Consider the following 70,028-nt stretch of genomic DNA (forward strand, 5'->3'; position numbering starts at 1 on the left):
CGTCCGCCCTCGAAAGAAGGCCAAGGTCGTTGTTGCGAAGAAACCGACTCCCCCAAGGGCTCAGGGGAGCGCAGAGGCGGCGGAGTCGGGCTCGCACGATAGGCGAGGGGGGCGAGGTCGGGGCGAGGCAGGCCCGAGCAACGTGGTTGCAGGAAAGGCGCCTCGGGAGCCCTCGATCCGGGACTTGTGCCGTCTTCCCGCGGGGCCGCCGAACGACTTTTACCAGGCGCGTCTGATGGGCAAACTTTCCGAGGGCCAACCTTCTGACCGGTTGGTAGCCCGCTGGGGGGGGCTGACCTGCGGGACCCGAGTGTGGGCCGACGGGGAGACCGCGGCCGCGTTCGTCCGAGGGGGGCTGCATCCTGATCTGGCTCGCGAAATGTACACTCTGCCGTCCGACGTCTTGCTCGGGAAGTCCGTGAAGTCGCTGCTGTGGGTAAGTGTTCCGCTGCCGGCTTCCGACTTGTGGTGTTCTCGAGGGTCGTTCTGACTTTCTCCTTGCAGGGCCAGCATTACGCGATGGCACTGGCTGACCGTGTTCGCGATGCGGGTCGGGCCCTTGGAATTTTGTGCGACCGCAATGCCGAGCTGCGCAAGTAGCTCGAGGAGGCTCGGGCCGGGGCAGCTCCGGAGGCGGTTGCAGCGGCCGAGCAGCGCTCCTCGGAGCTCGAGGCGGAGGCGACGCGTCTCCGAGCTGAGGCAGGGGCGGCCGACGAGTGTGCGTTGGCGCTGGAGGCGGAGGTCCTTCGCTTAAGGTCCGAGGCGAAGGCGGCCGAGGAGGAGAAAGGCAATCTCCGGGGACTCCTGGAGGGAGCGCAGTCAGAGGCCCATCTGGCCCGAGGCGAGGCGGCCGTCTTGACCCAGCGGCTAGAGGGCGCCCTGGCTGACGTGAAGGGGGCCTCGGAGGCCCTGGCGGCCGAGCGGGAGCGGCGGCCGGAGAAAGAGAAGGAGATAATCGAGGCCTATAAACAGTCACCGGGCTTCCAGCTCGGGCTGGCTCGATCGGGGCAGGTCACCTACGAGTACGGGTACCGAATCGCCCTTGGCCGGTTCCAGACGAGCCATCCCGGGCTGGAAGTGGAGGCGGATCCGTTTGTCTCACATCCAGAGGACTTGGATGTGGACATGCCGGAGGAAGTTCCCTTCGATGATGGCATGGGGGGATCCGACGGTTAGGGTGGTCTGGAGGTCAGCCCAACCGGGCAGCTTCCGCATTTTGTAACTTTTGTGCCCTTCGGATCTGGTCACAGTTGTAACTCCTTGCTTTACATAAAAAAACCTTTTCCCAGTATGTCTTTCGGACGTCGGGTCTTGTAATCTTATGCTTCGTGAATAAAAGAACCTTTTCCTAGCGTCTTTTAAGCTTCAAAAATTGCACAACTTCGACTCCGGGGCTGTTGCCAGGGGCATTGACCTCAGACGAAGAATTTTTTAAGGTTCTGGATGTTCCATGTCCTTGGCAGGGAGGAACCGTCCATCGTTGTGAGTCGATAGGTACCTGGTCGAACCACGCCGGTGACCCGGTAAGGTCCCTCCCACTTGGGGGCCAGCTTCCCCCTCGTTTGGGTTGGGTTGCTGACTTCGGCCCTCCGTAGGACCAGATCGCCCATCCTGACTGGTCTGGGTCGCACCTTTCTGTTGTAGACCCTCGCGACGGCTCTCTGGTGAGAGAGGACCTTCAGGTGTGCATCGACGCGTCGCTCCTCGAGCACGTCGAGGCTGGCGCGAAGTCCCTGGTTTGAGGCCTCCTGTTCGTAGCTCCTTGTTCGAAGTGTGGCAACAGTCATCTCAGGCGGTAGGACGGCCTCGGTCCCGAAAGTCAGGCTGTACGGGGATTCTCCGGTCATAGTTTTGGGGGTGGTGCGCAGCGACCACAGCACGCTGGGGAGCTCGTCCGTCCAGGTCGATCGGGCTGCGGACACTCTTCTTCTGAGGCCATCCAGGATGGACCGGTTGGTTACCTCGGCCAACCCGTTCGTCTGAGGGTGGGCCACTAAGCTGAACCTCAGTTGAATGCCATGACCGGCGCAGAATTCCCGGAACCTCGTGCCGGCGAACTGAGGTCCGTTGTTGGTGACAATGGCCCTGGGCAACCCGAACCGGGTTACAAGGTTTTTCCAAACGAATTTCTCCATTTGGTGTTCCATCGTCGTAGCCAGTGGTTCGGCCTCGACCCACTTTGTGAAGTAATCTACTCCCACAATTATGTACTTCCGCTGACCAGAGGCCGGTGGGAAGGGGCCGAGGAGGTCCAATCCCCACTGGGCGAATGGCCATGCGCAGTCGATGGGACTGAGCGGGACCGCAGGCTATCGGGGTGCGCGGGCGTGTCGTTGGCACGAGCCACACCGCTGCACGTAAGCTTTTGCGTCTCGACACATGGTTGGCCAGTAGTAGCCTTGACGGAGTATCTTGTGCGCCAGGGTCCGTCCGCCAATGTGTTCGCCGCAGATCCCCTCGTGAGTTTCAGCCAGGACCGTTTGGGCTTCGTCAGGCTCCAAACACCTCAGGAGGGGGTAGGTGAAGGATCGTTTGTAAAGCCGGCCACTTTCCTCGGTGTACCACGCCTGCGTGCGGCGCAGACGCCGAGCTGCGCCTTCGTCGAGGGGAAGGGTTCCATCCCGCTTGAAGCGCAACAGCTCCTGCACCCACGTGGTCGGCGCGCCGCCTGGGGCCGTGGCCGCCACCTCAATGGCGGGAGCGGGAAGCTCCTCCATCTCTGGCCATGTTTCGGGGGTTTGCCTTGACGCCAGCTTAGCGAGCGCGTCGGCTCGTCCGTTCTCCTCCCTCGGGACATTAGATAATGTAAAGTAAGGGAATTTCGCGGCTAGATCCCTTACCCACGCCAGATATTTGGCCATGGTTGCGTCCCGAGCTTCGTATCCGCCGCTGAGTTGTTCGGCCACGAGTTGCGAGTCAGTGAGGACGTGTATCGCGGCCACCTGCATCTCGAGGGCCAGCCTTAATCCTGCTAGGAGTGCTTCGTACTCCGCCTCATTGTTGGTGGCTTTAAATCCGAAGCGGAGGGAGCGCTCGAATGAGCGTCCGTCGGGGGCGAGAAGGACCAGCCCGGCTCCGGCGCCCCTTGAGTTGGCCGAGCCGTCCACGTGTAGGGTCCAAGCCTCGGGAGCTTGCTCGAGGTCTTTGTCCACCCGAGCTAATTCCACGATGAAGTCGGCTACCGCCTGGGCCTTGATGGCGGTTCTGGGCGCGTAACTGATATCGTGTTCTCCGAGCTCCACCGCCCATCTGAGGAGTCGACCTACAACATCGTACTTGGTTAACATCTGCCGGAGAGGTTGGTCAGTGACGACTTCCACCGAGTGTGCCTGGAAGTAGGGGCGCAATTTCCGAGCCGAGAGCACGAGGGCAAGTGCGAGTTTTTCTATCGGCGGGTAACGCTCCTTAGGTCCGCTCAGGACGTGGCTGACGTAGTAGATCGGGAGTTATGCACCAGAGCTTTCCTTCACGAGGACGGAGCTAACTGCGTGCAGGGAGGCCGCCAGATAGAGCCCCAATTTCTCGCCGGGGGAGACAGAGGCGAGTCGAGGGAGGCTGGCCAGGTGCTGCTTCATCTGTTTCAAAGCCTCCTCGCATTCCGATGTCCATTGGAAGTTCTTCGGGTCTTTGAGCGCCTTGAAGAAAGGGAGGCAGCGATCGCCCGATCGGGCAAGGAAGCGAGATAGGGCGACAAGTCTATCGTTGAGTCGCTGCAGGTCTTTAACCGTCCGGGGGGACTGCATATCGATTATTGCCTGTACTTTCTCCGGGTTGGCGTCGATCCCTCTCTGGTGTACAATGAACCCCAGGAACTTGCCGGAGGTGACGCCGAAAGCGCACTTTGTGGGGTTGAGCCGCATGCCGAACTTGCGTAGCGTGGCGAAGGCCTCGGCTAGGTCGGCAAGGTGTGTTCCGGCCTCTCTGCTTTTCACAATCATATCGTCTACGTAGACTTCCATGTTCCTCCCGATTTGAGGGGCAAACATTTTGTTTACCGTCCTCTGGTACGTGGCTCCGGCATTTTTCAACCCGAACGACATGACCTTGTAGAAGTAGATCCCTTGATCGGTAAGGAAAGCCGTGTGTTCCCTGTCTTCGGGCGCCATCCTGATCTGGTTGTATCCTGAATAGGCGTCCATGAAGGAGAGGCGCGCGTGCCCTGCCGTCGCGTCGACCAGCTGGTCGATCTTCGGGAGGGGATAGCAGTCCTTAGGACACGCACTGTTGAGACTAGTGTAGTCGACGCACATCCTCCAGCTTTCATTGTGTTTTTTCACGAGAACTACATTGGATAACCACTGAGGGTATTTGGCTTCTTCTATGAAGCCGGCCGCCAAGAGTCGGTCCACCTCCTCTTGTATGGCACGTTGTCGGTCAGGTGCGTGGCGCCGGGGCTTTTGCTTCACCGGACGAGCGTCAGGTGGGATATTGAGATGATGCTCCGCGACCTTCGGGTCGACCCCCCCCATGTCTGACGGGAACCAGGCGAAAATGTTGGCATTTTCCCGCAGAAGGCCGACGAGCTGTTCCCGTTCCCGCTCGGGCAGCTCTGATCCGACCTTGACCGTCTGATCCGGCCGTGCTTCCCGCAAGGGGACGTCAACAGTGGATCCCCTCGGCTCAGGGTGGAGGGCCGGCTTCTTTGCTTCCCGGGGATCTTCTAGAGGCGCCCCTCCCCTGGCCCTTTTGCTCAATGAGACGGAGGTAAGGTAGCAGCGCCTGGACTCTTGGGGGCTTCCGGTGACTTCCCCGACCCCCTCCCGAGTCGGGAATTTGACGGTCCGGTAGTAGGTCGAGACGACGGCTCTGACCTTGTTGAGGGTTGGTCGACCGAGTATGGCATTATAAGCGGTGGGAAGATCGACCACCAAAAAGGTGGTCATGACGGTCTTTGATTTCGGCGGGGTCCCCAGGGTCAGAGGCAGGGTGATGGCTCCTAGGGGCGATATTGAATCTCCCGTAAAGCCGGTGAGCGCCGAGCACATCAGGCTTAGACTTTCCCTGGCTAGGCCCAGCTTCTGGAAGGCGCCAAAGTAGAGTATGTCGGCCGAGCTCCCCGTGTCGACCATGATTCTCCTTACTTGCGCGTTGGCTACCCTAGCCGATATCACCAGGGCGTCGTCGTGGTGGGGTCGCTCGGTAGCTCCGGTTGGGAAGGTGATCTCGGGCTCGGGCCCGCGTCCCGAGGCTTCGTCGGGGGCGGCCCGGGCATAGGCCTTCCTGCCCGACATAGAACTTCCTCCGGAAGCGGGGCCCCCGGCTATGACATCGATGTGTTGCTCAACAGGGCCCTCCGGACGAGGAGACTGCTCCTTGCTCGGTCGGAGGTACTGGCCGAGGTGACCTCTGAGGATGAGCTCCTCGATTTGTCTTTTTAACTCGTAACACTGTTCGGTGTCGTGCCCGTGTTGTCGATGGAATCGGCAATACTTTGAGCGGTCCGCGAGCTCTCGCGGGTTCTTCATCGGGTGAGGGTCCCTGAGCAGCCCCTTCCCCCTTTCGTGTAGGAATATCTCAGTCCGGGAAGAGTTCAAGGCGGGAAGAGGAGGCCTTGGGTCGGGCCTGTCCAACTTTCGCCGGGAGGCGGTGGGCTGTTGCTGTCGGGGCGGCTCTTGACCTTTCTGTGCTCCTCCCGCCTTCCGACCATCCAGGCTTCCGCGGCGATGAACTGATTGGCCCGTTGGAGCATCTCGGGGACCGCGACGGGGGGCCTCTCCACGAGCGACCAGAAGAACCTGGAGGGCCGCAGACCAGTCATAAAGGCCTGCATCAAGAGAGAGGGGTGAGCATCCGACAATCCACGTATTTGTGTCGTAAACCGGTTCACAAAGTGAGAAAGGGGCTCGTCCTCCTTCTGGTTGAGCCCTAAGAGCAATGCCATGGACGGCTTCGGTCGGGCGTACGCCAGGAAGTTAAGTTCAAAATCCTTGGCGAGCTGATCGAAGGAGGCGATGGTCCCTGGCTTCAGGCCACTGTACCACGCGCGGGCTGGTCCTCGCAAGGTCATCGGGAATGCCCTACACATCAGGGCGTCTGAAGTCCCGAATAGCGCCATCTGAGACCGAAAAGCGGCCACGTGGTCCGCGGGGTCGGTCGCGCCGTCATACGTGTCTAAGGAGGGGAGGCGGAAATGCGGCGGGATCGCCTGATCCTGTATCTCGGGGGTGAACGGAGATCCTTGGTGTCCGTCCGCCCCGAGTTCTCCTTTTGACTTACGAACCTCCTGTTGTACCTCGTCAAGCCTTTGATTGACGAGGCGCAGCTGGGCCCGTAGGGCGTTCGTAGAGTCGGCAGTCGGAGCCTCGGGCTCGGGGCGGCTCGCCGTGTCCTCTGCTTCCCTGGTCGAGTTGTGGGGTTTCGAGGTGAGCCCGGAGGCCCTGGGAGTGGCGCGCGGGCCGGGTCGGGGGTCTCCTGTTGCTGCGAGGGCCGCGCCGCGTGCGGAGGGGCTCGTTGGGAGACAATGGTCTGCACCATGCTTGTCAGAGCTCGGACCTGGTGGGCGAGGTCATGAAAGGCCTCGGTCGACACTTGCGAGGAGTTGGCGGGTGCGCCGCCAGGGGGCGACAAGCCCGGGTCGTTGAACAGCCGCCAATAGCGTTCCGACACCGCCGCGGGGCGTTCGTCGTGGGTTTCGTCACGCCGTTCCCCTAAGGCGGGGGGCTCCGCATTTGAGGATCCGCCGGGGTAGATTTGCTAATCGCCTGACATTTGGATGAGCCCTCCTTCTAGCGCCAATCTGTTACGGTAAGTAACTCTTTAGCCGCGACCTAGGGGCCGACGCGGCTGGTTCAGGGCTCCAAATGACTTGAATCGGACGTGTCCCTCCCCGAGGCCTTGAGATGGCAGATGTCGAGACCTGCCTGGAAAGCTTGGCCTTGCTGCGTTAACGGCGATCGGGTACCTGCACACAGGTCGGGTTGGCGGCTCGGCCCGACCCCTCCGACGATTAAGTTAGTGGGGAGGAGTATTGTATTGAGTGAGAAAATCCTCCTCCCTCGCTGGGGGCCGAGGGGGGTATTTATGAGGGGGGCTTGATGTTACCTGACGGGCCATCCTGCAAGAGCCGGACCGTACCTTCGGTGGTGTCTGTCGCTGTCGTGGGTGTTGCGTGTGGAGCCGAGCTGCCGCAGGGTATGGGGGGTGCCAGCTGGTGCGTTTTGCCTACCTCGGCCGGCCTTGATGGGTCAGCCGAGGAGGCCCAAGTACGGTAGGCATGGGCGCGTGTCGCGTCATCGTTAATGCTCTTTCGGGGGTAACGCGCCGTACTGGGCGTCCGACGTGGGGGAGGGGTGTATTACGTCAAATCCGGGGTGTTATGTCAAGTCAGTTTTTTACCCCTATCAATTATAAAAGATCAAATATGAACATGATTAACGAGATAAATACTTCTCTTTTCACCGTAAAATGTTATAATATGATTTCAAACATTAAGTGAAATTAAAACTCTTGGCATGGATCAAATCTAAACCAAGTAAAGTTGGTCAACCATCCAAATCTACCACTGCCGTCATGCACAAGCAAATTTTAAATCTAAAACTTAAACAACATAGTCTGGTTGAGTTCGAGCTTTAAAGGTCGAATTCTGCCGGTTCGGTGCGGATTGGATCGGATAACTCGGATCAGTCTTCATGGAAGTCGGGTTCGGTTCAGCCCGATTAAAACCAATCAGCCATACCTCTTTCGGTTTGGTCGATGAGGCCGTTTAGATGGGTTGGTTTGGATGGATCGGGTTCGGTGAGAGTGCGGTCATAGTCTGGTTCAGTTCGAGCTTTAAAGGCCAAACACTGCCGGTTCGGTGTGGCTTGGGTCGGTCAACCGGGATCAGACATTTTCCGGTTCGATCCAGCCCGATTAGAACCCAAATCTGACCCATTTGTGCGTTTCGGTTGCATCTATCCTCGCCTTCTTCAACAGCTCGCGTGCCCTAAATCTTCTGCTTCTCCCGCTCGTCCCGCCAACTTTCGGCGTTTCAAGCGCAGCTTAAATCCTCGGGTTCCCCGGCGCTTCTCTCTTTCTCTCACTCTCTCTTGCTCTTGCACCACTCCGCTTATCCGCTCGGGGTTCTCGTTCCTGGTCTTCGTCTTGGGTTCCGAACCCTAGAGAACGGCGGCGATCAAGAACCCTAAAGAAAAACCGTAGGAGGGCCAAGATGAGCTACGCGGCGTTCAAGATGATGCACTGGCCGACGGGCATCGAGCACTGCGCCTCTGGGTTCATCACCCACTCCCCTTCCGACTCTTCACCCCCGCAGATTCCCCCGGCCCAGGCCGACGACCTCGACTCTTCTGAGTGGCCCACCCAGAGGCGAGTCGGTCCCGTCCCCAACCTCGTCGTGACCGCGGCCAATATCTTGGAGGTCTACCTCGTTAGAATCCAGGAGGATGATGACAGGATCCCTCGGCCCACCGGCGACCAGCATGGCGGAGGTGGCACCATGGATGGCCTCGCTGGTGCTCGGCTTGAGCTCGTCTGCCATTACCGGTGTGCCGTCTCTCTCTTTCTCTCTTCTTCCACTTCAAAAATTTAGGCTTCTCGGATGTTCGTGCTGTTCCATCTGGGATGCTACTTTTAAATTACGCCCTTTGACAAAGTTGCAACTGTCATCTGGCAACATCTGTTGTAGCAGTTCTCCAGAACATCTTTCTTCTCTTCTGTTAAAAATGGTAATAGTTATTCGATTGCACCCAAGGCTCCTCAGAAAAACCAAAGATGGGAGTACTTTGGGCATGTGTCTCCTTGAAAAAAATTACAATGTAAAATTATTTGATTAGCTTACAAGTTTGTGAACTAAACTAGGGGAACCTTTTGAGATCCTCCACTCGTAGTATTTTATATATGTTCTCCTGTATCCTAACTAATAGATGATTTCTATTGTCAACAAAATTTCTGGTTTGCTAATGATATGCTTTAGTTGGAAAGCCTGTGTTCTTTTGACTTGATTTACTGGTTGGAAAAAGGCTGCAAAATGCCACCATGTGGCAATCTAAATACATGCTGGTTAATTATGGTGCACCTACATAACTTGTTTGCGGCATTTTCCTTAGAAAAGAAGTTAAAACAACACATAAATTGACCGAACTCGCTGGCCCAACATAGTCAACCTATTGTAAACATTAGGCATAAGGTATCAGGACTAGTCACAAGTTCTTTTGCAACAAGCTAGCTATGCTGGTTATGGATTCGATCCTAGTGATTGTAACTACCACTTCTCAATCTGACCTGATGGGTCTGATCCATTGCCTAATCATCTAGCTAAGATCACCAGTTAGTATCTTAACAAGCTATGGTCCTTCAAATGTTTATCATATGCCAAAAGTCTACTTTCAGACATGTTAAAAAGTTGCTTTGTTTTTTACTTCAAATGTTTTTTTTATTATTCAATTGTCATGATGCTAAAATTCTGTTTGGTTATTTTATAATTTTGTTACTGATTTTCTTTATTTGAAAGCTTTTTGAATTTTGTAAAAATGATAGTATTTCATCTAAGTGTAAAATTTACAATTAACTTAAAATGCTTCTACACAAATGCCTACTGTTTCTTAGACATGTCTTAGTCACCACTGGTTTATTTGACAAGCTTGAAAAATACATTCTGTACCTTTCATTTTGGTTTATGTTGACATTTATTTTGATTATTGAACATTAGCAGTTCTTCAAGTTCTTAACAGTTTAGTTTTTTTTTTCTCTAGTTTGCATGGTAATGTTGAATCAATGGCGATACTGTCTCTTGGAGTTGATGACCACAACAAGAGAAGAGATTCAATAATGCTAGCATTTCAAGATGCAAAAATTACAGTTCTGGAATATGATGATTCATCCCATGAATTGCGTACTAGGTGAGATGTTTGCATATAACCTTCCTGTACTTTTGGAGTGATAGAACAATTTACCAATTAAGATACACAAAATATTTATTCTGTCATTTCTTTATGGCCACTAAATTTAGAATTTGCAGCACTAAGTTTGTTTTTGAAGAGCTTAGTTTGGCGAATTGTCCCTTAGGAGAACTAATTAGACTGCAGTCATTTAGAGAGGCTTCTTAGCCTTGTGTGGTTTATAGGGTTACTCTTTCTACATTGTTTTAAAATTTTCTCAAATTCACATATCCTTGGATTCATGTATGCTGAAGTTTGTGAGTATGACAAATGAGGATTATTTAGTCAATGATCACTTTACAAAGATCAAAGTCTAGTCTATCTAAAATTAATTAACTGTTATTTCTTAAAGAATTTCCTCCATGATACATGCAAGGTCTTAACATTGATCATAGGTGGAACATATTAAATTTTGTGATACAGTAGTCCTTCCAGACTTAATAACCAACCAACATAAAATCACTATAATTTATGTCAGAATTCAGATCAAAATAAATAAATAAATAAAAGTTTTTGCATGTTGCTATGCATATATATGGCTGCTTTGCTGTGACCTGCTGATCTTATTGTTCTAATGGATAGCAGTCTATAGCGAGCATGAAAGTCCATATAAATGTGAACATGATGAGGAGCCACTTATAAAGCATTTATATGAAATAAGTATGCTTCCATGTTTTTTTGCCTTTTTAATAAATGCTATAAGATATCAAATGCACTACTTTGTAACCTTGGAATTCTTGGTATTATTTAGTTGAATTCTCTTATCAAATATCTGAAATAATTGCTAGGAACTTTTTTAATGTTCTACTAAAAAAATTATAACATCTTTAGACATTATGTGCTATCCTTAAAAAGTTAAGCTCTTTACGTGCTTTTAAGAAGCTAAGCTGCTTGATTGTTGATATTTTTTGTTCAAGGCAAACTTTTAAGAGTTTTTCTCCAATTATTTCTCTAGTTCAATGCACTGCTTTGAGGGACCGGACTGGCTTTATTTAAAGAGAGGTAGAGAATCTTTTGCAAGGGGTCCTGTAGTAAAGGCAGATCCCCTTGGCTGTTGCAGTGGAGCACTTATATATGGGCTTCAGATGATTGTTTTGAAGGCTGCTCAGGTACCAACTTGCGTTCAGATTTCTCTTTTGTTATTGTTTTCATGATCGTGTTTTGTGGATATCTAAACTGACATCAATAACATATTTTATTTAAGTTATGCACGAAAGTTGTTTCTCTTGGCTGAATTTCAAGTTTCTTGGATAATAGTAAATTTGCAAGAAAGTATGTCTTACATGCCTAATAGGTATGAGATATAAAGCTTAACATGATTTATGTATTGAATCTGGAATTTTCATGGAAACAACCTCTTTGCTTATGAAGTTAAGATTGCTTGTGTATGGCCCTTCGCTGATCTTACCTGGATAGGTGCCCTTGTTTAGTCCCATTAATTATTTGAATCTAGAATTATCTTTAAAGTTGAAAATTAAGGCCTTCTTTTTTACTCTTTACTATCTTTAGGCCTTTTAAAGAAACTATAGTCAAGCATATTTTGCAATACATTTTTTAGTTTCTTGTCAAGGTTTAGGCTTTGGTGGTTGTTGTTGGGGCCTAAATTGCCCTTAATTGTTTCATATAGATCATCATATTGACTTATTTGAAAATCAAGGATTTCCATTTTATAGTGCACCACCTGTTCTGGGCAAATGCAAAAGTCATTCAGGGGACTTTAATGTGGATTGCTTTGTGCTTGTCAACAATATTTTTAGATATCGATGGTCTTTGGTCCTTTTCAACTGGTTTGGTAAAGAATTCTATGAATTTCATGTCACCTTCTTCCATTAAGGCTGAACATACCAACATTGGAAACAGAATGCCCCATACTATTTCCGATCACATGGTTAGTACCTTATCTTAAAGAAACCTTTGCAGTAATTTGGAACTTCTGCTATGTTCTCTCTTATAGGGATCTAATGTTATTTAATTGATGTTGCCAAAAAGGTCAATTTGTTGGTTTGTATTGGGTTTTGAATTATGATATTATTTTTGCTTTTATCTTATTCCATTCATAGGGTAATGCAAGAATCTTGTGGTTATTGTAGTTCAGATTTTCCCTAGTCAAACCATCCTTTATGATATATGAAGTAGGATTTTGCAGTAGCAATCATGGACTCAAGTGCTCTTCTAAACCATTGCAATTGTGTTATATGTTATGTTGTCATAACTACTTTAGCACATTGGTATAAATCTTGGTAACTCGTTTCTTGGTATTTCACCCATCCATCTGTATCTAGTGTATCTATGTGGGCAATTAATTGTGATGCTTGCAGTTGGATTTTCTGATTGATGCTTAGCAACATGCTACTATCTGTTTATGGAGTCACCTTTATAAGCCTAGTGCCCCTGAAATCGTACACAACTTTGTTGGATTCTACGGATTGTGCCTTATATTAAAGGTTGAGGATCTAGTGCTGTGATGGTGATTTTTCAAATTTTGCACGTGGGTAAGAGGGAACATATGGAGATTTTGTATGGACCTTAAGCTTGTTTTCCTTTGGTTATAATCAAGGTTTTTTAATTTTATCGGTTCAGTTTCGTGGTATTTACCAGTCCCGACAGCGATCGGGATACATAGTGCTTGAAACTTGCTTTGGTCTGGTCTACTCGATTTTTTTTTTTAAAGTGTGATGTTATTTCTTGCTAGGAGTGGCCGCACTAGTGTCACGGACAAAGTTCTAAACAAGATGTTTGATGTAATACTTGTGTATGTCCGTGTCTTTCTGTTTGTTCATGCTTTGCACAACATGTAGAGGAATGATCGAAGGTTTAACAACCCCATTTAGTTGGGTTTGGTGGCCTTCTTAGGCTTGTAAATAAAGGTTGTGTCATGTGGACACCAGTGAGAGATATTCGGTCTGTAGCGGACCATTTTGACCCTTTGTTATGCAATTGATCAGAGCTTGTAAAGTCTGTTTGTAATTTGCATTGTTTATGAAGTGTTTCTTGGAATGTTTGCTTGTGGATCCCGAGCGAGGCGTTTTCTCTAACTCGTTTTCTCTTTTATAGGTCCTAAGGGACCATGAGAGGTTTCGAGGAGGTTGACCTTTGCGGACGGACACACATGGGTGCCGCACGACTTAGGCAAAACCAGCTAAGTCCGTGATAGATGGTATTAGAGCGGGACAAGCACTCATAGAAACACTTGGCATGCAAATGTGGGAGACCTAGCGAGGCTGTGTTGAGGGCAGTCAGCACACGCGCGATCGTTTGGGGGAAAACGAGCATGGAGATGTAGAGAAAAGGAGTTGCTCAGAGGAGCGGGCATCTGATAGTGGTATTCAGAGGAATGGCCAACCCTTCGCGCAAGAGGCACCACGAGGACAAGCAAGCTGGGAAGAATGCGAAGTGCACAAAAGTTGAGATGGTCGAGTTTGAGCTACGGCTCGACGTTGACAACTATATTTGATGGTGCTCAAGGCAAACGAGACGCTTGGTAAAGGATAAGACCATGCAAGGTGGAATGGGTTGCTCAACGATCGAAAGAGTTATGCAAAGCCCATAGAGGTGAGGGAAATTGCTAACTCGAAGAATTCGGTACTCATGCATGAGCTTGTATGCGGACGATGGAATATTCGCGGTCATCCCAAGGCGACCGAAACTCGGCACCATGGAGTATTGAAACTTTCTCTTTGGCATGTGAAGGATACATCCGTAGGAGGCTAAAGTGTGCTTCAGCATGTTGCTAGGCCTTGAGTGGTGCAGTGGGGGCTATATCGACGTGGTGTCGTAATCTAGCAAGTGCGTTTGCAGGAGGCAGAACAATACACAGTTTGTTCAGTAAATCAGAGTAGTCTAAGGGGTTGGTGGTCTTCGAAACGAAGAGAGATGTTGCTCCAACGGGATAGATATCCAGGAGGGATAAGTTCCGGCTCTCCAGAGGAAGAATCATGTGCAATAGATTGCACATGTTGAGGCGGAGTACCTCAAAAACAGCAACTCCACGAAGCTCAATGGATCGAGCGAGCGGTGAAGAGTCGTCGCATCATCTCGCTTGAGAGAATGCATTGGTGGATGCATTGCGAGATCAAGTGGGGGAGCGATCCAAAGCAACATAAATGAAGGCACACTTGGAGTCGATATGGAGATCAGACTCAAGGGAGGGCTGAACCGTGGAATGGTGGGCGCGTGGGCCACCATCAACTCAATGCAAAATGAGGAGCGGAGTAATTTAGGTGTAACTTGGTGAAGTACCCAAGCCGCATAAAGTGAGCCGACATAGAAGATGGAACATGAAGCGGAGGCACAGAGCTTTCCTTGGACATAGGTCAAGGACATGAACTCTTGCAGAGGCAAGAGCAAGATCATGTTGTTCTATGGGTCTTTCATTTTGTTGGAGTGGACTCATCTTGCATGGTGCCAAAGATGAAGGGAGTGTCTGGGCACATGTACCTTATCTCGGAGAAGCATTTGACGGAGGAACTAAGGCGACTCAACTTGCGGAGGCGAATTTGGGTTCAAAAGGCCTTGGCACGGGGCAAGAGGACGCGGAGGCGGGTACTCTTGAAGAATATGCCACAGTGTTGCCATTCAAGTTGCCATGAAGGAAGCGGTGCGCGGCGAAGATTGTGCTGGTAGGGGCAGAGGCCCAGGATCCAGACAATGGTGCACCATTTTCAGTGAAGTCGGTGGACTTCGGGGGCTACTAGGCGACGGACTGTCCTAGAGCGGTGCTTCATCTTGGTGTGACCTAAGAGCAGGTGGATGAAGGTCGATTGCCAAAGGAGCGAACAAAATCGAAGGTGGAAGAGACCTTGCGATGTATTGGCAGAAGCCACACATGGAGGGATCACAATTCGAGTTCATCCCATAAGGATTATAATGCAATAGAGATGTTACTAGGAGGCTACATGGTGCAGCGGATCGTGGTGGAACAGTTCGTGGCAACGTGGTACACACGATACAATCCCGTGAGGGACTAGATCATACGAAGGTATGATCGGGAGCTACTGAAAGCTCCACTTCGGTGAACAACACGATGACAAGAAGGGTTATGAATTCAAGGAGTGAAGGTCATGGTACCGCAGAGGCGGGTCTTCCGTGCGTGCATCGAATTTTGCATCGGATGAAAGCTTTGGTCATCAGCATATGAGGGTTGTGTTCCACCAATGGAAAAGTTTGAATGCAAATATCAGTGAGTCCCATGGGAGGGACTTGATCATGCAGAGGTATGATCGAAACAGCTGGAGAGTTGGATTGCTCCAGAGCCCATATTCGCTTAAAGGAGCCCGGCAAGTCATAAGACAAGGTCGAGTAAGTGAACGTTGCTACCAAGGAAGCTAAGGAGAATAGAATCGATGCAAACCCTACAACGTGATGGTAGAGGCCATGCATGAGAGTTGCAGTCCGTCTTTCCATCGACCAAAGGGAGCTGCTTGGAGAACACAAAGGTGTTGAAGCAAGGGGTCGAAAGGGGTGAAGAGGCGACGATGAGTCTAGAGGGACTTAGCTACCCAAAATCAAGCATCAGTTAGAATGGAGGTGGATTCAGAGGAGTGCCACAGAGACATATCTACTGATCGTGAAGAAAAGAGATGTAGATGCGAGACGACGGATAGTAGGGCCATGGGCATGATAGCGCCATGGTACCACAGAGGCGGGACTTCCATGAAAGTCATTGATCCCTTGCTCTCATGGAGGGATAGCGCTTGGTCGTGAAAGGGGCCAAGGAGGTAGAGCATGTAGAGGCAAACTCTAAGCACCGAGACAAGGCTGAAGGGCAAAGGCCAAGGAACTTCGTAAGATCGGTGTTAACGAGTTTCTCATCAAGATAACCGAAAGTGAAGGACTTCGGGTCATGCAAGAGTGCACGACCAAGGATCGAAGCAGGCCGTACGCGGTGTTGTACATTTGCTACTCAGTGGAGTAGGCGACAGGGTTGATGGAGAAGACGGTACAATCCCAGAGGCGATCAAATCTATTAGAGAATTACTCAAAGTTGGGGTGAAAACGTCCGACATTCCAGAAGTTCGATGGCATTGAGAAGGTAAATCATAGTAGCTAACTCAATGCAAGGTGTGCAAACACTTCGAGTGCTTCAGAAGTGTGAGCAAAAAGCAAGCGAAGGCCAGTAACCAGCTCGATGCATGGAGTACAACCCTTGAGGAAGCGGGCGAAGTCAAGTAACCATTGTTTTTTCAACTCTTAAGAGAATGGGCAAAATCGAGTATCCCAATTCTCTTATCTATCCAGCAGAGGAGCTCTGCACAGGTTCAAAGACCATTCGAAGATATTAGAAGATAATAGTTGTCAAATCCTCACCAATGGTGATCAGTGCTATTGAGAGTAGATTATTCGCTTCATTTTCTCAACAGAATGTCAATCGAAAGCGGAAGTGATGCGAATCTACTTGGAAGTGACAACTAAGTGTAAGAAGAGTCAATGGGCAAATTTTGTGGAGGAAGGACCCAAAACTTCAGAAGTTTGCAAGACGATGCTCGTTAAAGCTCCAACAAGCATCTACCTAGTTCGAAAAGCATGAGGCATTTGAGAGACTGGCGCATAGTAAGGATGATCTTTTCCTTCATCTGGAGGATCCGTAGGAACTAACAGGGATCAACACAACTTAGCCAACCCCACACTAGAGTCAGAGTCATTGGCGAATTGAAGCAGCATGACGGATCAAAGGTTCGACTACTCAAAAACAGCAGCGGAGAGCAGCTAGGAGCCAAGAGGCGCATTGCAGCTGGAGCAGAAGATTGAAGACTCAGTAAAGGCGAGGAGTTGCAGTGTCGGTAAAGGCTTCGACGAGGACGTCGAAGGAATAAGTGTGGGAGAATGTCACGGACAACGTTCTAAACAGGATGTTTGATGTAATACTTATGTATGTCCGTGTCTTTCTGTTTGTTTATGCTTTGCACAACATGTAGAGGAATGGTTGAAGGCTTAACAGCCCCATTTTAGTTGGGTTTGGTGGCCTTTTTAGGCTTGTAAATGAAGGTTGTGTCATGTGGATACCAGTGAGAGATATTCGGTCTGTAGTGGACAATTTTGACCCTTTGTTGTGCAATTGTTCAGAGCTTATAAAGTCTGTTTGTAATTTGCATTGTCTATGAAGTGTTTTTGGGAATGTTTGCTTGTGGATCCCGAGTGAGACGCTTTCTCTAACCCGTTTTCTCTTTTGTAGGTCCTAAGGGACCATGAGAATTTTCGGGGAGGTTGACCTTTGCGGACGGATACGCAAGTGTGCCGCACGACTTAGGCAAAACCAGCTAAGTCCGTGACACTAGGGCCTATGAGGAGTATTGTTGCTACCATCATGCCCTCCACCACCTGCACATTCATTGTTGTCCTACTGCTCACTCTGGCATATCTCCTTCTATTCCTCCACCATCTTCCTTCCTGCTCGTCTTTTTCCCTCTTTCTGTTCCTTCTTCCTTCCCCCTCTCCCTCCCCAACAATACTGCTGTATGTTATGTCATAACGTGAGTCGGTACCCTGGAATGGACCAGGCCCATATTGGTCTGACCAGGCCAGCATGGGTTCATTACCTAGAATTGAACACCTTGGTTTTAATAATTAACACATTGAACAAGTTGTTTAGATGTTAGGTTGCTCAAGTTAGAGGTTTGGGAGATCAAAAATAGATTTGGGATTGACATTGATTGTAGGATCGATGTCTAATTGGATTGGTCACATTATCATCATCGGATATATGTCTTGGAATTGGCTTGAATTACTTGGGTTCTAATTATTATGCCCCCGTATGACTTAAAATGTCAACAAAGTTGTACAGTCCTTCAACCATTTCTCAACATTTCATCATGCAATTTTTTAAAAAAATATATTTCTAAACAAATTACACACACATCATGAGAAATGATCAAGCTACTTAACCATGCATTTGAATCTGAATCTTTCAAATACTGCTCTAGCTACCTCATTATCTCAGATCTAGAAAGGATTTCCAAATGTAAATAAGCTCTTAATCTGAGCCAAAAATATCCAATAGGAACAAATAGCAATTAAAATAATTGCTTATGATAATATGATAAAAAATGTGTTATCAGATGTGTGGTGCATCAATAAGATGTCAACTGAAGCATGTTCTTTATTCCATCAATTGTTTGTATAATTATTTATTTAGTTTGCTTCCTTTTGTATTTATGTTTGTGCATGCATTATTATATTATGCCTGTTCATTGTGGTTAAGCATTGCAAACAATACTTCAAAGTTCAAACAATTGGTACTCCTGCCCAATTTGTTTAAATTCTATATGCTGTCCTTTACTAGCCATACTCTCTCTTAAATATGTATCTTAGTCACTTGAGAGTGTCGACTCTCTGTTTTTGTTTTCTTGAAATGCATCTTCATGATGTCCTTGTGGTTCTCAACAATCTTGCTTATTAGGTTGGTCAAGGGTTGGTTGGAGATGATGAGCCTACTAGCACCGGTGGTGCAGTTTCTGTTCGAATTGAGTCATCATATGTAATAAACTTGCGTGATTTGGACATGAAGCATGTGAAGGATTTCACCTTTGTTCATGGTAAGCAAAACTATGTGCATCAGTTTGTGATGAATATAAGGCTGGGTCACATCGAACTCTAGCTGGATTTAACCATTGCTTAATCTTGTTCCTCTTTTTTCAACATCTGAACTTGCTGGTTAGATCTTAGATGCAGAGATCAGAAATGTTTCAGTTAGTAATTACTTTCGCATTATGAATGCAAAAGAATGGCTAGTTTCTGTATATATCTTGCATCGTATTTAACACTGGTTGCCTGCATGATCAATTACTTATCTGCTGTTTCCATTCGACCTGTGATTGCTTTTTTTTTGCCCTTGAAATTAAGTAGTGTTAACTCCTGAGAACATTGTACAAAATATCAGGACAGGTTGAACCTCGCGAAAATCCACTGGTTACATTTTGTCTATCAAAATTTGTCAACTTGTGAGCAGAAGTGTTCAAAGACCTAGGGACATAGGTCCATTACTGAACTAAAACAGCTTTGGAGTAACAAAAAAGTACCACGACAGAAGTTCTTTAGGTGCCATGAGATGTTGCCACCTGTTCCTGCAGTGGAAGTGTTATATGCAAATGAGTCACCACAACTTAAAAGTAAAACAGGATTTCAGAGAGAAGTCAACAACATTTTCTAGATGAACATTCCCATGGCGACCCACAGAAACTTTTTTGGAAAGAGAAGAATAATTCATTAGTGCTAGTTCCTTGAGTGAAGGAGATAGGTTAGAAATGGGGTTGCAAAGTGACTGTTGTTTGTGTTTCCAAATGAACCCAAGGCTATTTGCTATTAGAGCTCTTAACTAAGCAGCAGATAGTTTGTCCAAATACTTGCCTTCATCCAGAAAAGATCCACTGATCCAGTTGTCAAAGGATTGATGAGTGCAGGATAGTTTGGACTGAACCAAATGACAAAAATTCTTTGCAAAAATGCATTAAAAAAAGATGTGAGTGATGAAATCTTGGCTGGAGTATGGATGGGACAAGAGATGATGTAGTTGTGGAGGATAGATGGGATCCATTCGGAGGTTGGGAGTCGCTTCCACAAAAGTTTCCGTAGATGTTTTTGACTCTGGGTACTACCAGAAAACTCCACATAACCTTCCACCCCACATGAAAGTGTCATTAGTGGATCTCCCCAGAAGAAAGTGATGGGCACTATGATATGTGGCAAGGCCTAAAGGTGAGGGATTCAAATCCAACTGTTATCACAGGGGTCATGGGAAGATAAATATCTTTCTGTTAACCAGGTCAGGTCTGAATGTAGTGCAGCTTCCATTCAACCCGTAATTGTTGATTGTTGATTTCGTGCATGTCCATATAAGCATGGTTGGCAATGTTTGTCTCAATTGGACTTGGTTTATGATGATAATGACACAAGGAACATGCTTGATATAGAATTCTGGAATCAATTGGTTTATACTTTTTAGATTCTGAAATCTGCATATGTTCTATATTGGCCCTGGGTTGCTTGTGGCAGCAGCCAACTTTAGGATTTAAATTGACCTGCATTTTGGCTTTTCAGTCTTAAACAATTGGCAAACCTGTCATTGTCAAGTAGAAAATACTAGATCGGTGGCTCCTGGTTGAAGAATCAGCCGATTGAGTGTCCCTATCGTTGAACAAATAGGAGGATAGAGGATAAGAGAGAAAAAGTTGAAAAATGTTATGAGGGGAGAATGAGAAAAAAAAAAAGAGAGAAGGGAGGGCCAATAGACCTACACTTTTGTGCCTTGTAAATTCCATTCTCTTTACATCCAAATTTCTTCATTTACAAATACGTGAATTTAACTCCATTACTATCATATGTAGGACTCTTGATGCAGTCTCAGGCTGCAGCAGACCAAATTACATTCAAACATAGGGTTGTTAGAGAGATCAGAGGCCATGGCAACTTTATATGGCAATTTAAAGTCTTCTGCCTTGCTTGAAGATTCATCATACATCCAGCGTAGGTATGAAAATAGCTGCTGGATATTGGCACATCAAATAAAATTCCACAAGGATCTTAGTCTGTACTGCTTTCTATAAGTTGTTGGGAGATTAAAACTGGAAAGAGAGAAGTAGGGGAAGTGAAAGGCTAAGATGAGAAAGTGGCTTGAGGCACATTGTTTATTTAAACCAGCAATCTTAGATCCAAGATAGGAAAGACAAAACTAAATAATTCATGCTATATTGCTCAGCCAAGTATGACCTAAAAACCTGGACTTACAGTCTATCTTAAACTCTATCACATAGCAATTAATTATCAAAGAACACATGGTTAACCTAACCAAAATAAAGGCAAATCTGACCGAAACACATCTAAATATCTAACTACATCAAATCTGAATTGAAATCTAATGAAGTCTTAATTGATGAACTCTGAATAAGTGTTTTCATGGCTGTAAAGGGCACTTCTATGTTGCATCAATTCTTGGAAGGGGCAAAATCATTTTGCTGCACCCTTCTCCTAGTAGATAATTGCATCCTCTGGTACAAGGAACCTAGCTAAAATATTTGCTTGCAAGGTACCATTACTGCTAATGTTACAGTGAATAATATTGTTCAAGCTGCAGCAACTGATCTTAAGGTGTTATAAACCTGTTGACTTACTTCACATTTATATTAACACAAAACTGAGCCAAGTTTACTAAAATACAACCTAAACTAGACATGTTTCTGTACTTGTTCTCTAAACTCTACTTGGTTTGACTTAAATTTGTGATCTGGCCACTGTTGAAAATTTTGAATTCTTTTGGCTTTGGATCACCAAGCAGCGAGATGGTGGCCAGTTATGAAACTTGGCAAATACTGTATGTTTTTATGATAAATTGCAGAAATTCATCTGAGACAGGTGGTTTATGGTTATTAGGTAATAAGAAAGTGAAGTTGTTACAAATTTTGTGCTAGAGAGAGTTAAAACTTGTTTCTTTTTTTCTTCTTGAAACAAGCTATCAAACATTATGATGCTTTTATCAATTAATATATTCTAATTCTACACACCAAGATACAAAAATAAGGCACACTACAACTAGTACGAGTCTATGGTTTCATTTTGGACTCTTTCATGATTAGGTTGGCACTTGGGTCATTTTGATGACCTACATCCTTATATTTCACTGAATGCTTTGTTTTTATCTTTTCATCCCATTTTATTTGGACTCAGGAACATCCATATGCGTACATGTATAATATGCAAAATAAGTTTTCTGAAATTACATTTGTTGCCTTCATTTTGGGCCACTTCCATAGGGGCTTGGGCATATTAAATATTGGTGATTCAACTTCACATAGAACTTGATGATACAGTAATTCTGTAGGCAATGTTGGTCGAGTGCAAAAAGATCGACTTAATCTTTAGGTGCCATCAGAAAATTGATGAAATTCTTTAACTTGTCTTCCAGTTGGTTTCCAAGTAATAAACCACAGAGCAGAGGCAACTATTTCTTCATCTTTTAATATCCGATTGGATATGCAAGGCTCTAGATGAGGGTTTTCCAAATAGCTAATATATTACTAATCTAAGAGAAAACATTTGCTGGTTATTTCATCAACTACATCGGCTCAAGTTTGTCAGCTGACAAATGTTTGTGAAATTTCTTTCAATATTGTACTTATCTGCTCGTATTCTATTAATGTTGAAGGCTTAACTTTATCTCTGCATTTGTCTAGTGGCAGGAGGTTTTTGTTTTTGTTTTTCCAATTCACATCCTTCTGCAGCCGAAAGAATTGCTTACTTTATTGGGCACTCACATTCACAATGATTGCTTAGGCTACCTCAGCTTGTTGATCACTTGCTATTTTGCATTGTCTTGCTGGTGCAAGATATGGTGTTTTGCCTGAAATCACAATGCATGATATAATGTCGGTACCTCCATACTCCAATCACGATACAAGAGCAATTTGAAATTCCTTGCTTTAGCCTTCTATGTAGTGGCCAATCACAGGGAGGGATAGCTGAATCCTTTTCTCACTAATAAATATCTGTTTAGGACTCAGCTCTATCATCCTGTAGCTACTTAGTCTATAAACACTAATCACCATCTAGGTAGAAGAGACTGTTATTATGTGTTTCGTGACATCATAAGAAGTTCCGATCTTTATCTACTCTATTTGTCATCGTGCCTGCTGTTGTTTTCACGGCAGACATTTTTCTTTTCAATCTTTGCTATCACAATGTGAGCTTTCAACCAGTTGAAAAATGTGCACCTGTTAGATTGTGCACACTTTGTTATTCTATGTAATTTTTTTTACTGAAAATAAGAGTAGCCTAAATTTAGTTTAAATCTCTGAAACAAAATTAGATAGGAGTGGGAGGAAAGTACATCCAGAACACTACCTGACCTTGAGCCGCCTTAAAAGAAAACCAGAAATTTTACATAAATAAGTGATATTTTGCTTTAACTTAAAATTGATGCAGCGAATAATAGGTCTAGTGTCTATCTTGTTGGCAGGGAATTCTGTGACCTGTTCTTGTTTAAGTCTATAGTTCTCTAACTCACATACTTGGATGCTGTTTTAGCTAACTGTTTGACATGCTTCCATACCTGTGCATAGCAGTAGCTAGCATGGTACAACTGTATGTGGTTTAGTGGCTGACTACCTACACAGCTCAATGTGCTAAACTTCCTTTCTAAATCTACCTACACAGGGAATTCTGTGACCTGTTCTTGTTTAAGTCTATAGTTCTCTAACTCACATACTTGGATGCTGTTTTAGCTAACTGTTTGACATGCTTCCATACCTGTGCATAGCAGTAGCTAGCATGGTACAACTGTATGTGGTTTAGTGGCTGACTACCTACACAGCTCAATGTGCTAAACTTCCTTTCTAGGATGCGTTAAATGGATGGCCTTCTGTATGTTGTAATGCAGTCCTCATCGCTTCAGTTCACAACTATGAATGCTATGATGAAAACAATATTTATTAATTGATTCATCATGTCTTGCTATCTGAGTTGAATTTATCTAATCATTATATATAATGAATTTTGCACATCAGCATTGCTGCTTTTCTTTTATTTCATTAGCTTATTCAAGATTGTTTTTCAGCTTTTACTGACATGGGCAGGTTATATCGAGCCTGTTATGGTCATACTTCATGAAAAAGAACCTACTTGGGCTGGGCGAATCTCGTGGAAGCATCACACATGCATGATATCTGCACTTAGCATCAGCACGACTCTTAAACAGCATCCTATGATATGGTCCGCTTCAGTAAGTTTTACATAATTGATGATGCCCGTGCTGAAGTTTTAGTTCATGAAAAAATAATAGCAGCCATATAAACCAGGATTCAACATTGTTATTATCATGCTGCTATGGCATGCAATTCTGTTATGTTCATCAGCATTGCTAGCTACTCCTGGGACATTAAGCTTTGGAAAACCTTTCCACAGACAATTTTTTTTATTATTTTTGTCATGCGGAATTGGTTGTGCCCAAAGCATTACCCTTTTGATTAGCACATACCATCATTTTTAAACTGTCTACCAGAAGATCCACATGTAGGTTTAGAAGGTTTTTTAGTTCATTTCTGTGCAGTAGGTAAGTTATGTTGGAATGGTTGCTATATTACCTGTAGCTCATTGCATGGAAGATTCTAATAATAACTTTACCTTTCGGTGCTTGTGCGGTTCAATTCGTTTGAATCGATTTCATTAGCAGAATGCTCGCGTCTCCAACATGCTTGTTCCTACTACCTTATATATTGCCATTTGAAAACCATCACATTGAAGCTCTACTGATTTTGAAGCCTAACAAAACCATGTTTTAATTTTTTTTTTCTCTTTTGAACAGATTTTTGCTGGATTCACTTATCCAAGATTGCTTGACAATTGTCTCGTTTTGCCTGTTAGTGAATAGAGAGGACTAGTTTATCATCTGGAAATTCACGTGATGTCTATCCTTTGTTTATTTGATATAAAATCTGTTGTATCATAAAATTCTATATTAAGAGACATAACTTTCAAAATTGAATCCAAATGACTTCATTCTTTGATTCAATTTATATCTAAGTAGAATCCTAAACACCAATCGTAATTATTGCTCTAACCCTTTGCCAATGGTTACAAAATGACCACCAAAATTCTTAAATAACAAGTAAACAATGGCCAGCTACTCAATTTAGACTATTTGAGTCTTGACTTCATTAAATTTGGACATAAGTTAAAACTTAAAACCTAATTTAAATTTGTGTTGTGTCATATACTTGTGATATGCATGTACTAGCAATGGGTTTGTAAACTTTCTTAGCATGATCCGTTCCATTCGTATTATTAGTTTATTACCAAATAAGGTTTAGATACTACAGGTACTACATTGTTCCCTAATCAATGTTCCCCAGAAATTTGGTTGGCTTGCCAATATTGGAAAAGAGTTCTAAGTTGTATGTGAACTATGTTTATATTCTGGAGCATGTACAATGTCTTCGGATTCTGTAGCCAAGACTAACGAGTTTAGGAATATGTTGTCGTGTGGTAACATGACATGGTACTCTTTGGTTTGCATGAAGGTGTGATGATTGAATCATGTACTATATCGACACAGTGTTACCTCGCTATTGTGTATTGCTTCCCAGGTATGCCAGTACAGCACCTTCATTGGTCATATTTTGTGGTAAAGTCCAATCTTGCAGAATCCTTAATGGAGACAGCTTGGATTTGGATCAGAATGTTCATCTGTTGTCCACATTGGTTGACCACTGTGTTTGTTATATTTGTGCTTGGTGCTACCTGACTCCTAGAATTAAGCGGATATATGATTTTATTGATTTTAAGATCATTTGTTTGAATGACTAGCAGAAGATAATATTTTCATCCTTAAATCACTTTTGTTTTTTATTTTCTATTTGAGATATTGAAGCTCCTGTTTGGTTGAAATGAAGCCGAGTTGCTATAAAATACCATGCTGTAGAGGGCACCCTCCAGTCATGATTTTGTTGAATCATTGGATGTGTGCCATTTTGTAGGAACTGGCCCAGTATGTTTCTTCTTTGGGAGAACTTTGATGGCTGAAAATGGAATGGTTGCTTGTTCTTTCTATCAATTTGGTTTTTTGTGCTCCAGCTACAGCCAATAAATTGTTCTGTTATTTTGCTTCTGCATATGTCTTTAAGCATTTCATTTCTGACCACTTTTATTATATTCTGATTGTTCTTCTGAGAAGTTATTCTTTCTTCAGAATATTCCTCATGATGCAAACAAACTTCTCGCTGTGCCTTCTCCTATTGGTGGTGTTCTTGTTATCTGTGCCAATACTATTCATTACCACAGTCAGGTCATTCATTCTCTTTTTGAGATGTTTTGTTGTAGTGTTTCCTATCTGTACTTTTCTTCCACTTGTTTTTCATCCTGGTTTGGTGATTTGCAGTCCGCCACTTGCTCGCTTGCCCTCAACAGCTTTGCTACCCAGCCAGAAGGCAGGTATTGTCTGACAACTCCATATTTTAACTATTTATTTACAATGCTGCAGATCTGCGTGTTGAGTTGTCTTGGGCTTGCCTATGGAATCGTGAACAATTTCGTCACAACTCATAACATTGTCATGTTGACCTTTTAATTTTATTACAGTACAATTATCAAGTTTGTTTACCATTCTAATACTAGATTCTTATTTGAAACCTGAGAAAATATGTTTATTAGAATCTAACTTATAGGAATTTATTATAAAATATAGAAAATTTGTCTGCCATTTCTTTTAGGCAAAAGGGCAACCTAGTGCATTATGCTCCTTCCAAAGTTGTCTGGTGTGGGTAAATGTGTATATGTGTGAATAAAGGTTCACAGTTTTGTGTACCAGTAGTGCACCGGTCAGGCCTCGGACAGGTCTATATTGGTGTACTGAATACTGGTATTGCTGGTGTGTACCAAGTTTCAGAAGAAGCATGAAAAGAAAAGCTGAAAAAAAAAAAGAACTGTCTGGTGCAGGGCTATGTATTGCCATGTACTGGGTGGTAGAGGTCTTGTGGCAGTGGTATATACTCTGGACCGGGCCTGGTCCGCGTACCAGTAGATTGCTGGACATGCATATACTGCCTGTACTAATCCTTACAGGTGGTATTTCAAACATTGGTATGAATATTTTTTAAAATTTTTTTCTCCATCTGGATTTTCTTTTTCAATACTCTTAATTTTTCAATCAGTCGCAGTTTTATTCTTCTAGGACTTCTCAAGACCAAGGGTAGTTGGTACTTGGGTGCTTTATGACTTAGAAGGATTCCTGCAAATTGTTGCTTTTTTCGCTTATTTTTTTCACTTTAGTAAATATGGTCAACTGACAGTTTCTTTTTACAACCTTAAGCCGTATAATCAATCTAAATGGGAACATTTTATCCAACTTGCAACTTTCACTTTTGAGATGAACACTATGGTATTATTGCCTTCCTGCCTTGGTTTCACAGAGAAAGATGCAAGGTTGCAGAGGCAAAGAGGCAGCATGAGATGCACTGGTTGTTCTGGCAATAGCCTTTCCAAACATCCACCTTACCTGCGGGTGAGGCAAAGATAGGCAAAGATGTACTTTTGCTTTTGAGATGAGATATAACCAAGTATACTTCGAGTTAAAATAACACTTGAAGGATCTGATGAGCTGAAATTTCTGTAGCATTATTGCAACTGATACTTTTCATATTACAGCGAGTGAACAATTAAAATAACAGTTGCTTTCTTTAGCCAGACTCTCGATCAATTATATCAGGACTCTGATATGTAGCCCGATACCAACGCAGTTCAAATTCAAACTAGACTTAGGTCAGTACATGACAGAAGTCATGGTAACTTAACTTTAACCTAATCCAAACAACATCTAATCAAATAATTCAACTCAGAAACAAGCCTAAATCTGAAGTTTCCAGAAAATAAATATGCCAGTGTACCGAAGTGCAGAAAAAAAACTGACCTATCTTTTGTTATTTTATTCAATAATATTGAGTAGTATAGGTTGGTATATAGCCCAGTGTACCGGTGTTGTATTGGTCCAATAGGTTATTAGATTTGGTGTGAACCAGTAGTACATCTTTGCTTTTATGGTCTTATCATACATTTTCAACATGTTAAAAGACATTGTACAACTGATACTCTTTTTGTTTTTCTCAAGGCTAGCATTCTGAATTTCTGCTATAATTTGTCTTACTATCTACATTTTTCACATTAGATTGACCTTTTTGTTCAGATTTTTATTCTTCTCCGAACTTGACAGACTTCCGATAATAGGACCAGGTTTTCAGGATTCGGTGCTGGTAGACTATATTTTTTCTAGTCATTCTACTATGCTACTGACTAGATGCTATTGTTTTGAGAACCCAAGACATTGTTTTTATTCTTGTTTCTCTAGTAATTAGAGAAACCAAGTTATCGTTGATCTTGATGCTTGGAACTGTTAATATGTTCATTTGTGTGCAAACTTTAATTGTTTAATTAACCAACAGAACTTTTTCATCTTTAATTGATTTGAGGAATTCTTCCTCTCTCCACTTCACATCATTTTCATCCTTCTATATGAGTGTGCATGTGCATGCCTATGATCACCTCTCTACTGTGTGATTTAGTTATTCCTGGTCCATAATAAAGTATTGAAATCTTCATCTTAAATTGATGTGAAAGATTTTGAAATATTAAATTGCTTGGTAGCCAACAATAACATTTGGCTTTTAATGTCTTGGTAAATTGTCTGTGAATGAAACAGTTGGATAGTCTTGTTTAGGGTTTTAAATAGCAGTTGGATCTTTACAAAGAACTGATCCAACCAAGGAACATTAGGGGTCATATAGCTTGGTATTGGTCAGTATTCCATTTATTATTATTATTATTATTATTATTATTATTATTATTATGTGACACTGTGGTAAAAGTTGGTAATCACTTGATATACCAGTCCTGTACTGACCTTACAAGGTGTGTTAGATTGAGATTCTGAACAGTGGTTCTGTTAATTTGTTAACCCTTGTTTTCATACTTGATTTAGTGATTGTTTGCATGTTCTTGCTGTGGTGGGAGAATGTCTGTTATGGGATATGGAAAATCAACTGCAGCTCATTTTTAATTTGATCTATGTTCCGTAGTTGAACAATCAATTATAATGGTATGTTTTTGTTACAGCTTTCCTACAGACATGAGTTAATAGTGACACTACAAATCAACAACATAAACTAAAATTTTGTCAGTCAGCTTAAATTTTTTGTTATAACTTATAATTAGGAACACCATTGCTTCCTTAATTACAGCTGAAATCATTCATAGATGTGGTTGCTTGTTTGTTCTCATTTTAGTTTACATCTTCCATATGGCTGTGTAGTTTTTTATGGAATTTAATTTGATGGAAGATATGAGCGTTTTACTGATACATATCTGTTTCAGTTCAGAAATGCCAAAAGCAAAGTTTACAGTGGAGCTTGATGCAGCCAATGTGACATGGTTATCACCTGATGTGGCCATGTTCTCATCAAAGACAGGCGATCTATTACTGCTAACATTAATTTATGATGGGAGGTATTGCTGCTGTAACTTTTTTGATAAAATTATAATAAATTTAAGACAATGGCATCTTACGTGTTGCATGCAAATCATCAACTTTATCGAAGCCTTGAGGAAAATGGTCGCTAATTCTTCTATCATTGTGTTTTTTCTCATGATGCTGTTTGTTAATTTCATGATAGCCTTTTCATTCTTCTGCTGCAAAGTTAGTCTTGTTGATTGTCACTATCTTTCGAATGTAAAATGAGTGGCATAGTGATAATAAATTTTGCTGAATCTTGTTGTTCTTCCTTGCAGAGTTGTGCAGAGACTTGAACTCATGAAATCAAAGGCTTCAGTTTTGACCTCGGTTAGTTGTATTTGCTCTGGATCTTGCTATTTTGGGCCTTTTTCATAATCATATTTCAATCTATTGTTTCACTTTTTTGCTTAGCTTTGCTCTGATTTAGCCTAATCTTGTTTCTGACAAGGGCATCACAACCATCGGTAGTTCCTTCTTTTTCTTGGGTAGCCGCTTGGGGGACAGTCTTCTTGTTCAGTATAGTACTGGAACATCTGGTCCAACTTCTGCAAATGGGAAAGATGAGGTGAAAAAGTAAAATGTTTCTCTTACCTCAGTTACTTTTTGCAACATGAATACTTGAAAATTGGCTAGGATATTTGTTGTGGTCTTGGTGTACTTTATATTTCTGATTGCCATGCAGGGTCACTTAAGTAACTCTGATCTTCTAGTAGTTGTCTAATTCATATTGAGCTATACTGGAATATTGTATTAGTGGTTGAAAGCAAAGTTTTTAATTTCGAATGATACCACCCATACGGGGCGATACGTACTGGTCCGCCAGCAGACCGGTACGTGGACCGCTCGCTATCGAGTGGTACTGTCGATTGGGGTTGTTTCCGCCCTATTATTGTAGCATGCAGTATTAGCCGAGGGAGAATGAAGAAGAGGGAGAAGAAAAGGGAGAACCTGGAGATCCAACGTCGCTCTCTCTTGACGATCTCGATCCATCGCAGTGATTTAAAAAGCACTAGGTGCTAAGGTCCAAAAACGCTCGAGGCGCTTGCCTGAGCGAAGCGAGGTGCTAAAATATAAAAATATATAATATAATTAATAAATATAATTATTTAAATAAAAATATACTATTAAATTAAAAAATCAGGTACAAAATCACAATGTCACATTAATAAAAAGTCTGAAAAATCAAAACAATAAAATTTTATATTAAATCTATTGAGTTGCTTTGTACACTTGTCATTTATTCTGAAACCTAACAATAAATTTAAATAAATAAAAATTAATAATATTAAAATCAAAATAATATATTATTAATATAATAAATAAAAATACTATTATTAGTATACAGTTAGTAGTATACTGTTGATGTACTGTTAACAGTGTAGTGAGAAGATCGAGGCTGTTGAGGCAACGACAACGGGAGTGGGAGCAGGAGCTGCGAGCGGCGAGCGACAACGGTAGTAGCGACAGCGGAGAAGAAATCTCAACGACAAAATCGCGAGAGTTAGGGTTGGGGAAGTCCGGGAAATCGCAAGAGGGAGCATGATATCGATGATTTAGTTGGTTCGATTGAACCAACTAAAGCACCAGAGACCAACCAGACCTAAAAATCTGATTCGGTTGCCTGGTTTAACCCAGGCGCTCGCCCGAAGCGCCCAACGCCTGGGCTCGGGCGAGCGCCCAGGCGGCGCCTCTTTAAAGCACGCCGCTTGGAAATGAAGCGAGGCGCTCGGGCCTTGCCTCGCTTGAGTGCCTAGGTGAGTGCCCGAGCGCCTATTGTAATCACTGATCCGTCGTTGACTTTCCTCATCCATGCGGGGAGAAGAAGCCTTGGTGGGGAGAAGAAACCGTTCCCCACGCAGGGAGAAGAAACGAGGCGATGTCGCCTCGACGACGTGGGGAGAAGAAACTGCCTCTTCTCCCCGCATGTGGAGAAGAAACGAGGCGATGACGATATGCTTTCGCTCGGTATGCTCGTATCGTACTGTACTGAGCTAAGATTGAAACTTTGGTACAGTACGAAATTGCAATCCTTGGTTGAAAGTATTGTTATTCGAATATAGATAATTTGATATTTAGTACTAACAGAGAGACTGATTTGGGACTTTTGGTGTATGTCAAAATTGGAAAGCAATCATCAAAAGAGTTCTGACTTCAACATACATATAATGCATCACAAGTTTAGTTGCTCTTCAGCAGTTGAGGAAATCACATTGAGCCATTGGAACGTAGTAATTGTTTAACTAATTGACTAGCAGATTACTTGCCCTGTTGGTCTTGAGTTCAAATGTGAATTGAAAAATATGGCAAGAATTTATGGGTGGAGAAGGTGATCATTTTGATATCTAATCAGACAAAAAGGTACTAAATTTTGCATGTAGTAGTCGGTACAGATCAATATTTTTTGGTCTGATGTCTGATCCATACTCAGATTAGATGATCTTACCCAATCTGAATTGAAACTAAACCTATTTCCCATAGTCTCACCATATCAGGTTTACAATGGGGTAGATAAATTGACAGTAATTGTATTAGTATTATGCCTATCACTAGTATTACCAACTTATTTTAAATTTCTTGTGCCTATCATTTGTCTTTCTTCTCTCTATTTTCTGTCAGGCTCTCCCTATCTCTCCCTCCATTCCTTTGCATCGGTGCCTCCTCTTCCTCGTCTCATCGCCATGACCTCCTACCGGTTTGTTTCATCTTCATTCTGCTCCTCTTCCACCATCTACCTTTCTACTTCCTTCCCTCTTCTCTTTGTATTGTTCTGTTTGTCTCTCTTTCTTTATGGTCCAGGCATAACCAGTCACACCGGGTGTTGGTACACCACCTCATACTGGCATCAAGGCAGTCTGACTATGTGAAAGTAGTTATTTAGCTCTTCTTTGTTGTTAGATACAATGCCCTTTATTCTTCTATTGCGTTTGTTAGTTTATATTGGATAACAATTGATAATCTAGACCGGTTACTGGATCGTCGCTTGTCTTTATCTTCAAGAATATGTCTGTTGACTAAATGTTGTTTTACATGTTAGAAACATACATGTCTTCGTCAAATTCTTAAAAAATGATCATACTAGCGATATGGATGGGTATTTTCTTGTTTGACTTTCAACCATTACATGGACCACTAGCTTTTGTCTGATTTGATTTCATATTGGGTTTACCACTAGGTGTTTACTGGTTTGGTATGTATCAAGTGTTAAATAGTTCTATACTGGAACCATGCTGGCTGCTATTGGCTCTGGATTATAAACCATGCTGCATAACTTATCAACAAGACTTTTTATTTGGTTATTTTGGTTTGCAGTGAGGGTCATAAACCATTTGATTAGTCAGTTCATTCTGGTTTGAGGATTAGTTTCATACATACTGACGGTTCTTTTAGGTTGTTGTAAATCCATATCATTTATAACCATGTGCATACGATTGACAACAAAAACCTTTTACTTATGTTTGTTATTGCCTAAATTCCTCTTTTTAAATTATAATTCAAATGGGTTGGCATTTTTTAAATAGTACTTTGATGGTTCAATTTGTAGATCTTATTCTGCTATGGTTCCATTTCCACATTGCAGGTTGCTGATACCGAAGGTGATCTCCACTTAGCAAAGCGTTTACGAAGGACACCGTCCGATGCTCTACAAGAGTTTGCTAGTGGTGAGGAGCTGTCTCTGTACACTACTACCCCAGATAGCTCTGAAACAGCTCAGGTATGTATGCATTTAGTTGCCGTGGTTGCCCCATGCTTGTGATATGAATTTTTCTTACGGTCACCTCGTTCTTATGTTTGTTCTCTTTACGGAGGAAGTGTTTTATTTGGTATTGTTGTTGCAAGAAATCTCAGTATGATGCATTAAAATGAACCATAATAAAGTAGGGCACCCAGAGAACTTTTTTTGAAGATTGTTTGCTTATATCTTGATTCTTGTGCACATATAATAGCAGCTTGTGTGAATCAATCTTGTCTTATCTTGATTGGTGGGACCTGCACAAGCAGACATGTTTTTTCTCCAACATATCTGTACATCAGTGATGCTGCAGTTTTTGTTTGCTTCTGTACTGTGGCATTAATTTCAAAATGATACACATCCACTTGCTCTACTGGAATTATTATAATCTTCATGGGTTTAAGATATTGATCAATTAGCATCTATGCTATGATTGCATGCCTGGTATGCACTTTGTTTATTGTTCATGATGTTATTCTTGTTGCATGAATTTGCTTTCTGCTGTGTCTAGTGCATGTTCAGCGCATCAGCCTGGTGATAGTCTATTCCCATTCAAGTGCATGGATGTATTTTGTTCTATATTCGGGTGTGTTTCAGTGTTTGCCTTACTGTTTATGTGCCTATTGTTATTTATAATAGCTTCAAATGCTCGTGAAATTGTCTGTTTACAATATCTTTCCTATATCACTATCTTTTACTGCATATTTTTTCTTTTGTATAGTCAATGTTGTACCTTTGTATGCAGAAGTTCTTCTCATTTATTGTCAGAGATTCTTTGATCAATGTTGGTCCATTGAAGGATTTCTCCTATGGTTTAAGAATCAATGCTGATCCCAATGCAACCGGAATTGCAAAGCAAAGTAATTATGAACTGGTTAGTTTAATTATTATTGTTTTTTTTCATTATTCATAACTTTGAGGATGCATTACAATGCTTTAGTTTCTTTTAGTCAGAAGCTTCAGAATATGTTTGGTTGTCAAATTGAAAGGGTTCTAATTATAATGTGTCTAGATGAAAACATGGAAATTTGATGAAGTTGGGAAATTTTTGTAGGCGCCGAATGATTCCTTACGATATACTATGGATTTTCACTGAACAACATAAAAATCCAAAACTTAAAGCTCTGTTTTGATGTTGTTAAACTTTGTTGACTGAAAGATTTCGACTTAAAGAAAATATTAATCAACTACTAAATTCTTTTGCTGGTACCAAAAATGTGTTCATATTAAAAATTATGGAGACTGAAGCCATGAATAAATCCTAATAGTTCTCATCATTTAAATGTACTTTATTGTGACCCTATCATTTTGTTTTGTGCTACTAAGCTTAATTATACACTTTCAATTTTCGTTTCTTGGTTGTGTATATGTCTCTTTGATGAGACATATTGTTCGATAGTCCTTTCCCCCACTTGCAGCTATATAATCTTGGAATAAGGACTAAAGAAGGTCATGATGAAGTTTAATGGACGGCCTTATGGTGTTGTGGCAAAAAAAATATCATGGTCGATGGAGTCGAAGTAATTTGGTCTTTTTTTTTTCTTTTCTGGATATTAATGTTGTTGCTATTATGTGCTTGTTTGCGACAACATTCTGCTATTTCTATCTAGTTAATATATTTAGTCTATCTCCGGTGGTACTAATATGGTTTTTGTATATCTGTTCAATTAGGCACAAACTGGATAATACCTGTCTACCTCTACATTATCTCGCTGATTTAGCTTTTATTAATTTTTCAGGATTTTGTACTTATTTGACCTTTACGTTATCCAGAAATTACTTTATTTTCTCAGACAGTGAAGCTTTAAATAAAATTGACTTTAGTGTTTCATATCCATGATTCATGTTCAGGTATGTTGTTCGGGTCATGGGAAGAATGGAGCTCTTTGTGTGCTTCAACAATCAATTCGTCCTGAATTGATCACTGAGGTGAACTCTGGTTTTATTATTCTTTGATATTTCTGGGCAAGGGCATGGCTTGCTGATATCTTATGACAAATTTCAATAGGTTATAGTTGTTCTCTATTTGTCAATGTATAAATTTTTTTATCATTTATCAATTATTCAACATGATAGAGAGATTGCAGAAGATATTGTTTATGGAACAAAAGCTGGGTGGTTAAAGGGGAGATGGGAGTAAGAATTTTTGTGTTATCATCTGGTTCAGTTTAGATTAAAAGAAAGTTTTGTAAGACACATGTTACGTCACTTATGTTTTATGAATCGAAGTGTTGAACATTTAATAAGCAATATATGCAAAATTCTTTTGTTGCTTGAGATGAGAAGATGTGTTGAGTTAATAGAAAAGATGGAAAAAAAGAAATATTTTTATTCGTGAACAGTTAGACTTAGCTCTAATGTAGGTAATCTGAGAGAGATTGTCTAAGATACTTTGAAAATTCTTCAATTGTCCTGCAGGTTGAGTTGCCTGGATGCAAGGGGATATGGTCTGTCTACCATAAGGGCTCTCGTGGTCATGCAGCTGACTCGTCAAAAACAATGATGGAAGATGATGAATATCATGCCTACTTAATAATAAGTTTGGAGACCCGTACTATGGTGATTTCAACTTATAGTACTTGATGATAATATGTCCTTGCTCCAGAGCGCTAAAGTTCTCTTATTGTTTCATTTTGACTTATTATCTAATCTATGATGAAATATGATATTAGATCTATAATTTAATGTACCTGTTTTCTAAAAAATTATGTAATTCTGCTATTCATAATATTCTCTTTTGTATGATATTTGCACAACTTTCTTCCTAAAATAAACATACTGACTTTACTGAGAGACCTATGAAATTAAGCCTCATGATTTTGCTGTGCCTTCATAAATCATGTTATGAGCAAATTGGTATTGGATATTTGTGCATGAAACTCTCCTCATATTTGGTAGATGACATGGTCTTAAACTCTTATCAGACAGCAACTCTAAAAGGCCACAATCTTTTGAGCATGCTTGACAGAATAAGGCTTATGAGAGATCTATTATGCAGAACCTAGTAGTTGGTTGACATACAGTTTCGCTGGTGAAGCATGCCAGACTTTTACAGAATACACAACTTGCATGAGAAGATTTTCTTCCTAATCGATTATCACATAAAGGTTCCATCTTCTGCAGATTTTCAAATGCTAATATTAACAATCGATCTCTACATAGTTGGGCTCCAAACTCATTTTTCTTTTTAAATATTGTACATCTTCTGAGTCAGTTTTTCTTGCATGTTAATGCGAGCTCATGTGATTGTTTGGAAAACTAGAAGTTCATTCATTCCAGATGAAAGGTGTCCTCCACTCCTCTCTTTCGTCTTTTCTATTAATCTGAATGTGCAAAAGTTTGAAGTACCCATACATGGTAGTGAGCAACAATCTTGCATTTCTGCAAAAATGATCCAGCTGGTGTCTTGCTAGATTTTAATCTCTGTAGTGGTATATCTGAATTATGATCCTAATTGCTTGTCTGTTGTCATCTAGGTTCTTGAGACAGCTGATGATCTGGGAGAGGTCACGGAAACTGTCGATTATTATGTTCAAGGAAGTACAATTGCTGCAGGGAACTTATTTGGAAGGTGAGTGTTGTATCTTCTTCACAAAAACATTGTGTAATTGTTTCAGACTATACTGTTTAGTAGTTGTACAATTGTCTGTTGATGATATTTCTTCACCTAGCATAATTATTCAAATAATATGTTTGAGCTAGGATCGCAATATTGCCTTGTATGGTATGTTATGTGTGATATCTACCTGTCCAACAGTCTACTGGTATGTGGATCAGGGCATATCAGACAGTATTTCCAGTACAATTTCTATACCACTTGGTATGCCTTGTACAGGGCCTGTACTGCTCAATACCGGGTGGCACATGCCTTATACTAGTTTCTTTTTTTGTTCTTCTAGTCTTTGTTTCAAGATTTTTTCGACACTTGGTACATGCACGTGTACTGATGCTTGGTTTAGCAAGATGAGAAATTGCAAGAAGAATATTCATGAGATAAGAATCCATTAGTGTTTAGGATGATGTGAATTATTCATATGAAACATAAATGAAGATTGGTTTAACCTAGTGGTGAACTGGACTGTTTAGTACGTTGTCTTATTCATGGGCTTGATTGGTCAGGTAATTCTGATTTGATGCTGACCTCTTCATCAATATATTCAGGCTGTTGGTTCTGCAACTTGTAGTTCCATTTGCTACTTTAGGACACTTTTCTATGGTGAATAATAGAGACGACAGTAGGCCGGTTTTGGGTCTGGGTAACTACTATCCTGGACCTAAACCTGGACCAAGTCCAAATAATTTGTGTGAGATTGGAGCTGGCCCTACCTAATTTAATATTGGGTTGGGTCCGTGTTCAGGTTGATTATAGAAGATTGAAATTTTGTTGGATTTCAATTTTTTTCATAGGTATTAAATATGTTCAAGTTGAAAGCAAAAAAACAAGATTAGCAAGTAATTTATGTTATGCAATTAGATTGTGAGGAATATCATGAAAAACAGTACAAGAAACAATAATAGAAATCTAAAACAGGTAGATGCGCAATAAAATTCCCTCATTTTTTTAAACATAGAAACATATCATGATAATTTTAAAAGTCAAAAGAATATATTGGATAAATATTTGTTATATATTATTCAAAAATGAGTAAAATATTTAGGTCATGTTGGGTCCAGGTCAAAGTTTTAGATGGGTCTAACACTATAAGATCAAAGAAATAAACCAATTTCATCCATTATTGTAAGATTTCAAATGGTACACTTTGTATAGCCAAGAGCTAGTTTTTAATGTTTATGTTGTTTTTGGTCTAACAGTATGTTTACTCCAGGCGTCGTGTTGTACAAATTTTTGCACGTGGTGCTCGTATTCTTGATGGTTCTTACATGACCCAGGAGTTGACCTTTGGAGTGCATAATTCTGAGTTAATATCTAATTCAGAGGCACCTGTGGTGGCATCTGTTTCTATTGCTGACCCATATGTATTGTTGAAAATGACTGATGGAAGCATTCAACTACTTGTTGGAGGTACTATTTATTCATGTTCGTGGAGTTTAAGATTTGTTTTTAGGATCTCAAATGTTCAAATGATATGCCCTTTCGGTTCTACAAATTATTTTACTTTTGCTTCTTTATATGTGCATCTTCTGCAAATAATACCTTGTGTTTGCCAATCGAGAGTAGAAAATACCTTCCAAGCTACAACTAAAGAATTAAACTACTATGTAAATTGACTTAGTACTAAAGAATTAAATGTTTGCTGATGATATTATCTTTAGTTGATGAGAGCTTAAGTGAAATTAATTGTAAACTTGAGCTAAGAAGGCCATCCTTAGAAACTAAAAGTTTTAGATTAAGTAGGACTAACACTGAATATATGAGACGTAATTTTAGGAATTTTAGGAATAGACAGGAGAATATAATTAAGTTGGATGGACAAGAGGTTCTCTTAAGTAAAAGCTTTAGGCATCTTGAATTAATTATTCAACAAGATAGAGGGATCGATGAAGATATTATTAATAGAGTGAGAATAAGATAGTTTAATGGTAAGGGGCGTCAAGAGTCTTGTGTGATCATTGGATATCTTTGAGATTGAAAAGTAAAATTTTATAAGACAGTTAAGAAACAATATATATAAAAAGTTTGTGTTATCGAGATGAGAATGCTAAGATGGATGTATAGAATTAGTAGGAAATATAAGAAAAAAATATTTTTATTTGTGAATAACTAAATATCGCTTCAAAAGCAGATAAGATAAGAGAAAATCGTTTAAGATGATATATGTGTTTAGGAGATCTCAGGATATGATAGTCTGAAGAGGTGAAATGATTAATGTTAATGGTACGAGGAGATATAGAGGAAGATTCAAAAAGACCTTATTAGAAATTATAAATAAAGATTTAATTACTTTAAAATTAACTAAACATATAGTTTTTTTACAGATCTCAATGGTGACAAAGAAAAATCATATAGCTGACCCTAAATAGTTGGGACTTATAGTTTTTTTTTGTTGTACTAAAGAAATAAACTTGCTTGTTCTATACTGTATCTATATTTGGAATCTAGGAAACTATTAGTAGTAAAATAGGATTTTTTTCCAACTAAATGAGCTGTTTAAATTAATAATTAAATCAGTCCAAAAATAACAGGAAAAATGGAGAAATATGTCTTGTTACTAATTGAGTTGATGAATAGGCTTGGACAGCCCTCCCCTTTCCTTAATTGGCTGGAGTGGCTTGGAAAGGCCAGATCATTTCTAGCAGTTGTTGACCTCAATCAGCATCACTTAAAATTTCCATTATTTTTTTGTTTTGTTCTATTTTTACGGGAGTTTCAGATCAAAATTTCCAGTCACAGTAGTGTTGCATAAATGAACAATGATTCTTTTACCTTCTTGTGCTAATTATGAATAAACTTTATAAACATTTATTATAAAGTTCAATGACATGTTTTAACAAGAGGAGGATAAACTCAGAAATCGTACACATATAATTAATCAGTACTCGACAGGAAGTGAAGATGTTTGTCAAGTTGTCAGTATTCATAGGGTTTTCTTGTCAAGATGATTTTTGCATATCATATAATAATTTCAAAATATATTATATTTTGCTGGCATCAAATATATTGTCCTGTCAGCACAGTAAGGGTCAAGTGTTGAATGTTACCTTGTTGATTGATGTATCTATTGTTGTAGCTTGTCTTCCTAGTGCCTTTTCTTTTAGATCTTATTCCATAATTTTGTTTAATTGTTTAGCTCATTGTTTACTTTTCTTTTGGATTGTTTTGCTTCCCCATTCTGATACATAATTAATGTTTTATTGTGTTTCGCCCAAGGATTGAAATATCGTACTGTACTGGTGTTTCGATGTTCGCTCGATATGCTACGATACTGTATACATAATTATGTGTGTGTGTGTGTCTGTGTGTGTGTGTATTGTTCCGTCCGGTAATGGGCGGTCTGTGTACCGGTCAGCTGACTGATCGGTATGTATCGCCCATACCAGACGGTATTATTCGAAATTGCATACCTTGGTTTTGTCATGTCTAACTTTGGTAATATTCACTTCTTTTCTGTTTCCTTGTTCTCATGATTGTTTGTATTTTTATATACTGCTATTTCTGTCTCAAGCTCTTTGAATATATGTGTCTGAGAATATTGTTTGTTTCCAGATCCGTCCACTTGCACAGTTTCTGTCAATGTCCCAGCTACATTTGCAAGCTCAACTGAATTGATTTCTGCTTGTGCACTTTATCATGACAAAGGGCCAGAACCATGGCTCCGAAAGACAAGTACAGATGCATGGCTTTCTACTGGAATTGCTGAGGCGGTTGATGGACATGATGGATTATACAATGATCAAGGCGATATATATTGTTTGGTGTGTTATGAAAGTGGCACACTTGAAATCTTTGACGTATCAAATTTCAAATGTGTTTTCTCTGTAGACAATTTTGTTTCTGGAAAGACCCATCTCTTTGACAAATATGCTCGAGAACCAAGCAGAAACTCTCAGGGTATTAAATCGAAAGTTACTGATGAAGCAAATGGCTCTGTAAAGAAAGAGCTGCCACAAGACATGAAAATTGTTGAGTTAGCCATGCAGAGATGGTCTGGTCAATATAGTCGACCATTTCTTTTTGGAATACTAAGTGATGGAACGATGCTTTGTTATCATGCATACTTATACGAGGGTCTGGAAAATACACCAAAAGTTGAAGATGCAGTTTCCCCTCACAGATCTGATGAGATGGGCAACGTGAGTGCTTCAAGACTTCACAATTTGAGATTTATCCGTGTTGCTGTTGACACGGCTACAAGTGAAGAGGCTTCAAATATTGTTTCAAGGCCAAGAATTACAGTATTCAAGAATGTTGGTGGCTACCAAGGTTTATTCCTTTCTGGGTCAAGACCAGCTTGGTTTATGGTTTGTAGGGAGCGACTTCGAGTTCATCCCCAGGTTTGCTGGTGTTCTGTTCACTTACAATAATTGAATTCATTGCATATAGATAAACATCTACCAATGCCTAAGAGTATAAAACTGTATTTCTGGAAAAGCACTTATACCAAAGATCATTTGTCGTCTGTATAACAGATTAACATGTCAACAAAATTACCTGATACATGGTTTTTGAGTGAAAAGTTGATCAACTAGGATACAACATGAAATCTATATTGTGTGAGGCATGTACCCAAAAAAGGAAAAACTTTAGGTTCACTATGAGTATTATATGGAGGTTTCCTCAAACCATATGGACTATTTAATTTCTATAATCTGCACTGGCTTTCTTGCATTTAACCTAAAGCTGATGGTCTATATTCTTTCATTTAGAATTTTGCATTTAAATTTTGTGTAGCTCTGCGATGGCTCCATTGTGGCTTTCACTGTTCTACACAATGTAAATTGTAATCATGGACTTATATATGTCACCTCACAGGTAATCACAAATCTATAGTTTTTACCTTTCTTAGTTTCTCTTTTAATTGGATTACATGTAAGACTGTCTGACAAGTGAGTTTTCTTCTTAGGGCTATCTGAAAATCTGCCAGCTGCCAGCTGTGTGCAACTACGATAACTATTGGCCAGTTCAGAAGGTGAAGTCATAGGTGTTCCAACCATTGTTAATCATTCTTTCTAGCATTGCTTCTGAAGTGAAGCAACTAAGACATTTATCTTTTTGGTTAGGTCCCTTTGAGGGGTACCCCACATCAGGTCACTTACTATTCTGAAAAGAACCTGTATCCACTGATAGTATCTGTCCCAGTAAGTTATCCTACATTATGTTGATTTAGAGCTCAAATATCTGTCTTGCAAAGCTTTTAGCAATGCCTAGGATATATGTCAATGCTATACTTATTTTGATTGTTACTGTTTGTCTTATTCTATGATTGGTTCTGAATGATGCAGATTCATTGAATTCTTTCTTGGAATGCAACTGACAAACACATTATGTTTCACATTTGGCTTTCTTTAGTTATTTGACATTAATAGACAATTTTGATTGGTTCCTTGAATAAAAATGGGTTCAATTTTACACATTTTTGTTGATCTAAATATGTAATCATCTGAGGATAAACTATCATATAAATCAAGGTTCTGAATACTGTACCATACCGGTGTACCAATCAAGTGTTGGTACGATATATATCGAGCTGTATTGATGCACGGTACACTAAGGTGTACCGATGTACTGCCCATACCGATCCTCTATTGGATTGGTATGTACTGTCCATACCGAGCGCTATGGTATGGTATTACAAACCATGATATAAATAAACACATTAAAGCAAGTTTTTGTAATCAATATGCCACAAATTTTGGAAGAAACAGACGTCTGATGTAGGCAAGTTCGTTGTCATAACAAAAGCACTAATTGCCATTGCTTAAAATATGACAGATCAGCTTTAGAGGGTCAAAAGAAGCTGAATTTAAAACATTGACACCTTGAAAAATTCACTTTATGTTATTCTCTTCTCAGTGTATTCAATAATCGTTGATGTCATTATGTTGTCTGAATTTTCCTATACATTCCTTTCCGTATTTCCTTTGTATATTATTCATTCTGTCAAGTAATGACATTGCTTTTCACACATATGCTATTTTATTGATCTCTTGTTTATTTCTGCTTCTGTAGGTTGTTAAGCCTCTTAGTCAAGTCCTTTCGTCTTTGGTTGATCAAGATACTGTTCATCTTAGTGATAATGATAGTGTTATCTCGGATGATCTTCAAAAAATTTATACTGTTGATGAGTTTGAGATCCGCATTTTGGAGTCAGGAAAATCTGGTGGACACTGGGAAACAAGGGCTACCATTCCGATGCAAACCTCTGAAAATGCTCTCACTGTTAGGGTGGTTACACTATTTGTAAGTTTAGATATGACGTCCTTGAGGGAATTTTTACTGTTTCCTTGAGGTCCTTGTTGTCGTATTCTAATACAACTTTGGTATGCTTCTTTCAGAATACGACAACAAGGGAAAATGAAACTCTTTTATCTGTTGGCACAGCTTATGTGCAAGGTGAGGATGTAGCTGCTAGAGGAAGAATGCTGCTATACTCGTTTGGCAAAAATACTGAGAATGCTCAAAATCTGGTACTAGCATGACAAGCAGCAAAATTGTTTTTGATCAGTCATTACCTTTAATTACAATTTTGAAACTTGAACTCGATGCTGGGGTCCACTTAGCATATAATTTGTCTGACAGGTTTCCGAGGTTTACTCCAAAGAGTTGAAGGGAGCTGTTTCTGCTTTAGCATCTCTCCAAGGTCATTTGCTGGTAGCATCTGGCCCAAAGATCACCTTGCACAAGTGGACTGGTACTGAATTGAATGGTATTGCATTCTATGATGCGCCTCTACATGTTGTGAGCTTGAACATTGTGAGTATATCTGTTTCCTCTCATATGTGTACCTAACTAAATACTCAGTAAATACTAAGGTTTATGATGGATTTCTCTTTTTCTATTCTAGATTTTGAGAATAGGGTTGCTTCTAGGCAAATAGAACCGTATAGTTTCTTTCTAGCATCAACTTAATATGCAGTTTTCTTTAGCTTTTCCTTGTAATTTCACCCTGAAATGTTGAGTTCTGCTAGCAGCTGTCATTTCAGGATCAATGCAAGTTAAAGTGAATAAATTGGAAGATAGTACTTTATCTTCAGTTGTCTTACCTGTATCATGGTATACTGCCTGGGAAAATACAAAAAGGTTAATTTGTTTATATACTTTGGTACAATCAATATATGGAGTACCTATTACAGGTTCACCAAAATATGGATGCATGATAGCGAGGATAGGATATAAATGAACAGTGGTTGGGAAGGGACAATGTATTTAGCCTAGCAGACAACGTGGATAACAAAGCACCTCTAATCACTGTTTATTCATCACAGTCCGTGGACTATCATTTTAATCCATACTAGTTTGTAGTGCAAGGAGTTTAAAGCAGGGTCTGCCGTATCGAGCCGTACCGCCTGGTACGGGCGGTACGTACCGGTCCGACAGGTTGTCGGTATGCGGACCGACTGTTACCGGTCCGAGAGTACTGTAGAAATGTAGTAGTGTACTGTAGCACTGTAACAGTGCTACAGTACTCGGTACACTTGGGTGTACCGCTCTGTCACGACCTTAGCTGGAATTGCCTAAGGCGTGAGGCACCCTTGCGGCCAAAGATGCGAATTTAGCTTGCCTTGCCTAAGTCGCGAGTTATCCTTGTGGCAAAGACGCGAACTTAGCTTGCGTTGCCTAAGTCGCGCTTCGCCCTTGCGATATTGTTCCGCAAGGATCAGCCCACTTTGTAACCTCTCGCAAGTCCCGAAGGACCTGTAAAAGAGAAAGAGAGTTAGTTCGAAAGAACGAGCAACGGACAAGTCTCGAAGTCTCGCGAAAGGGGAAGCTTTACAAGCAATTCGACGAACACCTTGTGTGCACAAGAGAAAAGAGGGAGAGGGAGAAAAACAAGGCTTTCAAGGATGAACGAACAGCTGCAAGCCCACAAACAGCCGCTCACCTGGTCCCGGGCGCGAAGACAAGTTCCCGTAAAGGTCACGTGCGAACTTGCGAAAGAGATCTCAACGCCCGGTATATAACCGAAGCCCCATCCAGCCCTATGCCACTCGGGGGGTTCCTGGGGTCTGAGATGGCTGACGTTTTGGTGAGCGGAGGCAGTTCTCCGCTCACCTCCCGCGGCACGCGAAAACGGAGCTGTTTTGGGGCTGTTTTGCTCGGTTCGGTGAGCGGTCGCTTTGTAACGCTGCAGCTTGTTCGAACTTACATATTTACAAGTAAAATGACCCAAAACCAAGAGAAAACGTGCTGTCAAGCAGCTATACATGCAGGTGCGAGCGACGAACGGTTCGTTGAACGGAGTTGTTGCGGGTGCGCAACGACCGTTCGTGACAGCTCGGTACACCTGGGTGTACCGTTCAGTATACCGTACCGTACCGGTACCGAGCCCAGGTCGAAATACCGATATGGTACGGTATTGTGAACCTTGGTTTAAAGTATCATTTAGTAGGTCAGTGCTCTCCACTCATCAGCTGAACTAGTCAATTTTTACAATTTCCTGCTCGATTTTGGTACCATGGTGATCTAAAATTTCAACTATATCGGTACGTTAGAATTAATTTTTTCTTTTAGACTGTGTTATTATTCAGGCCAAAAATGTATTTTAAGGTAATAAATAAATCTTTTCAATTGATCAATGTGTCCAAGATCATGGATTATGGGCCTGGACATGAAAATTTTAACATAAATAGATGCACCAGTACTGGAAAGCTTGAAAAATAAGATAATACAGAAAGGACGCAATAATACATATTAATATTATCTGAGGTGATGAATTTTAATATTGTTTTTGTTACAATTTTTTCACTTGCAAGTTATGAGAATTTCAATATTAACATGTTGCAGGTCAAAAATTTTGTCTTGTTGGGAGACATCCACAAAAGCATCTATTTTCTCAATTGGAAAGAGCAGGGTGCTCAGTTGAGCTTGCTGGCAAAGGATTTTGGTTCTCTTGATTGTTATGCAACTGAATTTTTGATTGATGGAAGTACATTGAGTCTTGTAGTTTCTGATGATGACAAAAATATCCAGGTAAAGTATCTTGTATCTTCTGATTGTCATATGCACTTATCATAGTAGTTTCATAGTTCATACGACATGATAAAAGTGCCTTTTACAATTAAAGCCTAACTTGAAGATGTTTCTATCTGAGATGTTGTTATCTGTCAATGTGTGCTTTTAGAAGTTCAGACAACTAAAATATGGACATGGTAGTACTTCAGCAGTAATTGTATAATGCATTAGTAAATTCTTTGTAGATATTCTATTATGCTCCAAAAACGCTAGAGAGTTGGAAAGGGCAGAAGCTTTTGCCTAGAGCTGAATTTCATGCCGGGACCCATGTGACAAAGTTCTTGAGACTGCAGATGCTCTCTTCCTCTTTTGATAGAGCCAATACAGCTCCAGGATCGGACAAGACCAACCGGTTTGCCCTTCTATTCAGCACGCTAGATGGGAGCATTGGTTGCATCGCCCCACTCGATGAGCTAACCTTCCGGAGGCTTCAAACCCTGCAAAGGAAATTGGTTGATGCTGTTCCACATACATGTGGCTTGAACCCAAGATCATTTCGACAATTCCGTTCAAATGGAAAGGCACATCGTCCTGGTCCTGATAATATGGTGGACTGTGAGCTTCTTTCCCAGTAAGGATTCGTTTCTTCATGCCTTCGATCACTTCTACTTTTCACTTTGATGACTTGTAGCAACTGTGATTGCTACCAAATTTAAGTCCAGGTGCTCCTACGAGGTATTTGGTAATATTTTGTTTTCCTGGGTATAGTTTTGGCATGATCCACTTTGAATATTTCAACATAATTTTTTATGTGTAAATGGCAACCTTTTCTTGATATGAGTGTAAAGAGTAGCATAAAATTACTTTGTTACACCTTACCTAAGATGGGATATATTGATCAGATTTTAACTCTTAATGATTGAAATCAATGAACAGTCCCTGGCCTTGTTGTCACCAGAACATGTAGAAGATGAATTTTTCCTATATTAATCACATGAAATAAGTTTAAGCGGAGCCATCTTAGAATTTGTTACTTGAGTAATAAACTCTAAAAGAGAGATTGATAGGCATTAAACATCTTGTTGCTTATGCAATTTACATCCTTGGAACAGGAATCAACACAAAAATAAGCTGTTTTTGGTGATACAGGCATGCCATATGCTGATACTATATACCGACAAGTCGCAAGTTCTGAGCTTTACATTTTCTTTATCGTGTTTTAGTTGGGTTACATTTTCTGAGCTTTAGATTTTCTTTATTGTGTTTTCTTTATCATGTTAAATGCCATACAAGATATGCCATTATGACCATCTCTTGTTTGCTTTCCAGGTATGAAATGCTGCCACTAGACAAACAGCTAGAAATTGCTTTTCAAATTGGTACAACCCGCTCACAAATTCTTTCCAATTTAAATGATCTTTCGCTCGGAACAAGCTTCTTGTAACAGTAGGGGTGCAAACTTTCAACTCGTCAGGAGCATCTCTTGCATCTTTATCATCGGTGTAACACTTCTGTCTTCCAGTGTGATGCTTCATTAATATTTACAGCTGTACAAAAGAAAATATGTATCCTCGACCAACTGTGATTGTGCACTCTGATGCAGCAAGGCATTAAAAGTGGCTTGACACATTTATTTGCCAAATGATGCTTCATCAAGCGGCCATTCCATCATAGCAGTGGAAATTGTGACTTCGTTACTTCACACAAATTGTGATTTCCTTCTTCCATCTTTCTAATGTAATTTGACGCCCGTATGTTGAATGATGCTGGTGCATGCCTAAACCTGTAGTTGTCGTAGTAGCTAAGCTTTATGTACTCTTTATGCGTTTACTCAGCTTAGCATTGTAACAACCATAGAAATATTCAATTTATTTACCATTAACAAACGTGCGCTGTCACAACTGATATTTCTTGCATACATTGGAACCATGTACTTTTGCGCATGGCAGTGTGCCAATTTAAGATGATTTTGTGTACTGAACTATAAGGGCACGATATAAGCATGTGAATTGAATGTTATGGCTATCAATAGCTGTTGATTCTAACATCTTTGGGTGCTATTATGTTGTATGAAACTGTATGGGATAATTGTATATTATCCCTTGTAGTTATTTATCTTTCACGTTTTGGTTTGTATTGATATTCTTATAGTAGCAAAATGAAACATCTAGATTTATTTATCCTCATAATATTAGTTTTATTGATGAAAATATAAAAATAAAAAGTAAATATATACTTTTAATGTTTTGTTGTAGATGTAGTTAGTGGTGGTGGATGATATTTGCTCATTGCAATGTTACTCACCTTCACGAGGAGTACCTCCTCGATCTTATCGTTGCTCGTCTTGTGTTGATGTAGATTGTGGTAGTCGCTCCTTACTCCCACCTCATCGTAACTGAGGATGCCTCTGCCCATCCTCTCCCTCGATTCGCCCCCACTCGACCTCCCTTGACCCATTTGTGGTCGTGCTTGCCCTTGACCCATTTGTGGTAGATTGTGGCCTCTTGCACGACAATGACGACGTGGATGAGCTCTAGTTAGTTCCCGGGGTCGCACCACAAAAGGCAGCGTCCATCATGCAAGACTACACAATGTCCATTGTGCAGGTGGCCATTAGAGTAATTGAGTCGACGATGAACTCCGCCCTCTATGGCATGGCGTCGGGCATTAACCAAAGCTTATCCATGATGTTGCCATCATGTGGGAGGCCATTGGAGCAGAAGGCGAGCACAATGCAAATGGGTCGAGGGAGGCGATGGAGCACTTCTTGCGCATGGTGGAGTTCTTAATGGAAGGAGGGGGTGGGCAAAGGCATCCTCAGCTACAATGGGGTGGTAGAGGGATTTAGGGATTCTCCCAAGAGAATGGAATGACGAAGGATCGAGGGGATCGAGAGCGGCCATCACCAACTACGTCATTATAGGGCGGACGACAATGAGGTTGACAACGCGCTTCTCATGGAGGCGAGTGGCGTCATGATGAGAGCGGATCTTATCATCATCGAACGTAGTCAAGCAACTACATCAATGTCATCGTCCGATATCGAACATTAAAATTATCTTTCTATTTGTTGTTTTCGTAGATAAAATAGATATCATTAGTATAAATGAACATAGATGTTTCACTTTTATAACTATAGAGATGCGAATGTAAGTTAAGGATCAAAACGTTAATTATTAAAAATAATTAACTATAAAAGATAATCTATAATTAGCCTGAAACTCTAAATTCCAAGTTTAGTCCCAAATCCAATTTGCCACTCCAATTTCAAAGAACGAGGTTTGTGTTAAAGCTGTTAGCTCTCTTGTTTTCCTCCCTTTTTATTAAATATTTAACGGTGATATTTGAATAAGATTATACAAAAGGTAAGATTGATTCTAATGAACAGAATATGTTCTTTTTTCCAAGAACCAGCTATGGCTCAACGCTCCATCCAGGATTTAAGGGCTCCGACTTTTCAGGGAAAACAGTGATTAATTCATCCCTCACAGTAATAACGAGTGATACTGATGTCGGCATGTCGTACAATTAGGTTGTTCTTTCATGGTTCGCAAAACCAACCATTAATCCTTTTGTTTAGCACCTAAGATATAGAGCTAAGAGCAAACAATAATTAGTGTGATGTAACCAAGACAAATCTGATGGTTTGTTGCATCCTACAAAGTCCTTTAAATGTTCTACCTACATTAAATGATAAAGATTATTTAAGATAAAAAAACCCATCTTTACTGCTTGTCATTGACTAAATAATGATACATCTTTCACAGCAACTCAGATAAGCTCCAATATTTACAAACTATCTTAGGGTTTCTTCGGGCCTGTGTTCGGCAGCTTTCCCCTCCATCTGCAAGCAATGAGACACAAGGGAGAACCATGCTAACAAGAGATGGAATGGGTTGGAATCCCCAACAAAACCCTTACACTGATCTTGGGCAACGTATTAGGGCTGCAGAACTTGCAGCTTCCCCGAGCCCATGAGTTCTTCCTGTGCCGTCCACATTTCCATATTTCCGGGAATCATTCAATCAAGGATTGCGCACCCAAGTGACTCCCAGAAAGTTTATGACACAGGAATCTCCTGGCTTCATAGATGTGTGGCTAGAAAAAGTTACTATGCTTGTTATATAGATTTTTCTCTCTCTTCACGAACCTTGAACCATCCTGTCGTGTTCTTCCAGTTCTTTCACGAAACTTTGGGACATCCATGTAGTTTAAAACCATTGTTGCTCATTAAGTTAGCTACTTGAAACACTGTGTGTATATAGATATCAGCTCGGGCCTCCTCCCGTGCACCAGTCTCCAACAAACTAATTCTTTGATGTGTGAGCATATGACTGCAAGCGACTCAATCAGGAAATCGTCAGATAACTTCAAGTGATTTTACAAGTTATTTGTAGTTTCAGTCTGAACCACACACGCAACTAAGCAAGTCATGCATGTGCGCCATGATTAGAAGCCTTCTCAGAAGGTGAAACTGCAAATAGCTCTGTAAATAACTTGCAGTTTCTTCGGTGATTTCCTGATTGACATTGCTAGAAGTCATATGCTTATCTCAAAGAACTAGTTTGAGGGATCCTGACTGCAGTGACAGGATTAAACATGCAAGTCTCCTATTGTTTAATTTTGAAAAAGATAAGAAGCACCTTTTGGACTTGGACATCACTGCTTCTCGGGGCCTGAGCCATCTCTAACATCATTGGAATTGTCATCTGGCACGCTGCAAGATGAAGAACATCTGCTTGAACTGCTACAGGTAGAAGCACCACTTCCCTTGTGTTGCGGCAGCTGTTTCCCTTTTCTCATTTCAGAGGACAGGTCCTGCAAAACAAATCACTAGTTAGTTCCTTTTTCCTTCCAATCGCCAGTATATCATTTCCTACCAATTCTAAATGACAGATTTTTAATGAAGCAGTGTTTGGAACTAATCCAAGTTGCAACGAATAACAACTAATCATTTCCTTATCAATGACGTGTACAATAAAACAAAACATAACTTATTTAGCTTGAATGAAATAATTTACTGCATATTAACATCAACCTCGTCATGTGCCGATGTTGACTGAGAATGAACTGCAGATCCAGGAGTCTTGAGTTCCAACTCTGTTGCAACATCACTAAAATCATCACTTCTTTGTCCAGAGTTCCGCTGATGCTGATCAGATGGCTTGCTTTTAGAATCTTGATGGCTTGAGGTTTGTGATCTGCTATCTTTTATATGCATATTTTGATTAATATGCTGGTTTGATGATTGTTCAACTTGAGGATTGCTGGGGGAATTTGGCATATAGGTAGAACATGGATTTGAAATGGTCCCAGGAATCGGGCCATGAAAGAAGGGATAAGAGTGTACTGGGTGGATAGGTATTGCAGCTGAGGGAATTGGAACAGGCATTGGGAATGGATATGGAGGACGACCTATAACAAGTGAAGGGTCCATTGTGGCCCAAGGATAAAAAACTCTAAGCCTTTGCTGATATTGGACATTCAGATCATCAATTTCAGACTTCAACTTTGCTTTCTCATCTCTAAGCTCATTCTTCTCTTGCGTCAACTATAAAAAACAACAAAAATGTTAAAGAATCAACGATTGCCTATCAGAACCATTTATACTCATTCCATATAATATGACTTACCTCACGAGATTCTTCTGAAAGTGAATTATATTCCGATTTCAATCGATTGACTTGAGCAGTCAAGTCCTTTAGCATCTGTACTGTATCACCTAGAATAGTTGCTTTGTCATTCTTGGGTCGATCTGGATCTGGATATTGTAACATATCTGTTAGGTAAAATGTACAAACAAGTTTGTTGCAACATTATAGTAGATGCTACTACACATGTAGGAGCAAGTGAGTATCTTGCTTGGATATCTCATAAAAGAGTACAACAGTTGTCGTCAGACAAATCTTCACAAGCATGATTTGGTTTAGGATGTTAAGGGGCATATCAAATAATATTTTCAAGAGTTTGTTTTAATAAAAGAATATCTTGCTTGGATATCTGAGAAAAGAGTACAACAGTTGTCGTCAGACAATTCTTGAAAAGCATGAATTGGTTTAGGATGTTGACGAGGGACTTATCAAAATAATATTTTCAAGCAATAGTTATAATAAAAGAATAATTATATTAGCATGCTTCTAGCGACATCTAGGACCAAAGAATACAAAGTAACTTTTCAATGTGTCAAAAATTAGCCGCCATTAGTGTTGTCATATCACACTAATAAGGAAAGAAAGGGAGAAAAAAAAATATCCACACAGTTCACAGGCATTAAATGACCCAATATTTCATAATTAAACATCAACTTTTAGAGTCCCAAAATGAGAAGGATAAAAAATATGGTAATTATTGAGTTGGTTAGAGTCCCAAAAGTTTATGTTGCTAAGATGGATGTGTGGAGCTAGTAGGAAAGATGAGAGAGAATCGTTTAAGATGGTTTGGGCATGTGCTTAGGAGACCTACAGATATGATAGCTAGAAGAGACGGAATAATTAGTGGAACGAGAAGAAGTATAGAAAGACCTAAAAAGACCTTAATAGAAACTATAAATAAAGATTTTAAGTACTCTAAAGTTAACTAAACATATGACTTTTTACAAATCTCAATGACAGCAAAAGATCCATATAGCTGACCACAAATAGTTGGAACTTACACCTTTATGGTTGTTGTTGTATTGAGTTGGTTAGATTAATGAAACTAGTCAGACAAAAATTCTAGTATCCTGTGCCTAAGGTATAAGATATTCTAGTTGGTTGGATTATATAACTCATGTTGAAATAAGAGGTCAAATGAAGTCCATCAGGCACTCATTGGTTTTTAGTATATGTCCCGCAGCATCAGAGTTTTCAGCAGTGTAAATTGAGAAAAACAGATCAACACTTTCATGCAGATAATAACATGAGAGAATTGAGGAGTTTCATTAGGAGGACTTACTTCAATAAAGTCATGAATTGTTAATGCCAAATCTAATAACCAAATTAAGAGACACACTACTACAGATAAAGTTAATTCACTTAAATATTAGAATTCTACATTTGGCAACTAATTTGGTTGTCATATCCTTGATCTGTGAACCTCATTCAGACAGAAAGGAGCAGGCTGAACACTCGGTCTTCATCCAGTCGACAAAAGGTCTTGACCTCTAATCCAAATTCTGATATGCTTGTTGCTGCAACAGTCATATACTGTAGAATCTATTATAGCTATAATAACAACAGTCATATACTATTTGTTGCAACAATCATATCCAAATTCAAATTTGATAAGAACAGTGACCTTTTTACTGTCTATTTTGGCATATTTTTCAGTGATCCAATAATCAATTCAAAGTTTTAGTTGGTGCCCTAAATTCCAGTACCATTCAATGTCCTCATGTCTGTTCTCATCTCTAAAATGCACCAACATACTTTTGCTTATTTCAGATTTAGTCCTCTCAAAGTTCAATCAAGTCCATATATTATATGATGTGAAGTGGAAAGGAGCGATAATCCAAAATTGCATTAAAATGATATTGCATTAGTCATAAAACTAATGCAATGTGACAAATAACTAAGAATATCTAAGTTTATAAGATTAGAGTAGCAAGGTGAGGAGGAATAGGAAATGTGAAAAGGAAATAATCTACAAGCTGAAGAGTCATTTGGTAACATGGAAAGTGGACAGAAAACAGAAACAAGAATTGTTAATTACTAGAAAATCCAATTTTATCCAATTGATTTTTTGTTTAATTTTATACCAGCAGAAGCACATAGAAAACATCCTGAAGCCTCTACAACACTGATCCATTATTAACAAACAGTGATCATGGTGAAGAACATTGCTTTTGAGTTTCTGAACATTTCAAAATAAATTTATTTCCCAGATCTATTGAAAATTTTAAATTGGAGATTTAGGCACTCATCATTCACTTAATTCCATGTTTCCCTTGATTTATATGTATGGACATCCATTGCATGTCAGGAAAGACATTTTATTTTACCTAATGCATTTCCCAACTCCAAGAACTGCTCATTTAGTCTATCTCTCCTTAGTTTTTCACGATCTGCTTTCTGAACCTTTCGTGCAGCAACAGAATCCTTGTCCACCCTGTGACTGTTAGAAAGGAAGACAAAAATATTCCTTGTTAGGAGTATAAAGGGTGAAAGTAATGGAAATGTATGATCTGTTATACACTACAACATCTAACAGACATATCATAGAATCTCATAAAAAATGATTAGTAACAGTCTCCGCAAGCTTAATTAATCATAGGGCATATATTCCCAGGTGAAGCATGTTATTTGATCTTATTAATAAATAACCACCAAAAATCTCCAGGTATGCACTATATACATTAACTCAATTAAGAGTAGTATTTGAGTTTGCTGGATCTTAAAGAATGTAAGGTGAGCAATATATACATTAATATGTGAAAATTGATTTTCCACTAAATGCAGATGGATAACAAGCCTGCAACATAATCTAATTTCTGACTTGTACATGTTAAATCTACAAAGCCTACCACCAAAAACATTTTTCGTGTATCAGAATATCTGATTAACCTAGAAAAAACAAAGTTTAATTAAAACTGCCAGATATCACTTTTGAATTTTTCATAAAGTAACCACACAAAATTCCATGAAGTTGGTACATATCCCATGTTATAGAAGTCACTTGAATATCTTGTGCTTATCAAACTTTCAGAAGAAAAAAAACACAAAAGAGAGCAACACGTTACAACCTTTTGTGCAAAATTCAGTGCAAGAGTCAGACCCATTGAAGGTCAAATTCCAGCATAGTATTAGTTTCAAATTTCTCAAATTATAAATATGATTTTAATTTGAAGCAATATCTTTCACCTGTAGATTAAACTAATGAAAGAAATGTTGTGCACACAGTAAGCACAGTAGACTAAAAAAATGGAGCAGACAAGACAAGTGAAGTTCACAGGCTTCTGTAAGGTAAACTTTAGGTGCATTGCCCTTTTGCTTCATGGTGCAAGAACCATCTTCACTAACAACTATTAGATCTATGTAATGCAACAGATTGTTAAGTCTAATTTGCAAAGGAAAGAGAATGTAAAATTTTCGGAAGAAGGCAAAGATCATGAACTGTAAGGAGGATTTTTTCCTTATTAAAAATAAAATAAGACCACATGCTCAAGGATTCACACAATCAGATAATTTGTTATGACATGTTTTTATCCTGTCTTTTCTTCTTCTTTTCTTGCTTTTTTTTCAATCCTCTGCTGTTATTGATTATTGTTCCTACTGCTCGTCTTCCCATTTCAACTCATTCCTTGGTGTTGTTACACTTTGTGATCTGTACAATGCTCCGTGATCACAGACAAGTTTTAGTATTTTGAGTTTAGAATTACTATTGAATGGTAACCTGTAAACTCTCACTGTACTTGTGTCTCAATCCACCAAGGGGAGTGTGCCTTCTTTTGCACCTCACAACTAAGCCCCCAATGGCCATAGCACCTTACGCACAGTAATTCTATACTTATGGAAGTTATCATCCTAATCGACATTATTCATGCATAGGTGAACTACATATTGGGATAAGCTCTTTAAAATTATCTGATTATGTATGCTAATATTATTTCTCTAAAGTAGCCTAAAGATCCCTCAGAAAAGTCGCAATCAAATGAAATTATCCTAAAGCAACCCCTGATCTTTGATCCCAGTCCTAAAAGTCTTCGGTCTAGAGCAGACAGTTGTCAAGCAGAACCAAAGCCCAGAAAGCAAATTTACAAGTTGCCTCAACACATTTAGGCTGAATATATTAGACTTCTATTCAAGGAAATTACCAAGAATCAATTAGTTCAACAGTTCTTCTACTTGAACATATGGTTAGATTCAAGTAAGTCGTAGGATCAACACTCACACAACAAAAAAAGTCCAACCAATAAGTCAGTTGAAGTGGTTAATAATTTCCATTCAAAAACTCGAGATCTAAATGGATGACCAAACCTGCCTATTTTCGATTAACTGAGATCATTACCTGTTCTCTCTTCATTAGTATCCTCTATGAATTAGTTCAGGAAAGATGCATGGCCCAATTGGAGTATTATGAGCTTTCTATTTTCGAACTTAGAAGAATTAATCGACATAGAACAATGATCTTAGTTGTAGATTACTATGGTTCTAAAATTAGAAAAAGGGAGGTTCGTGTGTGTGTGCGGGTTGTGGGTGGGGGGGGGCGGAGGGCGGGGGAGTGGGGCGGGGTTGGTATCAAACACTTTTCCTTTTTATCTATCATTTATTTGTTTCCCCTCTCAGCTCATATTCCCATCATCTTTCTCTACTCCCTTAACAGATATTCCCCATCTTCCACTTGTTTATCACCGTCATCAGTTAGCAGAAGCTTGGTATACATCAGATCTAAATTCATCTCGGTGCATTCCTTCAATTAACGAAGGGCAGCAGCAACTTTCCGCCGCAAGGTCCAAGTTCGATCACTCGACCGCACCGTTAACGGAATCACGCTGCGGCCCTGATCGAAGAATCGGAAAGAGAGGGGAATAAGGAGATTGATCCGTACCCGAAGCCGCTGGAATCCATCAATCAAGGCGGCGTGGTGGAGAAAAGAGGAGGAGCGGCCAAGGGCTCGGAGCTTCTCACCGACACCCAAGGCCAAGACGGAGGGGAAGGGGGGCTTCCCGGTGCCTCAGTCGCTCGCGGGAGGGATGGAGGAGGAAAGAAGAGGGAGCTCTTTCACTACCTTGTGGAAGAATTGGTCGACCGCGACGGGCAGAGAGCTCTGCGGAGGGGGGAGGGGGAGATCGGAATCGTTGGGAACAGCGTCCGTCTCCCTCTCTCTCTATCCTAATTACATTTCGGGCTCCACGGAACAAAGCAAGTGGATATATTTGTTTCAGGCAAAAGGACGCAAGTGGGTGCGCGGTGACGATAGCAACTTCCAATACGCACCGTGATGCACCGGTTCGATTCGGATTCCGTTTCGACCAGTTTAGACCGGCCGGTCCGGTTCAATTGATCGATCAATTTGGTTCGGATTACAAAAGACAATACGATTCCAAAAAATCAGATTGGATCGGTGCATGCATAAATAATTTTTTTATTTGTCCAATTATGATTATAACATATAATATCGATATTACATATATTTCATATGGATTGGTTATATAATTTTGAGTGACAAAACAGGGAAAAACTTTGTGTCATAATAATAAAATCCAAATCGGACCAATTTTGTGTCACATATTATCAAAGGTATTTTAAACTTTAAGAGGATATTTAATAATATTCATTGCTCCATCATTCTATTATACTATTCCTATCATCCTCTTTCACCATATTATAAAATATTATTCTTCATATATTTTAACATAATATATCATTTTTGGAAGAAAAAAAATGAGATTCACGATTTGAACAAATAATCCAATAAAAGAATTAATATATTATGGTCCTAATAACTATGTTTTAATTTGCAATAAAAAGTTGTAATTAGTTCCTTAAATCTCCTGATTTTGGAAAGAAATTAGTTGGGAATTAAATCTGAAAGAAAATTCCAGATATATGTCACCATTTACTTGACAGAACAAGTTCACTTATAGCTTTCCTCGATGCTTTGAATCCCAAAGACCAGAGATCTCTGAACAGTCTATAAACTTCTCAGCTGCTCATCTAAATTAGATTCCAGCATAGATGTAACTACTGATTAGATGTTTCATGCAAACCACAACATTCATGAACTGATACCAAAATCACATTGATTCTAGTTCAACAATAACAATAATATATATATATATATATATGAACAGTCTATTAACTTCTCTGCTGTGTCATCTAAATTAGATTCCAGCACAGATGTAACTATTGATTAGATGTTTCATGCTAACCAAAACATTCATAAACTGATACAAAAATCACATTGTTACCAAGAGTAGGATATTATTTCTAGTTCAATTAGAAGCATTCATATATCCTTTTATTTATATTTCCATGGAAAGTAATACTAATTCAATTCACCAATTAAAACAAGATAATTCAATTCAGATCAAGTTAACCAACAAGTGGAATTGCAACTTGGATAGCAGTGAAATAAAGGAGCCCAAAAAAATCTAAACTATATGCAGACCAAAACAGAATTAGACTGATCCAACAAAATAATGACAACCAGTCTTGTAAATTGCAGTCTCATCCTTGTAGCTATTCAAATGGATCCAGGCATGAAAACATCACTATGGTGCAGCATTCCATGAAAGAGACTTAACAGTAAAAACCACACAGAATTGAAACAAATAATCACCTGGCAAATAGTTTTCTACAGCAGTGCTAATTTCTATGGGAAGGTTAATCAACATCAGAAACACTTATTGTGAGAGAGCAATTAGTTTATAATAAAAAGGAACTAAGGCATTTTAACTATAATCAACAAAAAACAAACACAAGGCAACAAGTACAGAAGCTGGCATGCTTAGTTGATAACAGTGCCATGTATCCCAGAACATTTGCAAGATATCCCCCTGATTTGAACTATCACCTCTCAACCATTTTCAAGCTGCAGTATGGACTATCAACTTCAGAAATACAGAACTACTTGATATATATCGACAATACATATAGATAAATAATAGGTTAAGACTTGAAACCCATTCATAGTGCCTTAAATTGGAAAAACCCTCTCCAGATAACCTACCAAAGTTACTGTTACTTGGCTTCCGAAAAAAAATAGGGCTAATTTAACTCACAAGGATCTCAAAAGAAAGCAAGGCCAATAATGATGACATCAAACAAACTACTTTGACAGTGCATATCAGGAACATTATCGATCCAAACTGTACTTACTAATCTCTAGAGAAAGAATATGACATTAGAATGGCGAGACATGGGGAACACAGTATACATTGAACATAAGAAACTATACTTTTGATGACAATTTGAAATAATTCTGGATTTCAATGTAACCCTGTCCCATCAGAAAGAGAGTGGATAACTACTCACCCATTCTCGGGCAAACTGGAAATCAGTCATTATCAACTGAACTAGCATCAAGCTATTCCTTCAAGTGGAACCATTAAAATATAAGAACCACAAAATGCCACTGTATAGGTCCAGGAGAAAAATATGACAAGGGATATGGGATCCATGTGACAGGTTGGATCAAGATCGAGCCAACAGGGCACAGCTTTAGAAGCAAGAGGTTGGAAAACGTGGAGGAGACCTCACATTTTCACAACATAAAGGAGCAATTTGGTATGACCCCACTCTTATCAGTCTCGTTGGTTTACAAGAATAGTATCACACATTCCAAAACCGATTTAATTGAACTCCAAGTGGTCAATAGACAACTAGCTGAACAAATATCCATTTACAGTTCATAATGATTCACATATCTAAGAAAAACCGATTAAATTTAGAAGATCCTACATTTTTTATGTGCAATTTCAAGCATCATGGTAGTTAATTTTTGAAATTCAAAAAGTGTACAAACCACCTCAAACGAAGGGAAAGTCTAGGACACAGGACTACATAAATCTGGATCAGCACAGGGATAAAAAAGAATGTATCAGCTGCAGATGGTAGAAATTGAGTAATAAAAAACAAGCCAAGACTGAAACATAGGAAATTATTGCTCAAAATTGTATACTCATCATGATCATTTGACAAAAATCAGTTCATAAAGCCATAATCAAACCTCGAGCAACTCTTTCTCTATCTAATACAGCGAAACTACTAGGATATCTAGTAGGATATTCATTCTATTTCAGGCATAAAGCAAAATCCAAGGAAAAAAGAGAAATACCACTCGAAAACCAAGTTCACTTGCAGTACAAGTAAAGACGAAAGTCACTTTCAAGTCTTGAGCAACTCATCGTGTTACCCATCCTAGACAACAGCTTACATAGACTGAGAAGAACTAAATAATATCTTCTGGACATTCCTTATTATGGGAAAAAGGGCAAGCAAAACTATTTGAAAATGTTCTGAGCTATTCAAACGAATACCAATTTGACCAGTTCCTTTGTTGCTCAAGTTTGCATGACCAATTAGATTAGTTCCTCTGTCCAAGGGGAGTTGAGATTGAACATTGCAACCAAGTGTGAGGTCTCCATGCCAATCCATAATAGACAGTTGAAGAGTGGACAGAGCCTGTCTTATAGGATAATCTTTGTCCCTTAAAGTTGCCTCGAGACGGCCCCCATAAGCTACATCGCCTCTACCTGTCATAGCACCTCCACTCATGAGTACTCTAAGTCTTTGGCTAATCATCAACTTATCTTCAAACTTCAGGCCAGCTGACAATGAATCCCCAAGGACGGTTACTGAAACTCCTGCAGCTGTATTGTTCCGCCTGAAATTTTTAAACCTTGTGTCACCACGTAATGTGTACGCAACATCCTTCCCAACAGTCTGCATATCCAGACATAAAGAAGTGGATTTTGATTCACTATGCTTGATTGAACTTGCCACCTCCATTTGGAGAGAGCACTCCTTCTTATCCTTTGTCAGCTGGCCAGAAACTGATAGTGGCATTTTATCTTTGATAACAAATACTCTTTCCACATTCAAACCTTCGTAACCAATATCATGATCCCAGCCCTGGGAATCTAGCACAGGCCTGACAAGCCATTGGCTGGAAGAATCCAGAAATCTATAACGGTGAGTAGGATTATCCGAATCAAAAGAATTGGGAAGCACAAAATCTGGCATAGGTACTGGCACAGATGCAGGGCCACTGGCTTCTTCTTCAACATCCCCATTGGTGTGCTCATTTGGTATATCCGTAGCCATATCTGCCATTTTCTTCATGAGTTTCCGGCGCCTCTTCTCCTCTTTCAACTGTTTCTTATAGAAGAGCCTTTCTCTATAATCTAGTTCCTCAAAATATGCCTTCTTCTGTGCTTTGCTCAGCTTTGCCACTTGGGACTTAGTGAGAGGCTTAAAAGGTGGCAACTCATCATAATCTGAGCCCTCATCGGAATCAGATATCTCACCCAAATCCTCATCCAAGTTGTCATCATCACCAAGTTGTTCTTCTGGCAATTTAGGCGGGGGTCTTGACTGTAGAAGAGAAGACAAAAGAAAGGGTAATGGAGGAACTCTCGGACGAGAACCAAATGTCCTACCGGGAGGACCATCCTGCAACTTCAGGAGCATGTTAGCCTCTGCCAAAATTTTGGAAGCAAATGACAGTAACAGCAACTGTGGTTTCCAAACCTGGCCATTTGGTAGTACTCTCTGGCCAGCCCTATTCATCCTACAAGCAGAGTGATTCTCGACCAAGGAAACTGGGTTCATGAGCCGTACATCCCCGGCAGCTTGTCGGATTGCTTGCTGAACCACATGAGACCTCTGAGTCACAAACATCTCATAAGTCAACGGACTACCATTTGGGCCATCTGGAGGAGCAGAAGCAGCATGTGTTAGAACAACAATTGCATTAAACCAAATGGATGCTCCAAATATGTCAGTGATGGTCCGCAGAAGTGGAGCATCCCCATAATCCCTACTCTGCATGTCCAACCGATCAAAGTAAAGAACAATATCTGGAGGAGTCTTATTGATAAACCTCTTGACAGAATGAAGTGTTTTCTCGTTTCGATTCTGATCCAAAGAGGAAGAGAAGAGACCAGGAGTGTCAATAACCCTAACCTTGATCCCCTGAACCATGCCCACTACTTCCTGGACCTTCTTTGTCCCCACCTGGAAGGCATCCGTTGGCAACTTAACTTCATCAAATATTGAATTGATGGTAGCACTCTTGCCAACCCCTGTTTTTCCAATGACCATTATTGTACAAGAGAAGTCCAGAGTCTCCAGGCCAGCAGCCTCAAGTTGTTCTGCCACAATACTAGCCCGATCAAAGCTGAATACACCTGGCCGGTTTGTGTTTCTCTTAAGCTGTTCAGCCAGACCTAGCCTGTATAGAACCTGGGCAACTACTACATTATGAGGTGTTTGCCCAAGCCTATGAGCCAAACGAAGAAACTTAACCCGAATCATCTGAAGCTTCTCGCGTGTCTCATCATTCTCCTCTCCATCATCATTTGGTGGCTCTTCAGATGGCTGAGAGACCCTCCGTGGAGCAGAGCCATTAGTCCTAGGTTGCTGAAGAGAACGGACAGAAGGCTCCAGTAAAGGAGCAGAGGAGCCAAGGCCAGCAGGACGAGATGACAAGCCAGGGCCTCCCGAGTTCTCATGATTCAAAGTTGAAGGCAATGCGGATGGGCTAGAACTTTTCTTGTTGTCACTACTTGTAGAACTCAAATGGCCTAGATTTTCAACAGATTCCTTTTGAAGTTTCTTGGTAGTTTCATGCATGACAGCCTTATCGTCTTTTACATAAGAATCATTAGCTGCACTAGTAACATGAGAGCAGGATGATCCATCTTGTTTTTCCATGGTAGCATGTCCATTAGTTGCAAAGCTACCACCTTCTTTTTGCACAGCAGCATGTCCATTAGTTGCAAAACCATAGTTATCTTCTGCACTGTTATCTTTCAGCTGGGGAACTTTTGACGGCTCTTCAGAAACAGCTAATGACTGAGCTGATATATCCTTCATCTGTTGTGTCGAAACCTGATGTGATTCCGCATCATTATCTGCCCCACACTCATCAGAAGTCACTTCAAGGGACTGTCCATTTTCAGAACCTTCATCAAGAAGATCAGCCAGCCCATCTAATCTCACCCTCTCAGGCTCCTCAATCTCAGATTTCTTACCAACCAATTCCGTGTTGCCATCACCGACAGTAATTTCCCTGTCATTCACAATCTCAGAAGATCCATTTGTAACTTCATCCATCCCTTTGCCATCCTTACTATCTGGAACCACAGAATTTAATTTGCCAAGCATGAACTCTTTTTCATCTTCCCCTTTTCCAAGTTCACCATCTGACTCATCACAAGCTGGCATCCCTTCCTCAGATTCAACAGCCACCTGTTCTTCAGAACTCTGATCAGTATGCTGGCTACCAGTCGACGCATCAAGCTTGTGAAAAGAAACTGAATCTTCCTGACCATTACCTTCAACACCAGGAGCCCCATCGAGCTTTACAAGACCGATCATTTCTTGCTCGTCGGGTCTCTGATCGTGTCCTGCAGCATCTGTTGAATCAATGTATCCCTCAGAACCAACCATTTCCACTTCGAGATTCTTTTCACCCACCCGTAGATCTGCCGGCTCAACCACCCCTTCAGGCTCAATCACCATACCAACGTGCGAATCATGAACCGAGTGCTGCGGGGGCTCCATCGCCTCCTCAAAGACCTCATTTTCTCCCAAATCCTTCGATCCATCCTCCGATTTCGGAGGACCGCCATCAGCGCCGCCCGCTAATTCCTGCTGCGAATCCCCATTTTCCGCCGCCATCTCCAGCCCCATCTGCCCCGGCCGGCACTCATCTTTCGCAGCACCCGCCCCGTTTTCCATCAGAAACCTAAGGCATCCGAGCCAGAAACGAAATCAGGATCAAGAAAGACCAAAATCTCCGACTCGAAACGAGCCGCCGGCAGCAAGTTCTAGGGTTCCACCGAAACAAAAAAACCCAAACTTCGCAAAAGAAAGAAGAAAGAGAGGAGCAAACCTCAGGATCGACACTGCGCTTCGTCAAGGAAGCCGATATCTTTCAGGCGCGCTGTCTCTCCCTTTCTCTCTTCGGGGAGAGGATCCCTTGACTGGGGGCTCGCGCAATCTCTCTCGAAAGAAGACGACGATTGCGTGTGTGCGTGCGTGTATATAAAGATCAAGAGAAGGTCGACGGATGGGATACAAAGAGGTTTGAATCGGACGGTCTATACAACTGCAGAAGCAAAAGGCCGGGGGAGAGAGAGAGACGGTGTCGCTTTCGACGGAGGGGATCGGTTCGGGACCGTCGGATGATGCGCACGTCATCTGCTTCGATAGGGAAACTTCTGGTACCGAAGCGGGTAGAAACCATTTGGAAATCGAAGCTCATCGATATGTTTAAATTAATGTGATTTTAAATAGAAAAATAAATACTCGACTCACATTTAGTTTCAAGTTCAATAAATTAAATAATTAATTCGACTCATATAGTAAATGTGAGATTGCTTAGTTGTGAAGATGATATTTGGATATGATCTTTGTATTTACTCTTTTACGGATTATAAGAATAGACATTACACAAAATTGGTACGACTAACATATAGTATATGAAAATCATCTATTATTCTTAGAATTTAAGTATTCTTCTAAAACAAATTTCATTGCGGGCTTTTTGTTGTCGATAGACTATTATAATTTCATATGATCACTAAATCTATATGTTCTTTGTGTAAATTATTTCTTAAAGCATTGAACACCTTTTCTAATTAGCTCTAGGATTAATGGAAGAGTAACACTTTTCAGATAAAATGATAAAAATCAAGATGGGTATAAAATCAATACCGAGTGATAGTGATCCTTTACACCGTAGCAGAGGGAGTCAGCATGGCTTGGTTTAGTCCCAGGTGCGCAAGATCGTCCACGTCGACGCTTCGACAGTAGGGATCGTCGTTTGGTGAGGTCAGGCTTGGGCTCTGACTTCAAAGTCGGAAAGCTCTCCTTGGCGGGTCGCTTGCCTCTCTATCTTCGGTCCTTACACATAAGTTGGAGTCGAAAAGGGGGCTCCCGATTTCGACCCCTCCGAAGATCTAGTTAGCACAGGGTGGAAAATGAGCAAAAGACCACCTGTTGCTCGCCCCGCGATGGGTTTTTATCCCTCCGCCAGGGGACCAGTCGTACCTATCATATTTATGATTGCCAACCCTCCAGGCGGCGGACTTACTCTTGGGGTGGATGTTGGGCATCCTCGGCGTCACGATGTTGTGCGGTGGCGTTGTACTCGGTGTCGTCTCGACCTTTATGAGACGATGTTGTACTTGGTCGACGCTGTCTCGATCTTTGTGGGATAGCGTTGTACTTGGTCGGTGTCGCCTCGATCTTTGCGGGACGATGCTGTACTTGGTTGGTGCCGACCTAGTCTTTACGGGATGGCACTGTACTCGGTCGGCGACGTCCCGACTTTTACGGGATGGTATGGTACTCGATCGGCGTCATCCCCACTTTTGCGGGATGGCACGGTATTCGGTCGGCGTCATTCTGACTTTTGCGGGACATCACAGTACTCGATCGACATCATCATGATCATTGTGGCACGAAGATGTACTCGGTTGGCGTCGCCCGACCTTTGCGGAACGACATTGACCGGGGGGTACGGTCCAGTATGTTGACCTTGATGCTGATGTGACTATGAATAGTGGTTGGAGGGTAGGTTACCAAAATATGCCCTATCATTCTCTCCCCCCCTCCCCCCCGAGAGCGGCTTGCGCCGGGTCGCTCCTCGAGGGGCCTGGTGCATGGCGCTGTGTATGACTGATGTGGCCAAGCGGCATGACTCGAGCATCGTATGATTGACGTGGCCGAGCTGCATAACTAGGGCGCTATATGACTGATGTGGCCGAGCGGCATGACTCGGGCACCATATGACTGACGTGGCTGAGCTGCATGACTCGGGCACTGTATGATTGATGTGGCCGAGCGGCATGACTCGGGCACCATATGACTGACGTGGCCGAGCTGCATGACTCGGGCACTGTATGACTGATGTGACCGAGTGGTATGACTCGAGCATTGTGTGACTGATGTGGCCGAGCTACATGACTCGGGCACTGTATGACTGATGTGGCCGAGCGGCATAACTCAGGCATCATATGACTGATGCGGTCGAGCTGCATGACTCGGGAAAGCCCCCGCTTTGGCGGGAAGCTCCTACCCTGGCGGGAAATTTCTATCCTGGCGAGAAGTTTTTCGGGAGGGGAGAGAGAGAGAGAGAGAGATTGCCTCGGAATTTATGCTTTTCTAGGGTCATTAAGGCGAAGGAAGTAACTGCCGGGCTTCGCCCTATAAAACCCCCTTCCCACTCTCCCTATTTGCTTGCTCATCTCTCTCATTTTTTTTGGCTAAGTTCATTCTTGTGCTCTAAGTTCTCACTCCCTCATTTTCTCCTTGGTCGGTAAACGCCTCGGGTCGGTCAAGATGTCCATCTCCTCTTCTTCTTCTTCTTCTTCTTCTTCTTCTTCTTCTTCTTCTGTTAGGTTGCTGTCCGAGGTTGCAACATCAACTTCAAATAGTGGTCCCTCATCGGGTGAGACATCTCCCGTGAGTGAGAAAACGGTTTGAGCCCTGGAGGTTATGAAATCCCCGCACGACTTCGATTGTCATAACAGCGGAGTTGCTCAGCCACGTCAGGGATCGCTATAGTATCCCAAGCGAATATGAGCTACACGTCCCTCGATTCGGGCAAAGGGCCTACGACCCGTTCCCGGGAGGGTTTAAATTGACTCTTGATTCTCTTGAGGCTGGGCTTATGTTTCCCTTACACCCGGTAATCGAGGCCTACCTCTCCTGGTGGCGAATCTCGCCATCATAGATGGCCCCGAACTCATGGAGATATATGGTGGCCTTCCTCAGGGAGTGTCGAGGAGCGACTATCACCTCGACCCACTCTCTTTTTCTATCATGCTTCCGTTTGTCCAAGGGGTCGGGCGGCTACTTTCTGTCCTCTCGCGATGGCTTTAGGGTGAGTGGGGCGCCTTCTAACAACAAAGGGTGGAAGATCCATAACTTTTTTGTTAGTTGTAGTCAGGGTGGGGTTTTAGCCTCAAATGGTCGGCTTGAGTGATCAACAACAACTGCCCCAGGTTGTCTAACGATGAGTACGAGCAGCTAGAGCACCTGAATAGGATTTTTGCTACCTCACGGGCTATTAGGGACATGACCGAGGAGTGGTTGGTTAAGGCTAGCCTTAGTCCGATGCCCCGAGGTATGACTTGGGCCAATCCCCCTTTTACTAGTCATCTTAGCATTGCTTGACGGTATTGACACTTTTGATTTCTTGGACATATATGGTAAATCTCAGGTACTTGTGGGGGATGCCTCGTGCCTCTTCGGCTCCTCAGTTCATCCCGCCACACAACCTGTAGGAGATCCGGGTCGGTCGGGAAGTTCGGAGTCGAAAATCGGGACACCGAAGATGCCTGAGTCTATCGCGGCTCGGGTGTCCATTGCCAAAGCCGACGATAGCCCGGGGGGCGTTCCTATGGTCCTGCCCCGAGGGAGACCACTGGGAGCTCACAAGGCAAGGAGCGGGCCGGGAAGGCGAGGTCGGCCAAAGCAGCCCGTCCGGCCATAGTGCGAGATCTCTGTTGCACCCGAGCCCGCTCCAAGGATGAGCCTTTCCAGGCTCTTTTCATGCGGGGGGTTGCCCGAGGGCGAAGCGTCTAACCCTCTCGTGATGCACTGGCCAAGGTTGAACCTCAGGAACCGAGTCTGGATGGACGATGTGGCTTCCATGACTTACGCCTGGGGTGCCCTTATCCCAGACATCGCCATACAACTGTATGGTTCGCCTTTTGAAGTGTTGATCGAGAAGGTTGCAAAGTCTTTTGGTTTGGGTATGGATATCTTTTTCCCTCTCGGCCCTTGTTCAACCTTCTTTGCTTATGCCTGATCATTTCTTTATGTAGAACCCGCACAACGACATAACGCTTGTGGACCGTGTTCAGGATGTTGGACGGATAATCAGTAGTCTGGGGGACAAGAATGCCGAGCTCTGTGGCCAGATCGAAGAACCAAAAGCCAGGGGGTCACCTGAGGTGGTGGTGGCAGCCGAACAGTGGGCCGCCGACTTGGAGGGAGAGGTTGCATGGCTGAAGTCAGAGCTTGAGGGCACCGAGCAACGACAGGCGGGTCTTCGGGAGTGATGAGGATAATAATTGCGATAAGACTCGGGTGACATCAACTGGCCCAAATGTCGCCTCACAGCACCTGGTCAACGCAGACCGGAATGCCGACCGAGGCACATTAACACCCTGCTCAGGCTCGATCCCTCACGCTATGCCAACGTCGGTGTCAGATGCTACCAGGAGTACAATCCTGTTCCCTACCAACAGGCACATCAAACAACGGTAACCTTCCCTATAAATACCCTCTCGTTCATCAGGAGGAGGGGGAGGCACAAGAAGGAGAAAGCACCACTTAGCTAAAGAATTCCCCTGCCACTATCTTCTAACTTGATCGTCGGAGGGGTCGGGTCGAGCTTCCTGACCCGACCTGTGTGCAGGTGTGAAGACGGTGGCCTCCCACTAAACGCCCAAGCGAGGAGCCCCCTCCCGGAGGAAACGGCGATCCCGTCGCGATCGGACCATCGCAGTCGGCCACCTCAGCGGACTCAAGGGTCGTTTCGGGAAGATCCCCTATCATCCGGACCCGAACCAAGCCACGTCGGCCCCGAGGCCACGACTCAAGGTTGTTTACACTAATATTTTTGGTGCTAGAAGGAGGGTCCGAATGTCAAGGGACCGCCCAATTGACTTAGACGAGCACTCAGCTGAGGGGTCACCCCAGATCGAAGCTTCGGAGGAACACCCCCCGCGTGGAGAACTTCGAGACGAACCCCCCGCCATGACTTCAGAACATTATTGACGGATATTTATCGATCTGGGCCTGTCGCCGCCCGACGGCGCCCCAACTGGCCCGTCGCCCGTGTCATCCGAGGCCTTTCAGGACCTCACTCATCAAGTCCGAACTTTGATTGGTATGGTGCAGTCCATTATTCTGCTCGTTTCTTGTCCGTTGCACCCGCCTGTGATCCAACCGTTGCAGCAACAGGAGCTGCCTGTTCGGGCTCGCACCCCACCTCAGGAGCTTTCGATTTTTCCTCGGGATCGATTGGCCCCACTCGAGGACCAAGCAACAGCAAACCCGAAAGGCCGCCCGGAGCCCGAGACATTAACCTCATATTCCACGGATTCCCTGCGAGCCCAGTTACGCTTTGTTAGTCAGCGGCTCAACGAAGTGCAGAAGGAGGTTCGCAGGTCAAGGGGAGAGCTCGGGGAAGATGCATACCAGGGATCTCCCTTCACGCCCAAGATACGGGATCAGACAGTCCGCCTGAACTTCCGACTCCCCTCCCTGGACGTATACGACGGCTCCACCGACCTAGCGGATCATGTAGTCACTTTTCGTGCCCAGATGGCACTATATGGGACTTTTGATGCTCTGATGTGCAGGGCGTTTCCCACCACTCTGAGAGGGCCGGCCCGCACGTGGTACAACGACCTGAAGACCGGGATGATCGCCTCCTTTGACCAGCTCGCCAGGGACTTTGAGCTTAACTTCTTAGCATACGCCCGGCCAAAGCCATACGTTGCACTGCTCCTCAGACTCAACCAAAGGGAGGACGAGCCCCTCTCGCATTTTGTGGATCGCTTTTCCACGCAAATTCGGGGTTTGTCGGACACTCATCCCTCTCTATTAATGCAGGCGTTTATGATAGGCCTGCGACCTTCCAGATTCCTCTAGTCCCTCGTGGAGCGACCCCCCACCATGGTACCAGATATGCTCCAGCGGGCTAACCAGTACATCGCGGCGGAGGCCTGGGTGGTCGTGAGGAGAAGGGACGACTTTTGGCAGTGGGCTCCATAGAAGAGGTCAAGCACCCGCGGTGGCTATCCGATGTAGTCCTCGTGAAAAGAAATCTAGGCCCTGCCTCAGTCTCTTCCGAGCGAAGACTGCCCGAGCCCACGCCTGCGCGGCCTGCTCGCCTAAGCCATACTCCTCGGCCGCAGCCCGCCAGCGCCGTGCTCCTCGGCCGCATGTCGCCCGAGACCACGCCTGTGCGGCCTGCCCGCCTGAGCCATACTTCTCGGCTGCAGCCCGCTTGCGCCGTGCTCCTCGGCCGCATGTTGCCCGAGACCATGCCTGCGCAGCCTACTCGCTCGAGATCACGCTTGCGTGGCTAGCTCACCTGCGCCGTGCTCCTCGACCGCATGTTGCCCGAGACCACGCCTGCGGGGCTTGCCCGCCTGCACCGTGCTCCTCGGTCATAGCCCGCCTGCGCCGTTCTCCTCAGCCGCATGTTGCCCGAGACCACACTTGCGCGGCCTGCTCGCCCAAGACCATGCATGTGTGGCCAGCCCGCCTGCGTCGTGCTCCTCGGCCGCATGTTGCCCGAGACCACGCTTGCGCGGCCTGCCTGCCTACGCCGTGCTCCTCGGCCGCATGTTGCCCGAGACCATGCCTGCGCGGTCTACCTGCCTGAGCCATACTCCTTGGCCCCAGCTCGCTTGCGCCATGCTCCTCGGCCGCATGTTGCCCGAGACCATGCCTGCGTAGTCTGCCCGCTTGAGCCATACTCCTCGGCCCCAGCCCGCCTGCGCTGTGCTCCTCAGCCGCATGTTGCCCGAGACCACGCCCGTGCGGTCTGCCCGCCTGAGCCATACTCCTCGGCCCCAACTCGCCTGCGCCGTGCTCCTCGGCCGCATGTTGCCCGAGACCATGCCTGCGCGGCTTGCACGCCCAGGTAGTGCTCCTCGGTTCCATGCTGCTCGAGACCACAACCTCTGCTCGGCCTATTCGATTGGGTTGTACTCCTCGGTTGCACGCTACCCGGGGTCACCGCTGCGCACACAACCTTCCTTACTTATTAAACTCCACGATCCCCACACCCCCGGCAAACACTCGGCAGGGACAGTTTCTCAATGCCAAAGCCATGCCTCGGATCCCCACTACGGCGGCCGATGCATAGCTTCCTTCCGGGGGGAATATGATGAGAATAATAATTGCGATAAGACTCGGGTGACGTCAGCTGGCCCAAATGTCGCCTCACAGCACCTGGTCAACGTAGACCGGAACGTCGACCGAGGCACATTAACACCTTGCTCAGGCTCGATCCCTCATGCCATGCCAACGTCGATGTCAGACGCTACCAGGAGTATGATCCTGCTCCCTGCCAGCAGGCACATCAAACAACGGTAACCTTCCCTATAAATACCCTCTCATTCATCAGGAGGGGGAGGCACAAGAAGGAGAAAGCACCACTTAGCTAAAGAATTCCCCTACCACTATCTTCTAA

General features: G+C 42.3%; 5 protein-coding genes across 9 annotated transcripts; 1 reads left to right on the forward strand and 4 right to left on the reverse strand.

Annotated features, from left to right (window-relative positions):
• Positions 1–3,446: 3,446 nt before the first annotated feature.
• On the reverse strand, positions 3,447–5,465 carry LOC135627569 (uncharacterized). The gene has a single exon (XM_065133691.1). The coding sequence runs from the start codon at positions 5,463–5,465 to the stop codon at positions 3,447–3,449; it is 2,019 nt and encodes a 672-aa protein (XP_064989763.1).
• Positions 5,466–5,530: 65 nt separating this feature from the next.
• LOC135627570 (uncharacterized) lies at positions 5,531–7,873 on the reverse strand. The gene is made up of 2 exons (XM_065133692.1): positions 7,870–7,873; positions 5,531–6,492 (listed from the first exon to the last, which is right to left on the reverse strand). Exons 1-2 carry the CDS (start codon positions 7,871–7,873, stop codon positions 5,531–5,533), a joined length of 966 nt encoding a protein of 321 aa, XP_064989764.1.
• Positions 7,874–7,893: 20 nt separating this feature from the next.
• Positions 7,894–47,139, forward strand: LOC135626511 (cleavage and polyadenylation specificity factor subunit 1-like). 3 transcript variants are annotated; one of them, XM_065131877.1, is made up of 26 exons: positions 7,894–8,481; positions 9,690–9,836; positions 10,831–10,984; positions 18,271–18,406; positions 23,435–23,580; positions 25,546–25,641; positions 25,735–25,787; positions 28,719–28,850; positions 29,133–29,184; positions 29,306–29,422; positions 32,435–32,569; positions 33,333–33,461; positions 34,439–34,516; positions 35,006–35,146; positions 36,064–36,158; positions 37,414–37,610; positions 39,753–40,540; positions 40,938–41,018; positions 41,110–41,175; positions 41,267–41,344; positions 42,216–42,446; positions 42,542–42,673; positions 42,786–42,959; positions 44,991–45,176; positions 45,404–45,789; positions 46,488–47,139. In XM_065131877.1, the coding sequence occupies exons 1-26, from the start codon at positions 8,150–8,152 to the stop codon at positions 46,600–46,602; spliced, it is 4,377 nt and encodes a 1,458-aa protein (XP_064987949.1). In that variant the 5' UTR covers positions 7,894–8,149; the 3' UTR covers positions 46,603–47,139. The 3 variants fall into 3 exon arrangements, with proteins under 3 accessions (XP_064987949.1, XP_064987950.1, XP_064987951.1); XM_065131878.1 differs by having other exon boundaries at positions 33,336–33,461; XM_065131879.1 differs by lacking the exons at positions 7,894–8,481; positions 9,690–9,836; positions 10,831–10,984 and having other exon boundaries at positions 18,269–18,406; positions 23,416–23,580.
• A 1,729-nt stretch (positions 47,140–48,868) lies between these two features.
• Positions 48,869–55,981, reverse strand: LOC135626512 (transcription factor bHLH121-like). Of its 3 annotated transcripts, none has more exons than XM_065131882.1 (6): positions 55,683–55,981; positions 53,137–53,249; positions 50,792–50,919; positions 50,197–50,709; positions 49,802–49,976; positions 48,869–49,349 (listed from the first exon to the last, which is right to left on the reverse strand). In XM_065131882.1, the coding sequence occupies exons 1-5, from the start codon at positions 55,700–55,702 to the stop codon at positions 49,818–49,820; spliced, it is 933 nt and encodes a 310-aa protein (XP_064987954.1). In that variant the 5' UTR covers positions 55,703–55,981; the 3' UTR covers positions 48,869–49,349; positions 49,802–49,817. The 3 variants fall into 3 exon arrangements, with proteins under 3 accessions (XP_064987954.1, XP_064987953.1, XP_064987952.1); XM_065131881.1 differs by having other exon boundaries at positions 48,869–49,409; XM_065131880.1 differs by having other exon boundaries at positions 48,869–49,976.
• A 2,846-nt stretch (positions 55,982–58,827) lies between these two features.
• LOC135626513 (translocase of chloroplast 101, chloroplastic-like) lies at positions 58,828–62,839 on the reverse strand. Its single transcript, XM_065131883.1, has 2 exons — positions 62,697–62,839; positions 58,828–62,549 (listed from the first exon to the last, which is right to left on the reverse strand). Exon 2 carries the CDS (start codon positions 62,540–62,542, stop codon positions 59,009–59,011), a length of 3,534 nt encoding a protein of 1,177 aa, XP_064987955.1. The 5' UTR covers positions 62,543–62,549; positions 62,697–62,839; the 3' UTR covers positions 58,828–59,008.
• Between the last annotated feature and the right edge of the window lie 7,189 nt (positions 62,840–70,028).

The sequence above is a fragment of the Musa acuminata genome, chromosome BXJ2-11 (genome assembly GCF_036884655.1).
Source record: "Musa acuminata AAA Group cultivar baxijiao chromosome BXJ2-11, Cavendish_Baxijiao_AAA, whole genome shotgun sequence".
In the NCBI taxonomy this organism is placed as follows: Eukaryota; Viridiplantae; Streptophyta; class Magnoliopsida; order Zingiberales; family Musaceae; genus Musa; species Musa acuminata.

Bases quoted from the DNA above. Each gene is read 5' to 3' on its own strand.
- LOC135626511 (XM_065131877.1), top strand. From the start codon at position 8,150: ATGAGCTACGCGGCGTTCAAGATGATGCACTGGCCGACGGGCATCGAG. The intron at 10,985-18,270 runs GTACCAACTTGC...CTTGCTTATTAG, and splicing joins TTGTTTTGAAGGCTGCTCAG to GTTGGTCAAGGGTTGGTTGG. The intron at 35,147-36,063 runs GTGATTTCAACT...GTTGTCATCTAG, and splicing joins GTTTGGAGACCCGTACTATG to GTTCTTGAGACAGCTGATGA.
- LOC135627569 (XM_065133691.1), bottom strand. From the start codon at position 5,465: ATGAAGAACCCGCGAGAGCTCGCGGACCGCTCAAAGTATTGCCGATTC.
- LOC135626513 (XM_065131883.1), bottom strand. From the start codon at position 62,542: ATGGAAAACGGGGCGGGTGCTGCGAAAGATGAGTGCCGGCCGGGGCAG.
- LOC135626512 (XM_065131882.1), bottom strand. From the start codon at position 55,702: ATGGATTCCAGCGGCTTCGG. The intron at 53,250-55,682 runs GTACGGATCAAT...CCTTTCTAACAG, and splicing joins ATGGATTCCAGCGGCTTCGG to TCACAGGGTGGACAAGGATT. The intron at 49,977-50,196 runs GTTGATGTTAAT...TTTGTTTTGCAG, and splicing joins CAACATCGGCACATGACGAG to GACCTGTCCTCTGAAATGAG.